The 70,971-nt window shown below is 51.8% G+C and overlaps 1 long non-coding RNA gene across 1 annotated transcript; it reads right to left on the bottom strand.

Moving 5' to 3' along the window:
- Positions 1–24,487: 24,487 nt before the first annotated feature.
- Positions 24,488–40,898, bottom strand: LOC128854268 (uncharacterized). The gene is made up of 3 exons (XR_008453264.1): positions 40,760–40,898; positions 25,173–25,284; positions 24,488–24,622 (listed from the first exon to the last, which is right to left on the bottom strand). It is a non-coding gene; the product is annotated as an uncharacterized LOC128854268 (long non-coding RNA).
- Between the last annotated feature and the right edge of the window lie 30,073 nt (positions 40,899–70,971).

Below are 70,971 nucleotides of genomic sequence, written 5' to 3'. Positions count from 1 at the left end.
CCGTGCTGTCTCCATGCCCTAACACACTTCATGTGCAAGCCGTTGATGTGTGATCTCAGGCATGCGTTGTTTACCATGTTTATCCCACTGGGCTTGGAAGCATCTGTATCCCTCCCTGCATATGCACTTCTCTCACGTAAATGCACATGTGTGGTCACAGCCTGCCCTGTGCAGTTCCACCACCCCACTCACATGCTCTGCAGCAAACACCACCTCACCTCTGCAAGGTCATCCTGCTCGTGTTGTAGTCCATGGGCTCAATTTCTCTTATTTCATTCTGCCGTGATTCCTTCCTGAGAGTATTTGGCACACTGCTTCACACTGAGAACTATGCCATGGAACTGGGGCTCCAGATTCAACATTTCTTAGAAGGAGTTTGTCGCAATCTGAGCAAGTGCCATAAGGACCCATGAGGACACCTGGCCTTGGTATCATCTCAAGAGTAAAGAATCATAGAATAGAATCATAGAATCTCCAGGTTGGAAAGGACCCACTGGATCATCGAGTCCAACCATTCCTAACACTCCCTTAAACCATGTCCCTAAGCACTTCATCCACCCGTCCCTTAAACACCTCCAGGGAAGGTAACTCGACCACCTCCCTGGGCAGCTGTTCCAGTGCCTGACCACTCTTTCCATGAAGAATTTTTTTCTGATATCCAACCTGAACCTCCCCTGGCGGAGCTTCAGGCCATTCCCCCTTGTCCTGTCCCCTGTCCCTTGGGAGAAGAGCCCAGCTCCCTCCTCTCCACAACCTCCTTTCAGGTAGTTGTAGAGAGTAATAAGGTCTCCCCTCAGCCTCCTCTTCTCCAGGCTAAACACCCCCAGCTCTCTCAGCCGCTCCTCGTCAGACGTTCTCCAGCCCCTCACCAGCTTCGTTGCTCTTCTCTGGACACACTCCAGAGCCTCAACATCCTTCTTGTGGTGAGGGGCCCAGAACTGAATACAGTACTCAAGGTGCGATCTCACCAGTGCCGAGTACAGAGGGAGAATCACCTCCCTGGACCTGCTGGCCACACCGTTTCTGATCCAAGCCAAGATGCCATTGGCCTTCTTGGCCACCTGGGCACACTGCTGGCTCATGTTCAGTCGCTGTCAACCATTACCCCCAGGTCCTTCTCCTCCGTGCAGCTCTCCAGCCACTCTTCCCCCAGTCTGCACAGGGTTGTTGTGCCCCAAGTGCAGGACCCGGCATTTGGCCTTGTTAAACCTCATGCCAGATGAAGACTTCAGTGGAAATGGCTGAGCTCCTCTAGCTGCTTTTTCTGACAAATATTCTAGCACTGCTGCTGTATGAGGCACCTTTTAGTACCCCTGGGGTAATCAGGAGCAGATGGTATCCCTGTGGCCCGGTAGGCTTGGGCACCTCTGGGAAACCTTTGGATCTCTTGATAGACTTGCCAGCTCCAGTGCCTTGCTGTGACTGCTGAGGTCCCAACAAACAGGGAGGTGAGGATGGATCTATTTAGTGGCCCATGGGCACCATTCGTTGACTGTCATCCAGTGCCACTTCATCCTGCCAGGAAGATGTGAAGACCTAGGAGAGTCCTGAGCACAGTCCCTCTTAGGAAAAGAATCAAAGTAGAAAATAGTAAACAAAAGGATTTTGTTAAAACACCAAATCACAGGAATGTGAGAAGTGTACCCTGAATGGGCAGGGAGGAAAAAGCCCTCCAGAAATCAGTTGAGATGATGTGCCTGGTAGCTCAGAATAGACCCGTGCAAGATCTCGCCGCTATGCCTGGAGATGCTGTGAAGCATTGCTGCAGATTGTCAGGACCCTCCTAAAAATGATGAAGTCCTGCACCAACCAGAAGTTTGTTCAACATCTGTGGAAAAGCAGCTGTTGAAAGAGCAGGGAAGAGCTGTGAAAGTAACAGAAAAGAGCTTGTCATAAATCTTTTCTAAAGACAAATGGTCCGCCTGCGTGTTGATGAGGGAGGGAGGGAGGGATGGCAAAGCCACAGACAGAGCATGTACGTAGACTCATAGGATGTCCTGAGTCGGAAGGGACCCACAAGGATCACTGAGTCTGACTCCTGTCCCCACACAGGACACCCCAACATTCACATCATGGGGCTGAGGGCCTTGGCCAAATGCTTCTGGAATATTGTCAGGCTGTGACTGCTTCCCTGGGAGCTGATTTGGTGCTCCACTACCCTCTGGGGGAAGAACCTTCTCCTAATGTTCAACCTAACCCTCTCCTGGCACATCTTCCTGCCATTCCCTCATGTCCTGTCACTGGGGAAACACCTCATGCATCTTTGGGAAAGCACCAGGTGTAGGTGGGTGAGGAGCTCTGGGTGAGGATCTCCAGGTGAGTTCAGGAGCTCTGCAGGTCTAAGCAGAGAACTGGAGGGGTTCTGGCTGCTGCTCTGGGTTCCTCTGCCAGTGTGAGAACCATGGGTGGGACTACTACCTCCAAGAAGGAGACCACTGAACAGCAGCATGGCCCCTTTTGTAGCAAGGGCTGTTTAAGAAGCTATGTCTCTGAAATTCATGTCACATCTCCAAGGGGAAGAGATGGGATGATTGCTTAATCCTTTGGGGAAAAAAAAAAACCTCTAAAAACTTAGGGGTAGAATACGACCATGCAGCATGAAATTGGAGCTCAGCAAAATCTGACTAGAAACGGAGAAGAGATGTTATCACTGGGGGGGATTAACCACGGCAACAATCCACCATGAGATTCAGTTTGAGGACTCTCCAGCATGGGGGAAACTGGGCTGCTCCTCACTTTAACCCCATCCTGAGTCCAGCCTGGCGTCTTTTGTACAAGAAATTCTCTGAGTGTCAGTGTCTCAGTGACAAGAATATTTCTCTGCTTTGAGGCAGTCCCACTTCACTTTGTTGCTATATCCTCACATCCCTTTTGGGGTTGCCTTGCTTACCTCCTCCCTGAGGTGTGAGGATGGACAGCAGAGGCATTTACTGATCTCTCCTCACCCAAGTTAAGCTCACAGTGATGGACGGCTTTCCTTTACCTCCTTCCCAATTGGTTGCTCCACTCTTCCACCTTGTAGCAACCCCAGCAGAGGAAGAGGCAGTGTGAGGCTGATGCTTAGTAAAGGGCATCAGTAAATCCTCTACTGCTGTTCTCAACACGGACACGTGCGAAGAGATATCCATTCCTCACCGAGAGGAAGTCAACCTCCAGCGTGTGGTCGTCAGTTCTTGGGTTGGGGCAGAGCAGAGTGCAGCAGAGGAAGGTGTTACAGAGTCAAGAAGCTCCGTGGACCAGCGGAATTGTCAGAGGGCCAACGCAATTCTGAGTTTCATCTTCACTTAAATCTCTCAGAAACCATAGCTCCATGTCCTCCTCGGGCTGCCTTGCCACCTCCCCATCCTCCGTGACAGTCAGAATTGATATCTCAGTTCCCGTTTATCTCCCTGATATTCAGAGGGACACACATCGAGTCCTTCAGAAGAAGGATTCACTGACTCTGGAGCTGGAGTTAGGCAGGAGATTCATCTGCAGAGAGGACTCCTGGATGCTATCGCGGGCTCAGAAAAGCTGAGAAGCAGATGACTGTAGGAACAGCTTAGAGATATATTTCTTCATATGCTGAAGACAACATGCTCTGCACCCAGACTGTGGTGGGGGAGACGTGAGGACACGTATCTCTTTGTCTGCAGGCACTTGTCTGGATGTAGGCACCTTCTGGATTGCCTCCAGTACCTACTGGTCCTAGGAAAGTCCTAGCAGAGTGGGGGAGTCTGAAGGCAACACGAGAGGCTGTTAAGCTCCAGATGAGCTTTGTGGAGAATCAGGTGCCCTGTGGGTATTTTGAACTGTACTTCAGAGATACCAGGAGGTGACAAGGGAGGTAACTTCAGAGGATGAGGGGGAATGGTTTTAAACTGAAAGTGGGGAGATTGAGGTGAGATCTTAGGAAGAAATATTTTTCTGTGAGGGTGGGGAGGCCCTGGCCCAGGTTGCCCAGAGCAGTGGTGGCTTCTCCATCCCTAGAGGTGTTCAAGGCGAGGTTGGATGTGGCTTTGAAAAACCTAATCCAGTGGGAGGTGTTCCTGCCTATGGCAGGTGGTTGGAACTGGATGGGCTTTAAGGTCCCTTCCAACCATGACCATGAACCATGGCCCTTGTGCTACTAACATATAAAATAACTAAAAATGCCTCCAGAATCCTCCTCTAGCACTTCCACACGAGCTGGAAAATCTTCGTTGGGCATAGAGTGAGGGTTGACTGGAGGTGATGGTCACAGTGCAGGATGGAGAGAGTCAAAACTGCATCCTAAGGAGAACAAATGTGCATTGTGGGTCCTATACAATGAGCTCAAGATTGCTGAGAAGTCATAGGATGAAAGGAAATGGCCTCAGGTTGTGCCAGTGGAGCTTTAGATTCTGTATTAGGAGAAATTTCTTCACTGGCAGAGTCGTGAAGCCTTGGCAGAGGTTGCCCAGGGAAAACATGGAGTCTCCATCCCTGGAGGGGTTCAAAACACACGTGGCCGTGGCACTTGGGGACATAGTTGGAGGCATGGTGGGGTTGGGCTGATAGTTGGACTGGATGAACTAAGAGGTCTTTTCCAACCTTAATTATTCTGTGATTCTATGAGAAGCTGCTGCATAGGAGACACCACCAACTTCCTAAAGGAGAAAGTGTCCATCTGTGTCCATCCCGCCTCACTCCTGCCCCAAGAAAGCTTTCTTTTAGAGCTTTTTTGCCTCCAGGAAATACGAGGGTTTTTTTTCTCTGGTTGCCAGTGGGAAACTGCAGGATAAGGTGGAAAGTTTGGTTTGGTTTCAAACTCAGCTTCCCCCTCTTTCATCTCAGTTTGTCACTGAGGGCAATGAGATTACTCACATCCTTGAGATTTTCTTCTCTACCTTTTCTGCATTTTATTGCCCCTTCATTTCCACCAGCTGCAGGAATGTTATTGAGTAGGACAAGGAACATTAAAACCATGGCACCTTCTCACCTGATGACTTCGCCAGTCCTGCTGGAAGTTTGAGACATTTTAAATGGAAAAGACCCAAGAAAGAAGGAAGGAGGACCAAAACCAGTAATGTATCAGAAATATACTTTTTAGAGACCAGAATTTACATTTTCATTCATTTTCACAGAATCATAGAACCGCTAAAGTTGGAAAAGACCCCTAAGATCATCAAGTCCAACCATTTTGAAGGAAAATATCTTTTCTGATTTGCTTCACATCAAGATCTACCTCCCCACAGGGAATATTTCCAAATAGAAATGATCTCACTTCAATATTTTGGCAGGAATTTCTTGTGTGTTTTTTTTCTCCTTGGAACTGTGCTATGCTGGGCTGCAAAAGATGACGTTGTAGTGAGCTGTGTGGGTGCTGAAAGGGCTGAAACTTCTGCTGTGGAGCTGCAAAACTCGCTTGTATGTCAAACCAGCAGAGGTTCTGCAAGGCCAGGGTTAGGCACAAGTCGGGAGCAGCTGGGCTGCCTGGTGCAAAACCTCACAAGGAGGTTGGTGGGGTTGCATTTTAGAACACGACCCATTTCCGAGAGTGAGCCTAGGAGTGATGGCTTGTGGAAAATGAGTACCCGTCCCGTCCCCCCGCTCCGACCCAGCGGAGAGCAAAACAGCTGCAGTTTTCCTAGGAATTTTCATGGGTACTTAGTGGCGAAGGGCTGCAAGAAAGGGTTAAAGTGTTTTCGGTTATGCAGTGCACAACAAACAAAGGGGATGTGGTAATCCCTCCTACCACAGAGTGAAAAGTTCACTCGATATGCTACTTTACACTGATTCTCACAGACTCTGGGATTAAACCGGACACACTCTGACGTCCAGGTTTTCTAGCAAAGGGCTCCAGCCCAGCCTGCCGCATTCACTTCATATTTGGGAGCATATTCTCTGAAAATCCTGCTGACAGATGAAGAGCAGGAAGACAGCCAGTTTCCCATGGAACAATAGCTCCATGCAAACTGCATCTCGCAGAGCCCAACCTGGCCTTGCTGGGGTGGCTGCTGAGGATGTTGGCTGGAGCAGCATCTCTGGGGCCCAGCCAAGCCCCAGGTGCCGTCAGACAGGATTGTCCTTCTGGTGCATGGCACAGGGTCTTGCTTTTCCATCCTGGCTCCTTGGCAGGCTTTGGGGCTGAGCTTTGTGCGGTGTTAATGATTAAAGTGCCAGGGATCTACTGATTTGGGGGGCAGAGGGTAGAATAATAGAATCACAGAAGAAGTCGGAGGGGACCTCAAAGCCCATTCACTGCCACACCTCTGCCATGGACAGGGACACCTCCCACTGGATCAGATTGGTCAAAGCCCCATCCAGCTTGGCCTTGAACACCTCCAGTGATGGAAGAGCCAAGGCTTCTTTAAGCAGCCTTGGCCAGGGCCTCTCCTCCCTCACAGGAAAACATTTCTCCCTAAAATCTCATCTCAATCTCCCTTCTTTCAGCTCAAAACTGTTCCCCTCATCCCATCCCTGCCCTCCCTGACCAAGAGTCACTCCCCAGGTTTCCTGCAGCCCCTTTCAGCACTGGAAGCTGCTCTAAGGTCTCCCCACAGCCTTCTCTTCTCCAGACTGAACAACACCAACTCTCTCGGCCGGTCCTTGAACAAGAGATGCTTCAGCCCTCGGATCATCTCCGTGGCCTCCTCTGGACTCCCTCCAACAGCTCCATGTCCTTCCTGTGCTGAGGACTCCAGAACTCGATGCAGGGCTCCAGGTGGGGTCTCACCAGAGCGGAGCAGAGGGGCAGAATCCCCTCCCTCCCTGCTGGTCCCACTGCTTTGGATGCAGCCCAGGACACTGTTGGTTTCTGGGCTGTGAGTGCACGTTGCCAACTCATGTTGACTTTCACATCCTCCAGCACCCCAAGTCCTTCCCCTCAGGGTGGCTCCCAATCCATTTTTTGCTCAGTCTCTGATTTTGCTTGGGATTGCCCCAACGCAGGTGTAGGACCTTGCACTTGGCCTTGTTGAACTCCATGAAGTTCTCAAAACCCCACCTCTCCAGCTTGTCCACGTCCCTCTGGATGGATGTGAGAGCTCAGTGCTCTAGTGAGTGAAGACGCCTTATTTAATGTTTGGGCTCAGATGCTGACTGAGCTGCTCTTCTTGGATGCCCCTGGCATCACCTATTTCCATGCTACTCTGTCTTAAAGGATCTTGCAGAATGACCTCATGTACAGGAATAATAAGCTGAGTTCTCCAAGCTGCATCTCCACCAATGCTACCAGGTGCACAACGGTTCAAAGGCCAGTTCTGTGTAAGCACATTTAGGACATTTGTTTTTATGTTTTTATGGGATGTTTGAGCTCTTTGGCAAAAAAATAAGATAGTCTGGCCACTGGGGAGCACAGACTGCCTTCGGCCACGGGAGGATGAACACCTTCAGGTGTTTTGTGTTTGCACTCTTCAGCTGGACAGTAGGATCTGTGCAGCTTTCCCTTTGCTGGGAGATGTTGCAGTGGCCTTTTTGAATTCACTGCTTCTCTTCCTCCAAGTGCTTTTTCTTTGTTTTTGAGAGGAAATCCTGAAAATTTCCTCTGAAAGCAGGTGTTTTAATGAGAAGAATGTATTCGGGTGAAAAACTGGCTGTCCCTTAAAAGCGTCTCTTCTGGATGATTTCTGACCAGTTTTTCTACAAATGTTATTTAAGGAACAAGGGGCGAAGCATCTGCCTTGTCCGTTCTTCAGCTCTTTCCCTGCGAAGGAGCACCAGCTCCTCTGTCAGATCCTGATACTGTGGGTGTGAGAGCAGGAAAGAATCTGTGCTGGTACCCATGCCAGGGTGATGCCATGCAAGGACCCTTTCTGCTCATTCACACAATCTGTGGAGCTTTCCCACGTGGCTGTTCCCAGCTGCTTCCTGGAGCAAATAGTTTGGATTTGAAAACAAGAACAAAAAGAAAGGTCTCATGGAGACCGTTCCCCAAAGCCTGCGCTTGTACGGTGGATGTGACCAGCACCAGTGGCAGGCTCTGCTCTGGCCTCAAAGGATGGTGTGGTCACGCACACAGCCAGAGCAGCCACACTTTTAAAATAAAGTAAAATCAAAGGCTACCTTTCCCCTTCCTATCTGTCCAGAAGGATTTCTCTCCAGCATCTCTTGGACTGAGATGAAGTCATGTTCCGATGCAAATCACAGCAGTGGTCACAATGTTATCCAATGCTCTTTGACATTATTCTCTGGTGTGTCATGGGGAAAAGCATGTCTTGTTTTGACCCTACTCAGTGCTACAACTGCTCTGAATGGAGCTCTCTTTCCTACAAACTGTTCTTCTCTGCTCTCCTCCTAAACCACTGAAGCCTGCAGGGGCCGGGGATGACTCTTGGGGACAGCCAGGACAGCAGTTTCTCAACCAGGAAAGGATCTTGCTTGGCACATACCCACATGCTGTAGGGAGGTAAAACCCAGCTGGGTGGGACTGTATGGGGAGAAGCCCTCATCACGCAAACAATCACGGAGATAGGATGTCCTGGGCTATGCACGTTGTAGCCTCTGTGATCTGCTGCTGTAGCCTGTACCTCCTGTCCCCATCACACCATGGCTTGGGTGATGCTGAAGCCCAGCCTGTCCTAAAGGGCAGGGCCTTAATCCTACAGAGCCCAGGGGAAGCCAGGCTTGGGACTGATCCTGCTCCATTCTCTGTGCCCCCAACTCATGCTGGTGGCAAGCTGAGCCCAGGGGGTGAAGGCTTTCAGACCTTATCTCATAGCAAATGTGACAGGCACAGCCATGAGTGGGTTGCTCCCAGGACTGATGGAGCTGGGGCAGCATGGAGTGGCTGGGGATTTTGGGCAGCCAGGGCTTCCCAGCTGCCTTCCTGCTGGCTGAGGAGAAGGTGTTTGCTAACCTCTAGCTGCCCATCTTTTCCAGGCCAAGCTGTCTCTAGTTATGGTGTTACTGGAGCAGTGAATTGAAAGATGCAGTCTACCCCTGCCCCTTCCTCCTCCTCTCCTGCTGCCTGTCTTTCCTTCATGCTCTCCATCGCTTGTCTCTTCTGAGGATGGCCCACCATGGTCTGCCCTCTCTTATCAAAGCTCGTTCCTCACCCTCACGGTCTCTCCCCTTTCCCTGCACCTACCATTATCACAGGAATGTGACGTGGGAAGAAATGGGGAACCAGGCTGAACTGGTGGGGAAGAAATTTCTATCCCTTTGGGAGCTGCAGGGGAACATCTGCCTTCCAGTGAAAAGGAGGATTTGGAAGGAAGTAGAATCAAAAAGGTCAGAAAAGACCTCTAAGCTCACCCAGTCCAACCCCACCATACCGCAAGTGCCACAGCCACATGTTTTTTGAACCCCATCAGGGATGGAGAGCCCTGGGCAGCCTCTGCCAGGGCTTCACCACTCTGTCAGTAAAGAAATTGTTTCTAATATCCATTGGCCACTAAAGCAGGTTCCTCCCAGCCGAAAACCCTCTAGGAAGGGTGACACTCCAGCCTAACCATGGCCTACGGAGACCTCGTTTGCTGAGCCATTCCCACAGGTGCAACCCCTTGTCGGCCAGGGTACGTGCGGGCACACACACAGGCACTGTGAGAGCCGGCTGGGGATTCTGAGCCCTTTCGTCATCCTCCCAGTGGCTCTGGACCAACCAGGGTTCCAGAGAGCGCCCTTCAGTGTTGGGAGAGGCAGCTGCACCCGGGTGTTGGGGAACCAGGCGGGAGAGGAGAAGAGGAGCTGTGTGGCTCACAGCTGGGGAAGGCGGCTTTAGGTTTTGGCTCGACCTCAACAGCAGCTCTGCTGGCAACGTCAGTCTGGGAGATGCACTGTGCCTCCGTCCTCCAGCCAGATCCTGCTCTAAGCCCCCCGCGCAGCCACTTGTGCTACTGTGTGCTGACAATCCCACACCAAGCGGCCGCAGCGCTGGGTTGATGCCACACACGCAGATGGGTCCTGGCCACACATTTCCCCATCTCTGCAAGCGGAATGGGAGCTTGAGCGTGGCTGAGCTCTGTAAACCCTCACCTGAAGGGTTTGGGTTGCTTTTGTGGGGATGTGCGTGGTAGGGAGCCAGCTGGGGTGAGGGGCGTGTGCCTACCCTGCCTGGCACCTGGACAGGGCAGCAGGGTGGGAACAGCGCACGGGCAGATAGGTTTCTACTATGTCACCTATTCCATCACTGGGAAACATTGAGAAGATGCAGGTGGAAGAAAGGGAACGGACCCTGTGAGGAGGCACAGTCCATCCCTGGCTTGTTCCCAGATCCTGGGTGGCACAGCCATGGTCCCACCATCCCCATGGCTGAGTGGCCTTGCAATGCTCCGACGGTGCTGCCGAGCGAGCGCCGTGGGGATGTGGGAACAGCTGCTGGACAATGCCGTGCAGCTGTGTGCTTTCACGCTGGGTAATGCACCAGAACCACACTGCAGAGGGCTGCTGGCCTGCCTGTTCCTATGGAAACTCCTTTCAAAGGAAAGAGGCAGACAGACAAACACCCACCCAGTGGTGCTGGGTGCTGGTGAGCCCACGTGGGAGCCAGCGTTGGGAGGCTCTTGAAACTCTGGTGCTGGCTGTGATCCCGGTGTGGAGCTGTGTGGAGCATGGTCGGCTAAGGGGGGGTGATTCATGGAACAGGTAATCTTGAGTGCTATCATGAAGCACACGCAAGAGAACCGGGTGATCAGGCCCAGTCAACATGGGTTTACAAAAGGCAGATCTTGCCAAACTAACCTGATCACCTTCTATGACAAAATCACTCAACTACTGGATGGGGGAAAGGCTGTGGATGTAGTCTTCTTGGACTTCAGTAAAGCCCTTGACACAGTTTCTCACAGCATTCTGCTGCAGAAACTGTCAGCCTCTGGCCTGGACAGGCGCACACTCTCCTGGGTTGAAAACTGGTTGGATGGCCGGGCCCAGAGAGTGGTGGTCAATGGAGTTAACTCCAGCTGGAGGCCAGTCACAAGTGGAGTTCCTCAGGGCTCAGTACTGGGTCCAGCTCTGTTCAATGTCTTTATCAATGACCTGGATGAAGGCATTGAGTGCACCCTCAGCAAGTTTGCAGATGACACTAAGCTGGGAGGAAGTGTCGACCTGCTGGAGGGTAGGGAGGCTCTGCAAAGGGATCTGAACAGGCCGGACTGCTGGGCCGAGACCAATGGGATGAGGTTTAACAAGACCAAATGCCGGGTCCTGCACTTGGGGCACAACAACCCTATGCAGCGCTACAGACTGGGGGAAGAATGGCTGGAGAGCTGCACGGAAGAGAAGGACCTGGGGGTGCTGGTTGACAGCCGACTGAACATGAGCCAGCAGTGTGCCCAGGTGGCCAAGAAGGCCAATGGCATCTTGGCTTGTATCAGAAATGGGGTCACCAGCAGGTCCAGGGAGGTTATTCTCCCTCTGTACTCGGCACTGGTGAGACCGCACCTCGAATACTGTGTTCAGTTCTGGGCCCCTCACCACAAGAAGGATGTTGAGGCTCTGGAGCGTGTCCAGAGAAGAGCAACGAAGCTGGTGAGGGGGCTGGAAAACAAGTCTTATGAGGAGCGGCTGAGAGAGCTGGGGTTGTTTAGCCTGGAGAAGAGGAGGCTGAGGGGAGACCTTATTACTCTCTACAACTACCTGAAAGGAGGTTGTGGAGAGGAGGGAGCTGGCCTCTTCTCCCAAGTGACAGGGGACAGGACTAGAGGGAATGGCCTGAAGCTCCGTCAGGGGAGGTTCAGGTTGGATATCAGAAAAAAATTCTTCACAGTAAGAGTCATTGGGTACTGGAACAGGCTGCCCAGGGAGGTGGTCGAGTCGCCTTCCCTGGAGGTGTTTAAGGAACAGGTGGATGAAGTACTTAGGGACATGGTTTAGGGAGTGTTAGGAACGGTTGGACTCGATGATCCAATGGGTCCTTTCCAACCTTGTGATTCTGTGATTCTGTGATTCTGTGATTCTGTGATTCTGTGATTCCTACGGTGCCTTAGCCCCTGGAAGGAATCTTGCTCAACCCCGAAACCTGGGGCAGCAGTGCAGTCAGTTATATAGGGCAAGGAGCTATTGAAGGAGAGGGGCGGTTCACAGCCCTGACACAGGTTTGGAGACTGGAGCTCTGTGGCAGTGGGTGGGAGGATGTCTGCCCAGCTGTGGCTCTGCAGGCAGCCACGGGAGAACAGAGGCACAAGGAGAGATCATAGAATCATAGAATCACCAGGTTGGAAGGGACCCATTGGGTCATTGAGTCCAACCATTCCCAACACTCTCTAAACCATGTCCCTAAGCACCTTGTCCACCCGTCCCTTAAACACCTCCAGGGAAGGTGACTCAACCCCCTCCCTGGGCAGCTGTTCCAGTGCCTGATGACCCTTTCTGTGAAAAATTTTCTTCTGATATCCAGCCTGACCCTCCCCTGGTGGAGCTTCAGGCCATTCCCTCTTGTCCTGTCCTCAGTCACTTGGGAGAAGAGCCCAGCTCCCTCCTCTCCACAACCTCCTTTCAGGTAGTTGTAGAGAGTAATAAGGTCTCCCCTCAGCCTCCTCTTCTCCATGCTAAACACCCCCAGCTCTCTCAGCCGCTCCTCGTCAGACGTTCTCCAGCCCCTCACCAGCTTCATTGCTCTTTTCTGGACACTCCCCAGAGCCTCAACATCCTTCTCGTGGTGAGGGGCCCAGAACTGAATACAGTACTCAAGGTATGGTCTCAGCAGTGTTGAGCACAGGGGGAGAATCACCTCCCTGGACCTGCTGGTCACACCGTTTCTGATCCAAGCCAAGATGCCGTTGGCTTTCTTGGCCACCTGGGCACACTGCTGGCTCATGTTCAGTCGCTGTCAACCATCACCCCCAGGTCCTTCTCCTCCGTGCAGCTCTCCAGCCACTCTTCCCCCAGTCTGTAGCACTGCATAGGGTTGTTGTGCCCCAAGTGCAGGACCCGGCATTTGGCCTTGTTGAACCTCATTGGTCTCAGCCCAGTGGTCCAGACTGTTCAGATCCCTTTGCAGAGCATCCCACCCTCCAGCAGATCCACACTTCCACCCAGCTTAGTGTCATCTGCAAACTTGCTGAGGGTGCACTCAATGCCTTCATCCAGGTCATTGATAAAGACATTGAACAGGGCTGGACCCAGTATTGAGATATGGCAAAGGGGAAGGTTTGGAATCATGGAATCACAGAATGACCTCTGTTAGAAGGGACACACAAGGACCACCGAGTCCAACTCCTATCCCTGCATAGGACAGCCCCAGAATGTGCCCCTTTTCCTAACATTTGTCACTTTCCATCCCTGTTGCTGAAAGGGTGCTCCGTGCATGAGAGGCTGGGGTGGTTACCCACCATGCTGTGGGTAGAGCTGTGCTGGGGGAGTGCAATTGTGCTGCAGAGGCTTCATCCTGCATCTGCAGTCCAGGAAAGAAGAGCCCCACAAAGAGCCACGGTGGGGTTTGCAGCCAGCTGGGATGGATGCAGGAGGGACCAGATGGGATGTGCGTGGGGAAGCAAGGAACTCTGCTTGTCCTTACTTTCTGTGGGGTGCAGGGACCAGACCAAGGGAAGCCTCTGCAATTTCTGTAGCAGGATAGTGGTTCAGTGTGGCAGTCATAGGCCTGAGAGGAGATCCTTGGAGCATAGGAGGCAGATGTGATCCCAGAGAAGAGCTGTTCTGCTGCCCCGGACATTGCAGAGGTTTAATGAAGTCCATGCCCTGTTGCAATGCAAATGTCTCCTGGCCCAAGCAGCAGCTACAGGATCCTAAGGGCATGGTGTGGAGGACAGGGGTGCTGAGACCTCTCCTCCCCTCTCCTTCCCTCTCCCTTCTCCTGTCCTCCCTTCCCTTCCTCTCCCTTTCCCTCCTGTAAACCAGCCCACAATAGTGACTTCGTCATCTGAACGCATTGGTGCAGGCCCTGCCAGGGGCCAACAGGGCTTTTTTCCTGCTGGCTCCCAGCTCCTCCGAGCCTCCTCCGGCTCCCCCTGACCTCGCAGGTGTCTGAGGGAAGTGGGAGTGCAGAAAGCAAAGATCTCAGGTCTGCAGAATAAGGAGAGAAAAGCAGTGGTCGGACAGTGGGCGACAGGCTGGCACACGCTCTCCAGTCAAACCATGCTCTTCCTAGCCCTGTCCTCCCAAACAGGATGAGCTCCGACATGGGACAAGTGGCAGCTGCCAATGCAGTGCATCATGATAGCTCAAAGCACAGCCCCAGGGCCAGCTTGAGCCAGGAGAACAACACCGGGGGTGATGCCACCCCCAGAAGGAGCATGGCAGGCACAGTGGAATGGGGGCAGGAGTGAGGGTGAGCCCTGGCAGGAAACATTGCTTGGAGCCTCCTGAAATAAATAGCTCACTCGTGTCAGCAGCACCTTCTGTCCTTTGCTTGCAGAGAGTAGACAGCTCCTCTGCAAGCCAGACTGGGGCAAAGCTGACAGCACCAGCTTTGACAACCCCAGGGCGTCCTCCCAGCTCAGACCGTGTGTCTTGGCTTTCCAGGGTGAGGGCACATGTACTAAAAATACCTGATTCCCCCAGTATGAGAGCGGCACTCTGAGCAGCAGTGCCTTGGGTTGGCCAGCAGCTGCTGGAAGCGGAGAGCCTCCTCCTCCCACCCCACCCGAGGGACAGGGCAGTGCCATGGGGACACTGAGATCTTTCAGAGCAGGACTTTGCTGGCCCAAGTGAGGACTGCAGCTGTGTGGGATGGGTGGTAAAGCTGATGTGGTTTACTGGAAAGGGAGTGTGGAGGCACCTGCTTGGGCTGAAACTAAACACAAGTGATGTCAGGCAATGAGTTAATACCATCTTGCCTGGGCTGCCAAACAGCTTCAGATGGGCCTCTGCTATCACCTTATCAACCCATTTATCTGGACAAGGGGGACTGGAAGTGATGTGAGTAAAGCCATCTCCTGGTCATATTTAATCAGGTTTCTGGGTTGGTTGGACCTCTGGCTGTTTCTGAAGGGTGCTGGTCTGTAAGTGTCCATCATTAGGATGTGAACTCTATGCTCACCAGGTAGGTATTGCTTTCCTGTTTCATCACAGCCCAAGTCTGGAACGAGTCCCTTACCTGCGTACAGAAGGTAGTGAGCAAGTCCTTACAGGCTGCCCAGGGAGGTGGTCGAGTCGCCTTCCCTGGAGGTGTTTAAGGAACGGGTGGATGAAGTGCTTAGGGACATGGTTTAGGGAGTGTTAGGAATGGTTGGACTTGATGATCCAATGGGTCCTTTCCAACCTGGTGATTCTGTGATTCTGTGATTCTGTGAATATTCAAAATGAGTTTTTGCAAGCAGGGAGATCAGATGCTTCCCAGAATATTGATACCTGCTGAACTCTGAACTGACGTTAACTTTTAAGAAGACTTCAGCATCTTGAAGCTGTCTGAGTTTCTGCCTTGGAATAACACTCATTTCATTCCTGGTGAGCTCTGAAACATCTGGGCAGACAAACACGCCCGCAGGCGACGTTACTGCATGATCATACACATGCCCAAGTTAGAGAGCTCCCTGATGGACTCAGCAAATCATTTGGGGACTGTGCTGTTCTGTCATCTCTTGGAAGCCTTGCAGAAGTGCTGCCGAGGTTATACATGTGTGCTGCAAAGGTCATGATGCTGTGACTTTGTGCCAAGGTTATTTGAGATACCTCAAGTCAACTGCGCAAACTTGGGCGGAGCTCACCTACAATCTCACCCATTTCATTGTGAGTTTAGATTTCTTTCACCTCTGAAACAGCCTGGTTGCCACAGAGACCAGTAGCAGTCATTTTTGATTATAGAACCATGAATCGAGGAATGGTTTGGGTTGGAAGGGACCTCAAAGCCCACCCAAATCCACCCCTCTGCCACGGGCAGGGACATCTCCCACTGGCTCAGGTCGCTTAGTGCCCCACCCAGTCTGGCCTTGAACACCTCCATGGATGGGGCAACCATGACTCCTCGGGGCAACCTGGGCCAGTGCCTCACCAACTATCAGCCTCACCTTGATGCCTGGGAACGTGATGGATCAGCTAATCCTGGGAACAGTTGCCAAGCATGTGATGGTCAAGAGAATCACCAGGAGTAGTTGTCATGGTTTCATCAAGAAGAAGTCAAGTTGACTAACTTAATAAAGTTCTATGATGAAAAGTCTGGCCTGATATCTAAGGGGACATCAGTGGGCATTGTCTACCTGGGCTCCAGTGAAGTGTTTGATTCTGTCTCCCATAGCGTCCTCATAAACCGTGGTGATGCATGGGCTGGATGAGCAGACAGTGAGGTGTCTTGAAAATTGGCTGAATGGCCAGGCTCATGGGTGAAGATCAGTGGAATGAAGTCTAGTTGGAGGCCAGTAAGCGGTGATGTACCCCAGGGGCTGATGTATTTGATTAAACCTTGATGCATGTCTGATCTCCCAGAAAGACTTTTGTATCCATCTCCTAGGGAGCAGTTGCTAAAAGCTGAAATCTTGTGGGGAAAGCTTTGAGAAGAAGTTTGATCATCCAAACTGGGTGGATTTTCGTAGGACAGCTTGGTGACCCCAGACCTTCACCATAGACTTCTGTCAGTCAGTGGTAAGGAATATATCCCTCTTCAGTGATCTGGCTCATCCCAGGACAGATAAAAGAGGTGACCACTGTGTAAGGGAGCTGAGGGACATACTTAGGTATGGGCTTTTAACTTTTGGACCTATAGGGCTGGGGCAGATGGAAATAGTGAATTTACAGGCAAATACTCATCATTTCCAAGCATGTGATAAATCCGTTCAATGCACAGCTACGAGTAGCTGAAGCTTGCCAGCTGCTTCTGCCCAAGTTATCCATAGAATCGTAGAATAGTTTGGGTTGCAAGGGACCTTAAAGCCCATCCAGTTCCCCTGCCACGTGCAGGAACACCTCCCATTAGATCAGGTTGCTCAGTGCCCCATCCAACCTGGCCTTGAGCACCTCACTAATTGCTATTAGTCAGACTACTGACTGAGTTCACTTGGTCTGTAGCTTAGGGTAGATGGTGGGTGTGTGGAGCAGAGAATCCCCTGTAGAGTGCAGGAAAGAGTTAATTCTAGCTCTTTTGCATTGCATATCACTTGCTAATTTTCAGCTGCCTGCTAAGACTTGATTTTAAGCTGCTCTTCCAGTGTGGGTATCATCTTCTGACAAGCTGAGAAGATGCAGGCAAGCGTAAACAAGGCTGTCCAAGGGGAAGTGGGAAGTGGAGAAACACAGAATATTGTCTACAAACACAGCACAGAGAAATTGAGGACATCCTTCAGGAAAGCAGCCAGGAGCGCGCTGGATATGAAGGGTCTGCCCTGGTTGACCCATCCAACCTGTATGAAGAATCAGTCAGAAAGGCGTCCAGGACTTCAGACTCCACAGGAGCACTGGCCTCTTACGGTAGGCTCAGCTAGGCTACGGACCTTGCTTGTTGCTGTCCTCTGTAGCATCGAGCACCTTCTAAGGGTCATCACACTCCCTGTCTCATCAGTGGGATGCTTTCCTCCAGGTTGTGGTAAGCCCTGATCCAGCTTTTCACAGATGAGTGTCCAGGAAGCCAGGGCTTGGCAATGCAGTGAAAACTCTTTCCCGATGGTGTTTCCCCTGTTTTTCTAGCTCACCAGGGCACACACATAGAGAAAGGACCTACCAAATTGTGGGAGAAGGCCAGGCAGCCTGGCTCATCCCCATGGGGTCCACCATGGACTGGTGACTGGTGGGCACCTGCTGCCTCCTGGCCATTCAGTGCTTGCAGACAATGTCCATCTCCTCAAGCAGAACCCCTGGATCCTCCTCTCACAGGCTCTGTTTTCAACTTAGCTCCACTCTAACCTGATATCAGAGCAAGGTGTGGGTCAATGTATTTTTTTCCACTTCATCAGGGTCCAAATTGAAGCCACTCCAGGACTGCACCTTCTTGTGCTTCCTTCGGTGGCATGCTGAAGGTAACCAGAACATGATGCTGTTGCTCCTGCCCCAGTGAGCACCCTGCACTGGGGTGGGGAGCAGGACCTGGAGAAGACACGTGGGTCTCAAGGGGATGGAGAGACCTCCTCTAGGGTCTTGTGTTGTGGCACCATCAGGGCTGCCCCACGGTCCTGGCCCATTCCTAACAGGAATGTCTCCCCTCAGGACCTCCCATCCCAAAGAAAAGAGGCAGCAAGGGAGGGAGTGGGAAAGGAGAGAGCGGGACTGGAGAAGAGCCCTGAGAGGGGGGTTGGGCAGGTTTTGGGAAGCACTGCATTTGCACAATTCACATGGCCTGAAAGGAGCAGTGAAAGAAGGGGGCAGGGATGGGCAGCAGCTGCCAGTGGAGTGAATGTCCCTGCTCCCTTTCCCTTAGTCTGCCTTTGTCACCTGCCCACAATTGGCCACAATTTATTGCCCCGGGAGCCTGCAATAAGTCACTCAGCCGCCTCAGACTGCCCAGTCCCTCCATTTCCAGAAAACAAGGCTACTCTTTCCCATGGGTAGGCAATAAGGCGACCACTTAGCTTTTGTGTGAGCTCAGGGGGAAGGAGGAGGCTCTTTCCTCACCACCCCAGGCTCTCAGGCCAGGCAAGCCCAGTGGTCCTCACTGGGCAGCAAGCCCTAGTTGAGACCGAGGTCTCTGCATGGGCGAGAAGCAGGTACTTTGGGTATGGTTCATGGTACCCTGCAGGAGAAGGTCCAACCATGCTTCATGCCAAGCAATGTGCAAAGCTCCCTGTGTGCCTCTCTCCACCGGTTTATTCAGTCTGTCTCATGCTTTTGGGCTCAAAGCTGTGGACAAGGGTCTTAGACAAGCATCCCTCTTCCTCTCATACAGAAAGACGTCATCTGGCTGAGCTGTAGCCAAAGACCCATCTGAGGACTGAGGCTCTATGAGGCTTCTGATGCAGAGTGATGTGTGATGAGATGCTGTCAAATTTCAGCCTTGTGTGCAATTGAGCCTCAGTTTCCATATTTTCTGGATGTTCTCTGCCATAGAAAAGCAACAAGAGAGCACAAAGACTGATGAGCCGGTGCCTGGCAGAACCCGTTTAGGACCACAATTTGCACTGGCAAAGGCTGTCCTAGAATAGGTGTCGCAGTCTCAGCAGGTCTCCATGAACTGGGCTTTTCACATACCTTGATCCGTGCAGCTTGGTTGCAGCCCACATCTTGCACTGTATATTCCCCTGGGACACCTCATCCAAGCAGGGCTTGTGGTCCCCTAGATGACAGAGGTAGGATGGTTTGCTCAGGCAGTGGAGACCATGCAGGGGGAGGGTTAGACCTGCTGTCCAGTTGCCCTCCACCCACACTTACACAGTGCTGCAGAGGAAGAGAATGGTAGGACCTTACACCCTGCACAGTTGCTGGGCTCCTGTCTCTGCCTGTTGCTGCTTGGATGGGGGGTGGTGGCTGTCCAGTCTACTCCAGATGCTCTGGGACTTGTAATGTACTCTGTCAGGTTCTGAGGGGGCCAAGCTGTGAGAAACCCTGTCTGCCTGCTTCTCCTATCTCCACACCGAAACGCTGTGCATGGGAATGTTTCTTACTGGGCCCTGAAGGGCCTGAATGGGGTTTTGCTCTGAGCACAGTGAGTTTGACTGTCCAGGCTCCCTTGGTAAGAACTGTCTCATCCTGGCAACAAAAGGTATGGGACGAGAACCAGGTCTCTGTGCACCTTCACATCACCAGATCTGGCATTCCATGACTCTGTCTAGCACCCAAGGAGGTGATGGGCACATCCAAGAGCACATAGGATGATGCCTGGTTCAGCTCAAGGCATGGGTAAGCAGAGCTCCCCAAAACTTTCTCTGTCACAACTCTAACCCAACCCTTCTTCTCAGCAGAGCCTGCTTCTCCGCTACCACTAAATTGCCTCTTGCCTGCAGGAAGGAGAAGTCTCAAATTGTCTCTGTTATCACCACAAACACCATGGCAGCAGGGAAGGATGGGTGGTAGCCCTGACAACGCAAGTAAGCAACTTGTGCTGCGTGATGGGACCAGCAGCCAACTCATCCCACCAGGTAGACCCCGGGGCTATGACTCACAAGGGTGTCACAGCCAGAACAGTCCAAGCTGGTGCGTGGGAAGTGCCCATGGTGCTTAGCAAAGCCTTGCTGATTGACAGGATGAGTGCTCTTCTGCTGATAATATTTATGGCTGTCTCCAGGGAACGTGTCCAAAGCTCTGGTTTTGCTGGCTTGTTATTTCCCTGCCTCTTTCCAGCGGTCACGTTGCAGACACAGACTGTGGTTAGTATCCTGACCAAGGACTTGGAGCTCCTCCTTTCTCCATGAACTGGTCACGAGGTGGGTGCCCTTCAGTTTTCATGAAGATGTGTGTGCCCCATCCCAACCGCCTGATTGTGGCTGTGGTTGTTTCTGGTGGCCATCAACCACTACGGTGACACTTATTTCATCCTATGAAGCAGTGCGCTGAACGGGAAACTGAGAAGACCTCAAGGTGCTCCCTTGAGCCACTGATGCCTCTGTAAAAGCAAGGTGCTGTAGTGGTCAGAGAGGACACCTGGAGCAAGGTGTGAGCACCAGTCTAACAAGGCTGTTAGTGTCCCATTCATGATGATACCAAGCTGAGTGATGTAGCTGCCACACCGGAAGGATGGGATGTCATCCAGGGGGACCTGGACAAGCTGGAGAAGTGGGGCTGTGCAGACATCATGAGATTCAACAAGGCCAAGTGTAAGGTCCTGCACCTGGGTTGGGGCAATCTGTGGTTTCAATATGGGGTGGTGGATGATGCGATTGAGAGCAGCCCTGTGGAGATGGGGTGGTGATTGATGAGAAACTCGACATGAGCCGGCAATGTGCGCTCACAGCCCAGAAGGCCAACCGTGTCCTGGGCTACATCCAAAGCAGCGTGGCTAGCAGGGCGAGGGAAGTGATTCTGCCCCTCTGTTCCTCTCTTGTGAGACTTCATCTGGACTATTGTGTCCAGTTCTGGAATCCTCAACATAAGAAGGATATGGAGCTGTTGGAATGGGTCCAGAGGAGGCCAGAAAAATGATCAGAGGGCTGGAACACCTCCCGTACTCGTTGGGGTTGTTCAGCCTGAAGCAGAGAAGGCTCCAAGGAGACCCTATAGAAACCTTCCGGTACCTGAAGGGGGCCTACAAGAAAGCTGGGGAGGGCCTAGACATAAGGAGGAACTTCTTCACTTTGAGAGTGGTGAGGCTTTGGAACAGGTTGCCAACGGGAAGTTGTGGATGCCCTATCGCTGTAGGTGTTTAAGGCCAGGTTGGATGGGCCTTGGGCAGTCTGATCCAGTGGGAGGTGTCCCTGCCCGTGGAAGGGGGGTTGGAACTGGATGATCTTTAAGGTTCCTTCCAACCCAAACTATTCTATGATTCTATGATTCTCTGATGACCAAGCTTTGCTTCCTTGATGTGGGCATGAACTTCTGCCGATGGCACATGGCTCCTGGAGCACCCTAAGTGTGTAGGGATACGGCTGCTCTCCACTGCACTTGTTCAGGCAGGTCATCTGTATCTCCTGCCCTCCCCTAGCTCCTTAGAACCTGTACCACCTCTTCTCCCATTCCAGGGCCCCTCCTGTTCTCACATCCAACCTGGTCTTTGAGCGCCTGTGGCCCAGGGGAGTTGCAGTCTGGAGCTAAGTGAGATGGAGCAAGGCAAGAGGGGTGACTCATCACTGACAGGTCCCAGCCCTTGTCCTGGCCGTGTCCTAGTTCAGGGAGCTCTTCCTTCTGTGTTGGAGCCATTTTTTTTTCCCAGTGAATCCATGGACAGCTGGGCTGCCCCTCCTGGGGTTTGGTGGCAGCAGTTGGAGGCCGCTTTCCCTCACCCCGCAGAAGGTAGTGGTTAGTGCAGCCCGTGCTGGGAAGTACAAGGTGGTTTTTCAACACCTGCCTCTGACAGGTGGCACAGAGGAGAGCAGCCGTCATATTGTTCTCAAAGTCATTCAATCTGAAGAGCCTGGGCAGAGACAAAGCCTGCCAGACCCACTACACAATGCCTCTGGGTCTCTGCTTACCAGCACTGCATGCCTTGAAATGATCCCAGCTCTCTGCCCAGGACTGGCAGGACCAGAATGGGGTGAGATGCACTGGCCAGGGTGTGAGACCATGCAAGCATCCTTGGTTCCCTATCCTTCCCCCAAATAACCCACCTACATCAGTGCAAAGTAACTCCCTCCATCCCATTCTGCTGGGTGGATGCACATCCTTGCTGGTGCTTGGTCCTCAGTAAGGCTTCAGGACACAGATGGATGGATGCACATTCTTGCTGGTGCTTGGTCCTGGACAAAGCATCCTGGACCCAACTGGCTGGATGCACGTTCTTGCTGGTGCTTGGTCCTGGGCAAGGCACTCAGGACCCAACTGGCTAGAAGCACATCTTTGCTGGTGCTTAGTCCTGAGCAAGGCACCCAGGAGCTATCTGGCTGGATATGCATCCCTGGTAGTAGTTGGTCCTGGGCAGGGCATCCAGAACCCCAGATCCCCATCAGGCAGGCTGAGACAGCGTGTGCAGCCAATTAGGTTTGCCCATCACCGTGGACACTGATGTTTGATTTATTGTCTATTCAGGAGGAGCCCTTAGACTTCCCTTTGGAGCTGGAGACAGATCTGAGCAGCTGTGTTTGGCATGGCAGGGTCTAGAGGTTAGAGCCAGAGACGAGACGGCAGGGTTCCTGGACTCATTACTGTAACGAAGCTCGGGGAATTGGTTGTTGGTTATGAAGCTTTCCATTTAAGGAGGCCAGCCTAGATGATGGTCCCTTCTGGCCTTAAAATATATGAAGCTACAAATAACTCAGCCAATAATTAGAAATTTGAGTCTCATTCCTGTGACTATTACAGGCTTGTTGGACTGGAAGCTACAAAGGCTGCACCAAGCTTTCCTCATGTTTAAAGCGAAGTCATTTCCTGGTAGTGGGTCCCCTGTGCAAACCCCAAGACTGATGTCATCGGTGTGGATATGGGAGCACGTGCAGGTAAGTAACATCACCGTGAACTTATATCACATCCCACATCATCTGGATAATAAAGATAATAAGTTTAAAGAAAAAGGGCAAAGAGCAGATATTGCACATTCGTGTTTCCTCAGTAGTTTGGACTGATTTGGGTGCCCCTATCTCAACGCTGGAAAGCATGGGCAGAACCTCCAAAAAAGCAGAAGTGATGTTTGGTAAGAATACTTGGAGGAGGAAATTCTACATCATCCCAAAGCAATGTTCCCTCTCTTCACCTGCTTGTCAGGACACCTCTCTAGAGGAGCGTAGTGTACTCATCATGCCATAGAGTCACAGAATCACAAAATGATTTGGGTTGTGAGGGACCCCAAAGCCCATCTACTGCCATGGGCAGAGACACCTCCCACTGGCTCAGGCTGCCCAAGGCCCCATCTAACCTGGCCTTGAACACCTCCAGGGATGGGGCATCCACAACTTCCCTTTGACAACTTGTTGCAGTGCCTCCCCACTCTCATGGTGAAGAAATTCCTTCTTATGTCTAAATAATAGCCTAAATCTGCCCCTCTCCAGTTTATACCCGTTGCCCCTAGTCCTGTCACTACAAGCCTTTGTAAACAGTCCATCCCCTGATGGGAGTCAAGTCTACGTGCAGAATAACGTTGTGTTAAGACCATGGGCAGGCCTTGACACTGGGTGCACGTGGGGACTGGGATGAGGAAAGCATGAGGAAGACAGGGGTCTCCTGTTTGGAGGACATCTGAGCCTCAATTGAGCTGTGAGGAGAGTTTTGATAACAAATTTTGAGAATCTATCTCCAAATAACCCCCACAAAAGGAACCCCCCTTTTCCTGGTTCTTCATACAGCCTCACTCTGTGGTCTGCATCTTCTTCCTTTTTCTCTTCTCCTTCCACACATGGTTCACTGTTCTTTCCCAAGTTCATCTGGACCAAAGGTAGCCTTGGGGGCCCGGTTCATGCCATGCAGGATAGGGGTACCCATTTATGTCACTTTCTGCCAAGTTGTGCCATGGGAGGCTCAGACACTAAGGCTGGCACCATCCCGGCTTGGTTTCACACAAGACATTTCAGACTTTCCTCTTTGTTTTTTTTTGAACCTCAATTCTTGCTCTTATCCCCATATCTTCTTTCCCTCTCTGACTGGAGCAATGGTCCCAGAGCTGCCATGAAGATGCTCCATCCCCAGTGCTACAATCCAACCCTGCCACTGCCTCCTCTCCCTTCCAGAGCGCACCTGGAGGATGGAGGCATCCTCAGAGAGTCAGGATATAAACCCATCCTCAGCAGAGCTTGGCTGACCATAACCAATATCTTTTAAAACACCAGGAATGGTTGCACTGAACCAGGAGCCTGAGCTCCTCTGCTCTTCCACTCCTTGCTGCACACATACATAGCCTCCAAACACTCATGGGAAAGCCTTGGGACCAGGATAAAGAGTCCCAGGCAGAGAAAAAAGCACAAAGCAAGGGAGGAAAAGGGGGTGGCTGTGTTACCTAGGGGATTTGCTCTGCAACAAACAAAAAGGTGTGACGAAACACCGTGTTGCACATAAGCAAACAGCAGCCAGAGGTATTTTCTTGAGCAGGACCTGAATGCTGAGGCTGAGAGCTGAACAGCTAAGCATTGCACAAGTGAAGGGTTGGAGTTGAGCCCGTTCTTGTTTTCCTAGATAAATGCCATTTTTCAAATGTTTTATCCTTTGTGTTGTTTAATCTCTGCCGTACACCATACAAGACACATCATGAATTAGAGCTCCAGCATATGCCTCAGCTTGGGGAGTTTCCTTTTCTTGAATAAAACATTGCTTCCCCTTTTGCAGTTTGGGCACGCACATCTCTCTCTTCGATCTAGAAAGCAAGGGTAAAACCAGAGATCACAGCAGCCATCGAGAATCTTTCATTCATATCTAAAAGGACCTGAAAACCCCCTTCCCATTCATGTCAAGCAATCTTCCTGAGAAATCCTTGCTGCATTGTTTTTTGCTGACATCTGTACTGCCCCAGGTATGATTAATTCTTCTGCTCACAATAAAATGCTTCTCCTTTGCCTCTGGAGCAGCCTGCAATTTCACAATGAGTTGGTAAAACACAACATGCATTCACTTCTAGCAGCAAAGTGAACTTGGGTGGCTTTGCTCCTGACAGCATAAGGGAGATTTGCCCTCAAGGGGAAACTGCTTGGCACTCGCAGCTTTCTGACGAAGGATGTTCCTGACAGAGTTCAGAGGTGTTGGGGAAAGTGGGTTAGGTTTCTCAAAGGGCTGCTTGTTCTTGGGAGGCTCTTCCCGGGGTCCGTGAGGCTCAAGGTGGGCTCAGAAGGAGGGTGAGTTTGGGAAATCACCGTGGGCTGATCCCAGCTTGGCCCCCGGCACCCCCCGCCTGCCGTTTCGGAGCATACCTCTCATTCCTCCTCCTCAATTACTGCAGCTGATCCCTTTCCCTGCCAGAGCCCCAAGGACACAAACTGACACCCACTGCTCAGGCTTGGGCTCCTCCGGATCCTCAGGGCCCTGTGGGAGAAAAGGGACCTCCACCAGTGCTCCAATCCATGGCATGGGCTGCCTCGCAGCTCCTTACCATGACCTTAGGGTCCCCGGGGTTCCTCCAAAGTAGATGCTTCTGCAAGAGGACAGAGGGTGTTGGGGGAGCTTGGGGATGCTGGATTATGCAGGAAACTCGCTGGCACATGCAAAAATCCTAGAATGCTTCAGGTCGGAAGACGTTTTAGCAGGTCATCCAGTCCAACCCCTCTGCAGAAGCAGGGACATCTTTAACCAGATCAGGGTGCTCAAAGCCCCATTCAACCTGGCCTTGAGTGTTTCCAGGGATGGGGCAGCCACGACTTCTCTGGGCAACCTGGACCAGGGCCTCCCCACCCTTACTGTAAACAATTTCTTCTTAAGATACAGTCTAAATCTGCCCTCCCTTAGTTTAAAACCATTACTCCTTGTCCGGTCAAAACAGGCCTTGCTAAAAAATCTGTCCTCATCTTTCCTGGAGCCACTTTCAGTAAGCAAAGGTGCTTTGAGGTCTCTTCAGAGCCTTCTCTTCCCCAGACTGAACGACCCCAACTCTCAGCCTGTCCTCATACAGGAGGTGCTCCAGCCCTCAGATCATCTCTGTGGCCTCCTCTGGACTCACTCCAACAGATCCATATCCTTCCTGTGCTGAGGATTCCAGGACTGGATGCAGAGCTCCAGATGTGGCATCACCACAACAGAGCAGAGGGGCAGAATCTCCTCCCTGGCCCTGCTGGTGCTACTGCTTTGGATGCAGCTCAGGATATTTTTGGCTTCCTGGGCTGTGACTATGCATTGTTGCCTGATGCTGAGCTTTTCACTCACCACCACCCCAAGTCCTTCTCCTCAGGGCTGTGCTTAATTGTGTCGTCCTCCAGCCTGTGTTGAAACTGAGGATTGCCCGGACCCAGCTGCAAGACCTTGCATTTGGCCTTGTTAGAACCTCATGAGGTTGATGTGGACCCAATTCTCCAGCCTCTCTGAGTCTCTCTGAATTAACCAACTGCAGTGGGGAGAAAAGCTGTCTCTGAAGCTGGGACAGGCTGGGCTGGGACTGGGGGTCCTGGGGAGTCTCTTTTAACTCTCTTTGCCCAGAAGAGGTTTGTGGTGCTTGTGCTGTGGTGCTCAGTGCCTTGCAGCTGGAAAGCCCCCTCAGTCCTCACTTGCACGTGAAAATAAAAATGCTTGTTTGTGGGGGGCTGGCAAATATAACCCCATTACCTCTGGGAACGCTCGAGGCATGTCCATGGGGTGGTCCGTATGTGGGGGAAATTAATCAGGGTTAATGCTGGAAGGTTGTAGCTCGGGGCTGTGGCTGGGCGGGTGCGTGCGAGCTGGCTGATAATTTATGGCTTTTGTGAACTGTGGAGAGCAGGGCACGATTACAGAGCGAGCGTGTGAAGGCAGTGGAAAGCTGCGAGAGCTGGCTGACCGGCGCTGGGTGTAAAGCTCCCCTTATGGAGCCCAGCGCTCTCGTTAAAACTTTAGGGCTTGACTTCTCGTCGGCCGCTGCAGCCGAGTGTGCAGCCTGCTCACAGGAGAGCTGTGGAGGAACGGCTCAGCAGCTACATCCCATCACAGAGCACCTGGGATGGTGCCAGCCCTGGTGTCTGAGCCTCTCCTGGCACAACTTGGCAGAGGGTGACATAAAGGGGTATGTGCATCCTGCAAGGCTACTGAACCAGGACCCCAATGCTGACTGTGGTCCAGATGAATGTGGGAAATGGACAGTGAACCCATAGGATGCCTGAAATGATTGTGTAAGGTGACACAAGTTGCTTCAGCAAGGACCTTCTGAGTCCTGTGTGCTTGCAACCGAGCATTTTGCCAGCGAGCAGGTCGCTCAGGAAGATGATGCAGCAGGATGCAGGTGGTCAGAGTCACAGCTAGTAGATACTGGTTGTTAACACATCCCTGCCAATCCTGTGCTCAGGAAGATGCTGGGAAGGGCATGTCTGAGCACTGGGAATCACTGAGCACAAAGAAACAGGGCTTTATTATAGTGCAGCTTCTCCAAATCAGGCATCTTCTGCAGATGGGAAGATGTCGAAGCTTTAGTAGGGCTACTTGATGAGAAAGGTGCCCAGTGCTCAGGGACAAAGCACTGAAGATGCTGCACACGTACTTCAAATCCAGTGTGAATGTAACGGATGATGAGCTAAGGCATGCAAACCTCCTCCAGAGACCTCAGCCCCCCCAATCACACAGGCCATAGTCCCAGGCCTGTGGCAAAGCCACCCTTCAGGCATGCGCAGCATCTTTTTCAGTGGTGGTAGAAGCTCTCTCTGAGGTGAGTTTCCCTCTGTACCATTGTGAATCATAGAGTCATGGAATGGTTAGGGTTCAAAGGGACCTCAAAGACCATCCACTTCCAACAACCCTGCCGTGGCAGGGATACCTTCCATGTATCCCTGGGGGCTCAAAGCCCCATCCAACCTGGCCTGAAACACCTCCAGGGACAGGACAGCCACCACTGCTTTGGGCAACCCGGGCCAAGGCCTCCCCACCCTCACATTTCTCCCTAAGATCTCATCTCAATCTTCCCTTTTTCAGCTGTAAACCATTCCCCCTCATTGTATCCCTGCAATCCCTGATCAAGAGCCCCTCCCCAGCTTTCCTGAACCCCCCTTCAGTACTGGAAGCTGCTCTAAGGTCTTCCTGGAGCCTTCTCTTCTCCAGGATGAACAATCCCAACTCTTTCAGCCTGTCCTTGTACGGGAGGTGCTCCAGCCCTCAGGTCATCTCCATGACCTCCTCTGGACTTGCTCCAACAGCTCCATGTCTTTCCCATGCTGAGGATTCCAGAATGGGACACAGGGCTCCAGGTGGGGTCTCAGCTGAACTGCTTTCGTGATCAGTCAAGCCCATGGTGGTTTGTGGCTGCCCTCAAGGTTCTGTGCCTTTATCATGTATTTCCTGGCCACGTTTGCCTGTTCAGCACCTGCTCTCCAATGAATGTTTTCCCCCTCTACATAATGCATGTAAATTCATATTTTAGGAGTGAGGAACAGACTGGTAACACAGCTGAGTACTGGTAGGATGGCATGGACCCAGTGATGTGGAGGAAGGAACCTAGGATGCGGAAGGAGCTGTAATGTGGCAAAGTGAAGAGAGAGAATAGATCTGATCTGGCAGTAGGATAAAAGACACCGGCGTGGGCATGGATGCAGATGGAAAACTCACAGCTGCAGATGGAAAACTCACAGTCCCCCACCCTGAAAATCACCAGGAGGGACCAGCCTGGTGGCTTCTGGGTACCACATTGCCTGGGCAAGACTGGAAGGGAAGGACCAAGGGAGAGCCCAGCCTGTAGAACTGGGTGAAGGGGAAGCTAGAGACAACCTGTGAAGGGAACAAAACAGCCTTGGCTGCCATCCAGCCAGATGGTCTGAGTGCTGCTGTTGTGCTCCACTCTCTTTTTCTGTTTCCCCCCTACACGTGTTGTTTGCATTCACATTTCAGTCCTTGTTTAGACTGGGAGGCTGGTTGATGACAAGGGAAGTAAAATACTGACCCTGTTGAGCGTCGGGGAGGAAATCTAAGGTCCTGGTAAGGAACCGGACTTTTCCAGACTGCTTTATCTGAGGCTTCTGAGAACCACAGTGGCCTAATTAATATTGTGACTAAAGGGTGCCTTGAAGGGCAGATTCTCCCTCATCACGGAGCTGGGAAGACACAACGTGCAGCACCCCCTTATTCCTCCTTAAGTCCTTGAGTCATCTTGGCTCATCCTGGTAGCCCCATTTCCATCTTCCCAACGTTCTTCCAGGGGAAAAACTGAGCAAAGCATTCTGTTCATGAAATGCAAATTCCTGCCACCCCTTTTCCCGTTATCAGAAAGAAGGAGGGGGGAGGCAAGAGCCTACAGCACAAATCCCTTGCTAGCCCCGTACCTGGTCAATTTTAAATTAAATGCTGCTAAATTATCTTCTGCATCAGCAACGTGGTGGCAGAGGCTGGTGCCTGGAGCAGCAGAGTGGAGCTGCTTTCCTTTTTAGAAGGAAAAGCCTTCTAAACCTGTCCAGTCCAACTGTCAGCCCAACCCCACCGTGGCTGCCAAACCATGTCCCCAGGTGCCATGGTCACACATGTTTTGAAGCACTCCAGGGATGGAGATTCCACCACTGCCCTGGGCAGCCTCTGCCAGGGCTTCACCACTCTGTCAGCAAAGGACATTTTCATAATATCCAATCTAAACCTCCCCTGGCATAGCTTGAGGCCATTTCCTCCCATCCCATCACTTGTCACTTGGGAGAAGAGCCCAGCACACACCTTACTACAACCTCCTTTCCAGGAGCTGCAGAGAGTGATGAGGTCTCCTCTCAGCCTCTTCTTCTCCAGCTAAACTGCCCCAGGGCCCTCAGCTGCTTCTCGTAGCATCTGAGATGCTGCTTGCTCTGCTGATGCACCCCAGCTTTGCAGACCCATTGGAAAAGGCTGGAAAATGAGTTGCACCGGTACCTCAAAGGCAGAGGCAGATGGGTGGCTGGGGTCTCACTTCTTGCCCTTGTCCCTGGGGAGGAGGGGGATCTCTGCCACCCTGGGCAGCTCCAGCGTGATGTCCACCCTGTCTAAGTGAGCCCAGTGTCACCTTGGGCATCAAGCCCACCATCCAGCTGACAGCTTTGTCCTCCCTGTGCCCATCTCTGCAGCTGCCCCGGGGCAGCTGCTTCCTCCTGGTGCTATTTGTGGTGTTACCGTGGGAGGCTCAGCGGATTCCCTGGGGCTGTGGCTCTCCAGGAAGCCAGATACCAACTTCTCTCCCCTTCCCAGACCCTCCCAGAGCCAGAGCCTTGCCTCAGCATCTGTTTATAACTCCTGGGGCTGGCCAGGCTGTTTGGTTTGGGATAAAGCTGAGTCTGGCAGGGCTCCTCCCTGCCACCGCAGTGGCACGCGCCTGCCTTATCTCCTGTGACAGACCCTTCCCAAGAGCCCTGGGAGCTGGGCTGCCCTCACTGGCCCCAGAAGGCGTATGCCCAGAGATGGGTGTGGGAGGAAGACGGCAACACAAACTGGTTTTAATCAGGATGTGCCAAGGAGCTGGGCGGGATGGGTTGTGGTGGCAGGTGATGGTGCTCAAAGTAGGGAGATAGCCCGGGGCAGGATGGGCCGTGGGAACACGTGTGGGGAAAGCTGGGGAGGAGAGCAGATGCTGGGCTTTCTGGGCACAGTGGCCACAGGGAACTCTGATTTTCAATTCCCAAGCAGAACAAAGTTCCTCTGCAAACCTCTGAGTTTTGGGAGAGGCACCAAGGCTGCACCCGAGCACTCTAAGATGTCCTTGGAGGCTTCCAAACATTTTGATAGTGACTGGCTAAGCAAGGCGCTGGCCTGGCCCCTCACTGGCATGAGGACCTTGTGCTGGGATGCTGGGAGGATACGCATATGGGGATATGGGGTGCTCTGCGCCTTCCCTTTTTCTGCCCCACGGAGAGCATGAAAGGCTTCTTCCCTGCGTGAAAGCAGCGACATCAGGAGTGTCCCTCCACCACAACAGCCCAGGAACTCTCAGGGTGTGTTTAGCCTGGAGAAGAGGAGGCTGAGGGGAGACCTTATTGCTCTCTACAACTACCTGAAAGGAGGTTGTGGAGAGGAGGGAGCTGGCCTCTTCTCCCAGGTGACAGGGGACAGGACAAGGGGGAATGGCCTGAAGCTCCACCAGGGGAGGTTCAGGTTGGATATCAGAAAAAAATTCTTCACGGAAGGAGTCATCGGGCACTGGAACAGCTGCCCAGGGAGGTGGTCGAGTCGCCTTCCCTGGAGGTGTTCAAGGAACGGGTGGATGAAGTGCTGAGGGACATGGTTTAAGGGAGTGTTAGGAATGGTTGGACTCGATGATCCAATGGGTCCTTTCCAACCTGGAGATTCTGTGATTCTGTGATTCAGGAAAAGCTGAGGTCCAGAGGACCAACAAGGACATGAGGGGTTTGAACTTCATGCCCAACCCCTGTTCCGCACAGTTGCCCAGCAGCGCCCTTTGCACGAGACTGGAGCTCGTCTCCTTCCCCAATAAAGCATCTGTTCTTTGTTGTGGAGGTGAGACAGGACAAGGGACAAATTGAGGAGAGCTTGTGGGCACAGCATTGCCCACTGCTATCACTGACACAAATACTGTCCTCTGCTCCCCAAACGTGACCATAGCAAGAGAGTGGTGGCCTTACTGCCTGCACAGAGGATGCTATCAAATCTGTGGAGCCCTGTGGAAGATGCTGTCAAAGCTGTGTTCCCATGAGCTGGTGGCTCCAGACAACCTCTTCCACCCTCTGTACACTGGGTCTCCTCAGACCTGCAGCACAGGGTGCAGTCCCTGAGCATCCTCCCTCAGGCCACGAGCTCTGCAATTCCCACTTTTCCCAGGCTGGCAAAGGGCAGTGGCTGCCTCCTGCCATGCTATCAGCACAGGGTGATAAAGGCAGCTTCCTGTCGCTGGAGGCACTTGCTTTCATCTCTCACATGAGTTTATGGACAATATTAGCTTGAAAGAGCTTTTAACCCTTGACTTTCTGCTGCAGTGCTTTGGTCCACATCTGGGCCAAAGGCACCAGCCCAGTACCTGTGTGATATTGATGGCTTATGCGGAAAGCAGCGCCCGAGGTCAGCCTGGATCTCCTGGAGGAGGGCGAGAATCAACCAGCGTTCACTTGCAGGCAAGTCACAAAACCTGCCAACACCTTCGCTGACTCATTAAAGGTGAAAAGTTTTTAAGGAGAGGGTTTGGTTTTCTGTGTTTCTGATGGTAAGCAGGCAGAGAGCCAAAGGAGACGTGCCTGAACCCTTCCAGCCGCCCACCTTGCTGAGGGCTGCTTGCCAGGACCTCTGCCTGGCTCCATCATGGGGAACTCAGAGACTTGTGAGTCCAAATCTTGACGAATCCAATACTGGCATGTCCTGGTGCCCTGGGGAGGGGGTCAGCTGCCTAAGCACAGCTCTCCCCCGTCTCTCACAGCTGCTGGCAGGCCGTTGCGATGGCTCCCATGGAGTCGAAGGTTAAGTGCTCCAAGCCCCATCCAACCTGGTCTTTAACATCTCCAGCGATGGAAGAGCTGTGGTTTCTCTAAGCAGACCCGGCCAGGGCCTCCCCACCCTCACGGGAAAATATTTCTCCCCAAGATCTCATTTCAATCTCCCCTCTTGCAGCTGAAAACTGTACCCCTCATGCTCTCCCTGCACTCCCTGATCCAGAGCCCCTCTCCAGCATTCCTGGAGCCCCTTTCAGCACTGGAAGCTGCTCTAAGGTCTCCCTGAAGCCTTCTCTTCTCCAGGCTGAACAACCCCAAATGTCTCAGCTTGTCACTGTCTTACTTGATGTGCAAGAGTCTGTTGTCCCACAACCCCACCCCAGATTACACCCTGGTGGAGTCCACTTCAGGTTGCAAGCACTCTAGGTAAGCACTGTTCCTTGGATAATGTTTCTTTACAAACCTCTGAGACTTCTTGCACATAGAGCACAGGGCTGAGCCCTCTGCGAGCTCTGGAGATGAGTCACTGGGCTCGTTTTGCAAACCCAGGATCTGAATTTGCCAAGACACGCAGAGGCTGGGGGCTCTGCTCATTGGATACTGAGGTTCCTGCAAGACTTGGCTGAAGACATCCTTTTGGGAGCAACTAGGACATGTTTGTCTTTCAAAATCTGTCACCATCTGCAAATATACTGTTCCCTCCAGCCGAGTTGCTTAGACCTCTCGTGCAATTTTTTCACTGTGCTTGTAGACACCATGTTTGAGGGCAAACCTTTTCAGTCCGTGCACGTGAGAGACTGATGACCTGTCCCCTCTCACTGCACAGCGGGAGAGAGCAGTTGGGCTGTAAATAAATCCCAATGCAAACTCCGGCAAGGGATGCTTGGACAGCCAAGATTTGGAGAGAAGACTGAGGCAGGGAAGGTGAAGGGCAGGTTTGCTGGGACCAGTCTCTGTGGCTCCAAAAACCTTGGGCTGAATTTTATTGGTGCAAGATCGGAGCTTGTTATGGAACAGGTCATACCGACAGGGGACTGGAAAAAACATGATGACTGGGAAACCAGGAAGGAAGGAAAGAAGCAAAAAGCCATAGAGCAAATCCCCGTTCCATTTCCACACAACAGTGTTTTTAAATCAGCCAGTCTCTTGAGGGCCTGTGCAGAAGAAGCACCACTGCTGTAGAGACCCTCTCCAGCTGTTTGGTGTCCACAGTCCACTGCCTCTATCCATAGTCATCTGCCCAAATTTTGATCTGTCCCGTGGAGGTGTTCGTATTCATACAGCTCCTTGTGCAACAAAGTGTTGGTCTGGATGGCTTCCAGACGAAGCCATCCTTTACGTGTCCAAAACCAGTCCTGCTGCTGAATAAACTCCACCACAATCCCAGAGGAAGGTTGCTGCTGACCTGCAAGTGAAGGCCATGATACCATGGTCTGTGTTGATGGCTAAGCATGAAGCTGTCTGGTTGTGCCAAGCTGGAGTAAAAAGGTCACAGCAGAAAGTGACATGAGCCAACAGGAGCCACCAAAGTGTGCTCACAGCTCCAAAACCAGTGTCCTGGGCTGCATCCAAAGCAGTCGGACCAGCAGGGAGGGAGGGGATTCTGCCCCTCTGCTCCACTCTGGTGAGACCTCACCTGGAGTCCTGTGTCCAGTTCTGGAGTCCTCAGAACAGGAAGGACATGAAGCTGTTGGAGTGAGTCCAGAGGAGACCACGGAGATGATCTGAGGGCTGGAGCACCTCCTATACGAGGACAGGCTGAGAGAGTTGGGGTTGTCCAGCCTGGAGAAGAGAAGGGTCCAGGGAGATCTTAGATGAGCCTTCCGGTACTACAGGTCCCTTCCAACTGAAATCATTCTATGATTCTATAAAAGACTGCAGCCAGACAGGCACATGGAGGTGTCTGGCATAGGAGCTGACATGATGTTGGGAGAGGCCTGAATGGGGCACCTGGTATTTCTGAAGGATAACTCCTTCTTTCTTCTGCCAAGCCTCTCCCAAATCACAGATTAGTGGGAGACTGGTAGGAAAAGTCCAGTTTGGTCTGAGTGAGAAACTCAAGTTCAGGACTTTGAGTGGCATGGGCAGAAAAAGTTGAGATGCAAAAAATTCCTGATCCTCCAACGACACTGCTCAGGTGTGAATGAAGCTGCACATGGCTGAAAAAGGGATGACATTTACATGCCGTGACGACCTACACCAAAATCCAGGATCTCTGCTGGCAGCACCAGCATCAGCCCACCATCTCCAAACAGCCTAAGTGGTGGGAAAATGGATCAGGGCCTCAGACATATGGTAAGGTCTCCAGTTGTGTCAAGCAGGTCATGACAAGCAGGATGGGAGCAAGACCCTGTAGGGCCAGCAAGCAGGTGAACCATCTTTGGAGGAGGCAAAAGAGGCTAACACCTCACGAAGGGTGTCTGAGTTCATATGGGAGACCTGGGAAGAAGATGGGACTGCAAAATTGCAGGAAGGCTCTAAGGAGCTCAGGGCAACCTGTTGGTGTAGAGAAGAAGAGAGAAACTCCCACATCATCATGAGTAAATGAAGCCATGTCCTGAGACATCTGCTGCTCTGGCCAGAAGACAGGAGGGATTGAAGGTGAAAACCCAGATGTGAAGGTGAATGGCTCCATCCTGAGACTCTCAGCTGAATGCAGGTACCAGGTTCACCGAGCATGGGTGCTGGGACGTTGTACTGTGGTGATACCAAGCAGCTGCTTCTGGCCAACTTGTTGAGGCACCTTCAACATCTGGCCACGAACTGGTTAATGGTGGGCTGTCCTGTGCAGTAGTTCTGCTGGAGCAGGGTGTGGGAAGCACCTCAGGAGGACTGTGAAGTGCTCAAGAGGGTTTTTTTTGCAGAGCTCACATATGAAAGGTCAGTGCTCCATTTTGGGCCTTGACCAAGAGGTTCAGATGACACTCAGATGCTCTTTCTACTGTGTCTCTGCTCTGACACGAATCAAGTGGTAAAAGGTGAAAGAGAGTTTGGAGAAAAAAAACCTTGATGGGACTCCAGGAGTGTTCTTTCAACAGCTCCAGAAAGCACGAGGCCAGCAGTACTTTGCAGAGATGTGACCATATGCTGACCAAACCTCTCCTATCAAGTCAGGCCTTCTCCAGGTCTTCCAACTCCAGCATAAAGTATTTTTAGGACCAAAATTGGATGAGGTAAAGCAAGAAAATGCAGAACATTAACTTTAAGAAAGATAAGAACCAATAAAAAAGGTCTGTAAATGTGGCTCTCCTTGATCTCGCTGTCCTTCCTTTAGTACTCGGTGACTTTGAGGCAATCCCTCTCTGTGTCCCTAAGAAGCCTTGCTCTGTTTCCACCTCTGAGGTCAGCCTGTCAGTCTGTTCCTTGCTTTTCTCAGCATAGTTAGTTACAGCCTTTGCCAGCCACAGTCTCCTTCCCTGAAGATAGGGAGATATTAGGGTCCCAATCAGTCTCATTCCCCTAAACTCGGTGTCCCATGTCCTCCCATGGGGGGACCAATCTCTCCTCCTATAGAGGGGCTTGTTCGTTCTTGTCTTTCTGTTTTTTGAGGAACATGAGGGTAAAGAAGTACAACAGATCACTTCCATCACAGATGGACACCTACAAGTAAGCTCCATGTGCTCTGGAGATGATGGAGACTGGGACTGGAGAAGGGAACCTTCACACCCATTGCCTTTGGGATGGGCACAGTGATCCAAAGAGATCTAAGATGCCACCACAAGCTGGAGTGAGTGTCACAAGCTGGAGCTATCACTCCCAGAGGACCTAGCAGACTGAGAGGAGGTGGACTTCTCTTGAGTATGGAAAGGCATCTCCTGACTGGTGATAGGCAGCTTGAAGATACCTCAGAGCTGGTACAGGAGCCTTAAAGGAACAGGAAGGTTCCACTAGCAGCCAACTTCACCCCAGTGTCTCTGTGAGCTTGTAGGGGTGCTGGAGGGCAACGGAGGGGAGCTCTGCCCATGAACTGACATCCCTGGCATGAGGCACAGTACGAGCACGAGTACCCCTAGCATGGAGTGCATCATCCAGGAGGTCTGGCTGGAGAAGGTGGCCTGAATCTCTATGTCTCTCTTTCTTGCCTTTCTGCATCCCCAGCCTCCAGCATTTGTGCAGCAGGGCAGTAGTTCAAACACAACCATTTCTATCTTCCCCAAGTTTTTGCAGCCCGTTCCGCACCTTCCACTGGTCCTGCCCCAGGTGTTCTTTCCTCAACTGTCATCACACTCCTCACCGCCAAGCTGATGGGGATCTGGACACCGAGCCCTGCTAGGGCCTTTCTGACCTTCGTACTTCATAAACATCTCAGAGTCATAGAATCACGGGATGGTTTGTGTTGGAAGGGACCTCAAAGCCCGTTCACTTCCACCCCCTGCCATGGGCAGGGACACCTCCTACTGGATCAGGGTGCTCAGAGCCCCATCCAACCTGGCCTTGAACACCTCCAGGGATGGGGCAGCCACTACTGCTCTGGGCAGCCTGGGCCAGGGCCTCCTCACCCTCACAGGAAAATATTTCTCCCTAAGTTCTCTTCTCAATCTCCTCTCTTACAGATGTAAAGTGTTCCCCTCATCCTATCCATATACTCCCTGATCAAGAACCCCTCTGCAGCTTTCCTGGAGGCCCTTTCAGGACTGGAAGCTGCTTTAAGTTCTCCCCGCAGCCTTCTCTTCTCCAGGCTGAACAACCCCAACACTCTCAGCTTGTCCTCATATCGAGCCCTCGGATCATCTCCAGCCCCTCCCCAGCTTTCCTGTAGTCATTCTGCCTCTGCCCAACACGCGCACAGCATTGCCTTATTTCGAAGCCGTGGTGGGAGCCCTGCTGCATGGGCAGGAGTCCTGCTCCTCACCAGCAGGCACAGACCACCGCTGCTCTTGTTTTTTCTAGGGAGATGGGGGGGGGCTGCTTTTTCTAATTTTCAGTATTTATTTTGAAACCATTCACGGCTCTTCCCATGTTTAAAACATTCGTAGTCCTGCAGTTAAAATACCTGCAGGGACTCTCAGGAGCTGCCAGCGCGGTGCAGAGGAGACTCAGGCTCACGAGCCTTTAACTCAGTATGGAACTGTTTGTCCTTTCGAGCTCAGCGCTGGAATGCTTCAAGGTGTTTAGGCAAGGCCAAGGCCAGGGCATGGGAACGCAGGTCTTTACCAGGCTTTGCCCGTAATTGTCTCCGTGCTTGCACTCCCCTGTCTCCCGCAAAGCAGGGAGGAGGGAGCTGTGCAGATGGCCAAGGAGAAAGGTGAAGGGGAGGAACTGAGTTCCAGCCCTGGGAAAAGCGGGACACAGGGGAGAGGGCTTTTGCAAACACTTGGACTGTGATAAGATGTGGCACTGGTGCACGAAAGCGGTCCCTGGTTATCCTCACAAGCAAAACCCAGCAAAGAAGAGCTGAGAGAGGGACTGGGAGGACCAAGCACTGCTCAGCTGAGATGTTGAGGGCCAGCCGGTGGCGTTCTAATCTCCGGAGCTGCTGCCTCCCCAAGCTGAGGTCATTAAAGATGTCAAAGAGCTGTTTTTAACAGGAGGGGGTGTTTGGCTTAACTCCTGGCTCTGCTCCAAAGGGAATAAAATCACAAGCTCCCTGTCTGCGCTGCATGCAGCTGCAGTGCCCAGCGCCAGGGCTGAGGGTCCAACATCGCTGGTGGAGGTGTTTCAGAGGCTCAGGGCATCCTCTGAATTTCAGCAGCTACCCAGGATCCCCATGGACCCGGTGTGATGCTGCGAGGTGGAAGGCGGCCGGAAGGTGGCTAGGTTTGGAGATGCTTTGGCTGTACCTCAGAAGGTGTGGGACACAGAAGGGGTGCTCCAGGCAGCACCTAAGGGCAGTGCAGGGACCCTGGGAGGCTGGGAGAGATGGAGTGGGTGCCGGGTGGCTGCTGGAGAAGGCAGAGTCACAGAGCCTGGGGAGATGGTGCGAAGCAGAGGGGAGGGCAGGTGGGAGCAGACAGCATGGGAAAGGGAAGGGTAATTCCCTCCCTATGGATCACCGTGGGAAGGCATAAGGTGCTGGCAGTGATCCCTGGTGACCAAAACCACCAAAGATTTTGCTGGTGGCCCTTTGTGGTGGGGACCTGCCCACACTGGTGGCTTCGCATGGAGGACTTGGACTGGTGGGCACAAGCCCTTGATGAGGAGATGGGAACAGCCTTGGATGGGGAGAGGGCTTGCAGAGGGCAGGACCCAGGGACCCAGCAGAATGGGATGAAGGCACTTCTGAGGAACCCTAGCCTGCTTCTTGCAGGAGTGGCTGGCGTAGGGCGAGGAGAGGGCACACTGGAGGGGACAGGGACACGCCGGCGGTGGGGGGGGCCACGCTGCACCTGCAATAACAACCTCCGGGCGCAAGGCCTGACAGCAGGACGGGGCTGAGCTGGAGTTACAGCCCCCGGGGGAGAGCCTGGTGGCTTGGTGCCCGGGAAACACCTCCGAGCCAGCCCCCCCTGCACCAAGGAGCCGGGCAGGCGAGGGCTCCACCAGCCCCACACATGTCCAACTGGGAGCATCACCCTCCTGCTCCATCTGCCCCCAAACACCCACAGCCCCAGGACTCCCCCTCCTGCCCTCCCTGTGGGAGACACCTTTTCCCCATCCCCTTTGCTCCTCTCTGCTCTTGAGGTACCCCACAGCTGTCCCTTGCCCGGGAAACCCTTGTGCCCCATGTATTCCCTCACCAATCGCTCTACCACATCATGTCCTCTGCCCACACTTTTTCCATGCCTACCCCAAACCTTGCCCCGTAGCCTTCCCCAGTGTGAGTTTCCCCCCTTCAGCCTCCAAGGAGGGCTTAAGCCCCACTGCTGCTCTCCCCACCCCAAATCCTAACGCTCCTTGCTCCTACACCAGCCCAGCAAACCATGGCTCCCACTGTGGCCCTTTAAAACCACCTCATCTCCTGCCTTTCTCCCAACACCTCCCTCTCCTCCATGTGCCCTGGTTGATCTGCTCCCGGAGCCGGCACTGCCAGAGTGGCCGGGGAAGAGTCGCAGCCATAGCCTTTGCCCCTTTCCCATTCTCATGCTCGCACCATGGAGGATGTTGACAAAATCCCACCGCATGCACTTGTTCTTCTTGCCTTGGGCCTGTTCCCAGCAGGATGCAGAGTCCTCACTATGGGAGTACAGCAGTCACCCCCATCCTGCAGTCAAGGGCTCCCTCTCCTGCATTTGTCTCCTACTGCTGGGCCTTCCCCAAAGATTGGAGAGGATGCACACCATCCCAAAGCTTCCCAACACCAGGGGAAGTCCCTGGACTCTCTCAAGCAAAGGGGATCATGCAGACCCTTTGGTGGTGTCTTTAGCCTCGAGCTGGCTCTCCTCCAAATCCCTCTAAGCCCATCTTGGGAGTAACCTACTTTATTAGTGCAGACCCCAGCACCAGAAGAAGAACGTCCAAACACACCATGTGGTCTGCTGGGAGGGTGCAGGTTCTTAGGATCTTGAGAGTGTGCTCCAGGAAAGCTCCAGGGACTGTTAGGTACCATCTGCAGCTTTCCCTTAACAAGGTTTCCACTTGGATACCTCAACCGTCTGTCTACTGCTTCTCCTGCAATGAACTGCAGGTGATGAAAGAAGCAGGGAGTTAGTGGGACTTAGGAGATAGATCTCCCTGGTAGGACCTGGCAGCCTGGTCCAGCCTAGTTAGGTAAGTATGGTCACAAAGTCCAGATCCTACCCAAGCAGGTGACATGAGCCTCTCTGAGTCAGAAAGCCAAGAGGCTGTAAGTCAAGAGCCGCCTGTACTGCCTGGAAGTGGTGAGATGGAGCATGGCAAACCTTCTGCTTTCCTGCAGATGAAGACAAAGAAGGAGAAAAGGCTGGCAGGTGTGTGAGCTGATGCAAATGCCAAAAATGAGATGTGTCCGTTCCTCATGGTAGCTTGTCTTTGCTGGATAGATGATGAAGGTGGGGAGGGTCAGCCTGCACGGGTCAGCAGTGTCTCGGATGGGGTACTAACAGAGGGCACCACTTAGTGTTCCCCCAGGTATCGTAGAATCATAGAATTGTTAAGGTTAGAAAAGCCCTCTATGCTCATCCAGTCCAACCATTAACCCAATCCCACTGTGCCTGCCAAACCACATCCTAAAGTGTCATGGCCACACACTTTTTGAACCCCTCCAGGCATGGAGACTCCACCACTGCCCTGGTCAACCTCTGCCAAGGTTTTACCACTCTGTCAGTAAAGACATTTTTCCCAATATCCAATCTAAACCTCCCCTGGTGCAACTTGAGGTCATTTCCTCTTGTCCCATCGCTTGTTAGTTGGGAGGAGAGCCCAGGACCCACCTCACTACAACCTCCTTTACAGGAGCTGCAGAGAACCATGAGGTCTCCCCTCAGCCTCTTCTTCTCCAGGCTAAACAGCTCCAGGGCCCTCAGCCACTCCTCATAAGACTTGTTCTCCAGACACTTCATAAGCCTTTTCCCCCTCCTCCAGATGCACCCAATGTCTTTCTTGCAGTGAGGAGCCCAAAACTGAACACAGGATTCAAGATGTGGACTCACCAGCACCAAATACAGGGGCACAATCCCTTCCCTGCTCCTGCTGGTCATGCCATAGGTGATACAAGCCGGGATGCTCTGTGAATCCCTCCTTTCCTTTCTCTTTTTGCCTTTGGGTTCCTGCTCCTGTCTCAAGGCCATGCTAAACCCCTTCGAATGTTGACGCACAGACTGGAGCTACGGGCACCTCCCCTCCTGACCCACAGCCCCATGGGCATGAGATCTTGCTCAGAAAGGCTGAACAGAGTTTGTCTGCCCAGTAACCTGGCAACTGCACTAATGCATGCAAGCTCATAAACCATCCCCCTGAACTGGAGCCAGCACCCACCGAGGACCATATCCCCTTACACCGGAGACACGCGGTGCTCCGTGCCTCGCTGCTTCACCGTGGGTGCCTCTGAAGGGCAAATCCTGCCCCACGCTTCTGTCTTATTCCTGACATGTCTTCTATTCCCTCATCTCTAAAATACACTCCCAGTTGCAGAGGGATGCTTGGAGGTGGAGGAAGCCCTGGGTATGGAGGGGAAAGAGCTCAGCTTGATATAGAAACCACTGAGAGGTACATCCACCAGCAGGAATGCCTACTCCAAACCCACCCACCTGAGAAAAGCAGCTCAGCGTTAAAATCCAGGGCTGGCTCCCCCCTGCCTGCTTGGCCATCAGGAGGAGAGGTGGCTGCCCCACACCAGAGAGCAGTTCCTGATGTACCGCGGGGTAAATGCCCTGGCAAGACACGTGCCAGATCTGACTCCCACTCAGTAGGTGTGCAGGGCTGAGATTCACCAAGATCGAAGCCTCCCAGCCCTGTGTTCAACCTCTCGGATTTATAGGAAAATGTTGTTCCAGTGGTAGACAATGAGTCTGAGGATTTTAAGGTTGATTTGACTTTTCCGGAAGAGACTAAATTAGGCACATCAGATAAAATCTCGGCCCTGGAGAGAACAGCTCATGCTCCCCACCCAGCACCTCCACTCGGAGGAAGGCTTGGGGGCTGCACTGGCCCTCAAGGAGGATACGGGAGGAGTCACCTGACTGCATTTGTGTCTTGCGGATCCAGGGGTTTCCTGAGCCTGGAGGGCAGAGGGAGGGAGGTGAAAAGAGAGAGGTGGCTGATTTATGGCTTACCATCTTCTCTGATCTTGATCGCCCTTTGTCTTGGGAGTCTCTCTTATCCAGACATGGAGATGGGAGGAGGGGATCTGTTTCAGAGATTGCTGAACTCTGGGTGTTTGCTGTTTCCTGGAGATCTTTTGATGTTCCCTTTGCTTTAAAACATTTTCAGTGTTAAGTTTCTCAGTCTCCTGTTGCACCTCGACTCTCGACATTGGAGCACGATCCATCACAACTTACACAAACAATCTCCAGCAAGGTGAGACCTCCCCATCTCAGGGGCTGGTGAGTCAACTTCTCCCTGCAGGACCTGGCAGCAAGGCTTCTGGGACACCTCATCCCAAGACCACATCCTGCTATGGGTTATGCATTGCTCTTTCCCTTTCAGTCTGGTGGGGAATGATGGGTGCCAGCACAGTGCTTAGAGGTGTTAGGAAGGCTGGACTGTAGACAAGCAGTGTGGACTGGGGTCTGCCTCTTGCTTTTCTCCAAAGCAGCCCAACACAATGACTTTTAATAGGTTGAAATGGTTGGAGTCGGTGGTCTCAAAGGTCTTTTCCAACCAAACAACTCTATTAGTCTATGAAACCCACCTCTCTGGGTGAGATATCACTAGGGTTGTTCTCTTGAGTCCTACAGATACTGCTAAAAGCTTAGTTTAGGACTCCCTAGAGGAAGAAGTGCAGAAAAACCCCTTCCTGACCTGAATGTCTACAAGATTGGGAAAGACCTCCAACTCAGAGACATTCTCTCTTGTCCAGCATGTGCAATTTGTCAGCTGCAGTAACGGACATCAGGTCCATAATTAAAAGATCATCAAACAGTCCTTTTCCATAAATCACCGCACTCCCAGTTAATAAAATTGATTTCATTTAACTGGTGCCATTTTCCAGAAGAGACAGCCCAAAGAACAACATTGCCTGTAAAACAATCCTCTTAGTTCCCTGAAAGTAATTAGTTTTGCTTGGACTTACGGTGCTCAGGGGTTAATTATCCTAAAACTGCCCATGAACTCCCATGATGTGGGGATATTTAGGCTGGGCTGCTGGGGGTGCCATTACTTGCAGCAAGGCTCTATATGAATCTTGATCACAGAATCACAGAATCACAAGGTTGGAAAGGACCCATTGGATCATCGAGTCCAACCGCTCCCAACACTCCCTAAACCATGTCCCTAAGTACTTCATCCACCCGTTCCTTAAACACCTCTAGGGAAGGCGACTCGACCACCTCCCTGGGCAGCCTGTTCCAGTACCCAATGACTCTTACTGTGAAGAATTTTTTTCTGATATCCAACCTGAACCTCCCCTGACGGAGCTTCAGGCCATTCCCTCTTGTCCTGTCCCCTGTCACTTGGGAGAAGAGGCCAGCTCCCTCCTCTCCACAACCTCCTTTCAGGTAGTTGTAGAGAGTAATAAGGTCTCCCCTCAGCCTCCTCTTCTCAAGGCTAAACAACCCCAGCTCTCTCAGCCGCTCCTCATAAGACTTGTTCTCCAGCCCCTCACCAGCTTTGTTGCTCTTCTCTGGACACGCTCCAGAGCCTCAACATCCTTCTTGTGGTGAGGGGCCCAGAACTGAACACAGTATTCGAGGTGCGGTCTCACCAGTGCCGAGTACAGAGGGAGAATAACCTCCCTGGACCTGCTGGTGACCCCATTTCTGATACAAGCCAAGATGCCATTGGCCTTCTTGGCCACCTGGGCACACTGCTGGCTCATGTTCAGTCGGCTGTCAACCAGCACCCCCAGGTCCTTCTCTTCTGTGCAGCTCTCCAGCCATTCTTCCCCCAGTCTGTAGCGCTGCATAGGGTTGTTGTGCCCCAAGTGCAGGACCCTGCATTTGGTCTTGTTAAACCTCATCCCATTGGTCTCGGCCCAGCAGTCCAGCCTGTTCAGATCCCTTTGCAGAGCCTCCCTACCCTCCAGCAGGTCGACACTTCCTCCCAGCTTAGTGTCATCTGCAAACTTGCTGAGGGTGCACTCAATGCCTTCATCCAGGTCATTGATAAAGATATTGAACAGAGCTGGACCCAGTACTGAGCCCTGAGGAACTCCACTTGTGACTGGCCTCCAGCTGGAGTTAACTCCATTGACCACCACTCTCTGGGCCCGGCCATCCAACCAGTTTTCAACCCAGGAGAGTGTGCGCCTGTCCAGGCCAGAGGCTGACAGTTTCTGCAGCAGAATGCTGTGAGAAACTGTGTCAAAGGCTTTACTGAAGTCCAAGAAGACTACATCCACAGCCTTTCCCCCATCCAGTAGTTGAGTGATTTTGTCATAGAAGGTGATCAGGTTAGTTTGGCAAGATCTGCCTTTTGTAAACCCATGTTGACTGGGCCTGATCACCCGGTTCTCTTGCGTGTGCTTCATGATAGCACTCAAGATTACCTGTTCCATGACTTTCCCTGGCACTGAGGTGAGACTGACAGGCCTGTAGTTCCCCGGATCCTCTCTGCAACCCTTCTTGTATATGGGCACTACATCAGCCAGCCTCCAGTCTAGTGGAACTTCCCCAGTCAGCCAGGACCTCTGGAAGATGATGGATAGGGGTTTGGAAAGGACATCCGCCAGTTCCTTCAATACTCTTGGGTGGATCCCATCCGGCCCCATAGACTTGTGGACGTCTAGCTGGGCAAGCAAGTCTCTAACCGCCTCCTCTTGGATCACGGGAGCCTCAATCTGCCCCTCTAACTCTTGGATTTGTAAACAGAAGGAACAACTTTCTTTGCTATTAAAGACTGAGGCGAAGAAGGCATTAAGTACCTCAGCCTTGTCCTTATCCCCTGTCACTGTTATTCCTTCTGCATTCACTAGAGACTGGATATTCTCCCTCGTCCTCCTTTTCCTGTTAATGTACTTGTAGAAAGACTTTTTGTTGTCTTTTACAGACTTAGCGAGTTTTAATTCTAGTTGGGCCTTGGCCCTCCTGATTTCTTCCCTGCACGATCTCACTTCGTCCCTGTAGTCCACCCAAGATGCCTGTCCTTTCCTCCAGAGCACATAGAGCTTCTTTTTCTTATTGACGCATCTTGAGATCACCCTGCTCCACCAAGCTGGCTTTCCCCCCCGCCGGCTCCTTTTCCGGAACACAGGGATGGCCTGCTCTTGAGCTGATAGGATTTCATTTTTCAAGAGCGCCCAACCCTCGTGGGCTCCCTTGCCCTGAAGGACTGTTTCCCACGGGACTGCTCTTTGTTTGATGATGCTCTTTGTTCTCTTACAATTCTCAGCTTTGTGGCATTGTCAGCTTGCATGAAAATTTGTTTCCACAGCCTCTGGCCCAAGAAGTTTCCAGCCTTCATGGTCAAAACCCACAATGTCACCACCTGGGAGCAAAAAGCAAATATGATTTAGAATCTTAGAACAGTTTGGATTGCAAGAGACATTAAAACCCATCCAATGCCACTCCCTGCCATGGGCAGAGACATCTCTCAATAGATCAGGGGCTCCAAGCCCCATCCAACCTGGCCTTGAACCCCTCCAGGGATGGGGCAGCCACCACTGCTCTGGGCAACCTGGGCCAGGGCCTCCCCACCTGAACAGCAAAACATTTTTAACTAAGATCTCATCTCCCCTCTTTCAGCTGAAAACCATTCCCCCTCATCCTCTCCCTGTACTCCCTGATCAAGACCCCCCTCTCCAGCTTTCCTGCAGCACCTTTCTGTACTGGAAGCTGCTCTAAAGTCTCCCCACGGCCTTCTCTTCTCCAGGCTGAGCAACCCCAACTCTCTCAGCCTGTTCTCATACAGGAGGTCCTCCAGCCCTCGCATCAACTCCGTGGCCTCCTCTGGACTCACACTAACAGAGCCATGTCCTTCCTGTTCTGAGGACTCCAGAACTGGACACAGGGCTCCAGGTGGGGTCTCACCAGACTTGAGCAGAGGGACAGAATCCCCTCCCTGGCCCTGCTGGTCCCACTGCTTTGGATGCAGTCCTGGACACTGTTGGTTTCTGGACCATAAGCACATATTGGTGGCTCACATTGAGTTTTTCATCCTCCAGTACCTCAAGTCATTCTCCTCAGGGCTGCTCCCAATACTTTCTCCACCCAGCCTGGGTTTGTGCTTGGGATTGCCCCAACCCAGGTGCAGGACCTTGCCCTTAACCTTGTTGAACTCCTTGATTTACTTCTTTATTACTTGTTCAATCTTGATTTTTATGCCAAAGTAATAATTTTCCAGAACTTGGAGTTCTGATTTTTCATGGCTGGGAATGTCGATGCCATTCTGACCTTACAATAACCCAAGTCACCTTTTTGGGGAGGTGAAAGAAGAACCACAGAACACGATGGACCCAGGTTTGTTTGTAGCAACGTGCTCTCCAAGTGCATGGTCTGTAAAGGTGAGATCATGTCCAAGCTGCTGGAGGTTGAGCTTCAGCTCAGGAGGGGCTTTAGGGTGGAAAAAGGTGCGAACTCCTGAACTTTCACCGCATGTTAGGGTCGAAAAAAACCATGCAGGCAAAATAGCTCATAAACTGTTTTTCTTTCTATTCTTTTTTTTATTTTTTTTTATTTTTTTTAGTGAAGAAATGGCCATGCATGGCTGTGCTACCTGTAACCCAGCCAAGAATAATTCGTGGCAGGAAAGTTTGAGCATTTGTAAAAATAAAATAAAAATTAAAAGAAAAAAAAAATGGAAAGCAAGTTGAAGTGTGTCAGCGCGAACCCAAACAGAGAGACGGGTGCTCAGAGGGCAGAGCAGCCTCGATAGCGTGGCACTCGGCAGTTCAGGCCATGTGTTGAAACTGAGGGATTTTTTTCACGTGTTTGTTTTATTAATCACACTATAGAGCTCAGTGCAGCACTTGCTGAGTTTTGTCTTGTTAACATTTTTCTGTTCCATTGCCATTTGGTCTCTGTTTGAGCTCTACACCTGCTTCCCACGTGAGAAATTGGAGCCTCATGCAGTATAGGAACAGAAAGGCACTTTTCCTATCCCGGTAGATTCTGGTAACTGCTTTGCTTTTGCCATCCTGTTCCATGGGTGCTTTTGACCCCAGGGCACCACTAGCAGCAAGGGGCTCGGTGCGCACTCCTGGTTCACATGGGACAAGTCTTCTTGGACCTGGGGGTGCTGGTTGACAGGGGCTGAACGTGAGCCAGCAGTGGCCCAGGTAGCCAAGAAGACCAACAGCATCCTAGCTTGGATCAGCCAGCAGGAGCAGGGAAGGGATTGTTCCTCTCCACTTGACGCTGGTGAGGCCACACCTCGAATCCTGGCTTCAGTTTTGGGCCCCTCACTACAAGAAAGACACTGAGGGGCTGGAGCACATCTGGAGAAGGGAATGGAGCTGGGGAAGGGTCTGGAGCCCTGAGGTTCTGGGAGCAGCTGAGGGTCCTGGCACTGTTTAGCCTACAGAAGAAGAGGCTGAGGGGAGACCTCATTGTCCTGCAGCTCCTGGAAAGCAGGCTGTGGTGAGGTGGGTGCTGGTCTCTTCTCCCAAGGAACAAGTGATGGGAAGAGAGGAAATGACCTCAAGTTGTACCAGGGGAGGTTTAGATTGGATACTGGGAAAAATGTCTTTACTGGCAGAGTGGTGAAGCCCTGGCAGAGACTGCTCAGGGCAGTGGTGGAGTCTCCATGCCTGGAGGGGTTCAAAAAGTGTGTGGCCATGACACTTTAGTATGAGGTTTAGTCAGCACAGTGGGATTGGGCTGGTGATTGGACTGCATGAGTTTAAAGCCCTTTTCCAACTTCAGTGATTCTGTGATTCTATGAATAAAGGGCCACGGCCAAAATTTTGCAGTGTTGAATCTGGAGCAGGGCAAGGGAGGGCAGTGGAGAGGGTTTGCTGTGTCTGCGGGACAACGCAGGAACGCAGGGAGATGAACAGGTGGTGCCTGGATCTGATAAACAGGAGCGGCTCTGCACAGAGAGATTTGCCACAGGATGTTACTGAAGCTGAAAAGTGCAGTGAGATTCCAGCCTGGGCTGGATATTTGCATGGCTAACAAGAATATTCAGAATTATAATAGTTAATACCAACATCAAGCTTGGAAGAGATATCAGATCCGTGGCCCTGGGGCAAACGCCGACTGTAACAGATTAGGAAGAGGCCTCCAGTGGGGGGATGGATTTGTGGGGGGATGTATTAGACACCTGCCTGCCTTGGAGACTCGCACCTTTGCTGAGGGCTGGCCATTAACCCCTCCAGCGGGCAGCCCGTCTCCCACCAGACTGCTGATTCATCAGGATGGAAATATCCCCTTGAGACCTGTCGCTGCGGATGAAATCCTGATGGAAAACCGCCCGGTTTCCTGCCAGCATAGCCTTGGCAGCCCGCCTGACCAGCTGGGAGCAAGAGGAGAACATGGGAGCCCAGCTCCCGAGATGTTCAATTTTCCTGACTCCCGTGCAGCCCGCTGGGTGAGGCATGGCGGGTTCCCAGCTGGTGGACCATGGTGTGGCTGTGTCTTCCAGCCTCCCAGCTTGAGCCCACCAGATGGGGAAAAGGGGAGTGAGGGGCCAGGCTGCCTGGCAAAAGCTGGGTTTTCATCTCAGTCTGGCCTCAAATAAATCCTCAAATGCAGTGGCAGGGCTTCACAGTCCTCCTGTCTGCTGCCTGAGCCTCCTCATCCTCTCCTCCATTCATATCTAATGCCCTTTCCCTCTTTTTTCCTGATCTCTGCCCATTGCTTGGGTGACCAAGTGTCTCCCAGGACCACAGAAGATCCCGGTGGGTTCCTGGCAGGCTCTCTACCAGGCAGAGCTGGTATTTGTCCAGGTTTGCTACTGACAGAAGAAGCTGAGATGGGTCTTTCAGGGTCTGGCAATCCCAGATCCAAGTCTCCGACTCCCACCTTGGTACTGACACAACAGCACAGGGTCACCGTGTCTCAGTCCTCTGTTGTGTCAGGACTTCAGAGGTCCCTCCCAGGTTGGGGGCACAGGTGAACAGGTCACACACATGCGGCTCTCCAGAGATGCAATGGTGTGAGCCCATTCTTAGCCTGACCCCTCAATCTCTGCTGTTTGGGGGTGATGGAAAATGACATTTTTTTCTTGCTTCAGATGCACGCTCACCTTTGCTGAGACAATCCCAAACCAGAGAATTCTGCCAGAGTTTTCCTCCCCAAGAAGGTCATCTGTGTCTTGGTCATGACAAAACTTCCACCAGCCCACGCCGTCGCTCAGATAAGCCGCCTCTCAGAGGAGAGGTTCAACAGTGACTGAAAACACTCGGGATATGAAATTCTTGGAGGTGAAAGCTGTGCTTGGCCATGCCACTCCTGGAAGAGTACACAGTGCCATCTAGCCGTGCTGGGTCGAAGTACAGAGCTCTCTGCAGGCACCTCCTAACCCTAAATCCCAGCCCTCGGCACCCTCGGTCAAGAAGCCTTGCCACCCCTTTTCCATCCCTGACCCAACTTCAGACCAGGCTCCTGGGAGATGAACAATGCCATTGCATTGGGTGGGGGATGTTCTTGTTTCAGATACGTGCATTTGGGTTTATCTTATGGTGAGGTTTGTACTACAGCAACCTGGCTGTCAGGGTGACGTTTTTGGTCAAAGCTGGGGCTTGGACTGACTGGCCCCATTGATGTCCTCCAGCGTGGTGGCTTTTTGCTAGTGTCTCCCTTCTGTTTGGTGCTAGTGTGCTGGGAGATCTATTCTCCTCTCCTTCACCGTTGCTGTTCCCTTTTCTGCACACAATGGGTGAGAGAAGCACAGGCAGGTCCTTGTTGTAGCTTTCTCCAAGTCATTTCTTCTAGTCCTGGCTTCTTCTCTACCTGGCAGATCTCAGCGTCAGCCTTGGCATCCAAATCTGGAGATAGATGAGAGATGCGAGGACAGAGTGCTCAGGGTAGGTTTAGACTCCATCTAGCAATCTGTTGAGCGCCTCTGGTCCAGCACAGCTGTGCTCACAGGCACCTCCCTCAGGTGCCAGAGGCCGTGTTCTCCAGTTGACTTCGGTCTGGGGTTTCCTTTGATGTTGTGGCATTTCACCTGCAAGGAAACTGTGGCCCTTACTGGTGCCGGGTGTTGGCTCTCGGAGCCCATGGAGGGTAAGTCCTGCCTCTTGGAAATTTCAATTCTTTAACTGTGCTGTTCACTTTCTTCCCTTTCTTCCCTTCTATCATTTGTTCTTCCCTCAACAGGGGATGGGAGGGAGAGAGAAATGTGCCACCCTCTCATCTGGCATGGAGGGAGGTTTCAGATCCAGTCTGTCTGGACTAGGATTTCACTAGAACCTCAGTCCTCTGTCAGGCCACGGTGCAGCTATGGGATGCCTGACAACCACCTTAAGCTGAGCCTCATTTCAACCGCCTTCATCAGCCAAGCAACACCTGCAGGTCTTTCTGCTGGACATCTCACTTATTTTGTAGTCTTCTCTGCCTCTGATTCTTTCCTAATTAACTTTTTTTCCTGGCCCTTCCCAAACCCTGGTGCTTAGACCATGGGCATTTATCACCATGCTGTGTCAATTTGAATCTCACTTCACATTCCCAATTTATTCTGATCTATGTCTATCAGTTTCTTCTCCCACCAACTGCTCCTTTGCTGGACTATGTGAAGCAAGTGGAGCAACTTGCATAAATCTGGGCAGAGTTCTCCTGGAGTATTCTGTCTACTACCCTTGGGTGTGTAGTGCCTGTGGTCGAAAATGTTCTAGAGAGGCCCTTCAGCAGCTAAGATCCCTTCACGATCAACTGTAGAAGAAGAATGTGCAGCATCTTCGGAAAGATCAGGGTTCCTTGTGTTTTCTTTAGTTACGTGTGAATTGGAATATTTATATCGCTCACAACTTGGAAAAAACTCATGACAACATTGAGATAGAGGCAGTCACATACACAGAGACAGATTCTTAAGCAAAGACCAAACACTACTCCTTCTGGCCCAACCCTTCTAGCTTAGGTTCCCCTGCAGATGGCACAGCTCAAGAAGGTACCTTAGGGTGGGATTACATTGAATCATGTGAAGGACATGGAGCAAGTCCAGAGTTGATCCGAGGACTGGATATGAGAACAGGCTGAAAGAGTTGGTGTTGTTCAGCCTGGTGAAGAGAAGGCTGTGGGGAGGCCTTAGACCACCTTTCAGTACTGAAAGGGGCTCCAGGAAAGCTGAGGAGGTGCTCTGGATCAGAGGGTGCAGGGAGAGGAAGAGGGGAACAGTTTTGAGCTGCAAGAGGGGAGATTGAGATGAGATCTTGGGGGGAAACGTTTTGTTCTTCAGGTGGGGAGGCCCTGGCCCAGGTTACCCATAGAACTGGTGGCTGCCCCATCCCTGGAGGTGTTTAAGGCTTTGAGTACCCTGATCCAGTGGGAAGTGTCCCTGCCCAGGGCAGGGGATGGAACTGGATGGGCTTTGAGGTCCCTTCTGACCCAAACCATTCCACGATTCTATGATGATTCTATCATATCTATGGGAGAAGCAGTTGCATAGGCAACCTTCTACAGTTAATGTCAGGAAACCTTGTCCTGCTTGCAGTGCTTGCCGCAGGATGATGTGTTTTTTTCCCCCCAGAAGCCCTGATTTCTCTCCAGTGACTATAAAGGCAGGCAGCTCTGGAGCTGGCTGAGGCAGAAAATAGCCTTGCAGTTAAATTCTGGTGAAATGTAACTGAAAACAGTGTTTTATAATAGGAAACACTGCCTTAACACCAGCCCTTTCTGTGAGACCCACCTGTGACAGTGAGGGAGGGGAAGCGGCCAAGGCAGGTCTCAGTTACATCCTGACTCCTGGGTGTTTTCATGCAGGGCTGGGTGTTCAGCTGTAGTTTTGCTTTTATTCCCCACATGCTCTGGTCGTACTGGTGTGATTTCAGAGAAGAGAGAAGCAGGACAGGTCCCACCTTTGCTGAGCATCACTTCGGCCACGTTGCGATATCCTTCAGGCGAGGGCTGCTGTCTACCACAGGTGGCTGGATGGGAGTGAAACTGGGTTGGACAAGATGCTTAGGGGGAGAAAATGTGAGATGATGACTTTTGTCCACAGCTATTTTTCATTACATTATGTTGTTTTTCTCACCCACTGTGAGGATGGGGAGGCCCTGGCCCAGGTTGCCCAGGGAAGTGGTGGCTGCCCCATCCCTGGAAGTGTTCAAGGCCAGGTTGGATGGGGGCATTGAGCAACCATATCCACTGGGAGGTGTCTCTGCCCATGGCAACCTTTGGTTTGTTGGTTGCCTTCCAACCCAAACTACTCTCTGATTCTAGGATTTGTTAACATTAGGGAACAACATCAATGACATCAGATGGAAACATGACAAAACAAAAGTTTTCATCCCAAAAGTTAATTTTTCTGGAACCTCTGAAAAGCGTTAAAACCAAAAATGAAATTGTGGCTGCACTTCTAGCTCTATCAGGTGTGACCTTGCCAGCCTGGGTGATAGTATTGCAAAGCCTCTCTAAAATTAGCATTTCCTTTCAAGCTCTGCTTGCTGGAGACAAATAAAAAGCATCTATTAAGGAATCATGACTTTTAAGCCAGTCTCATGTTTTTTGGAGCCTGACATTTTAAAGATGGTTGAATTGTTTCACATCTTTGACTGGCAAGGCTGTAGGTGCTGGAATACAGCCGGGAGCTCCCACAAACCTGTGAGCCTGTAGGGGTGTTGGTGCGTGCTGAGGGACTGCCAATGCATGTGGTTTCAGCCTGTAGTTGGTTCCCTCATAACCTGAGATGCTGGAGCCTCGTGAATACCTGTGTCTCTCGGCTTCCATTTCAAATAAAAATCCTTTTCTAATCCTCTCAGTTGCAGGGGCAAAAAAGAAAAAAATGTTGAGAGGCTGCTCTGAAAGCAGCTTAAGCACCTTGAAAGCTGAAGGCCTATAAACCAAATTAACAAATGTGATACTGAAACGAGATTGCAGGGGGGTTAAGCCAACTCCACTCTATTTTTGACTTTGATTGTGCTCTGTGCCTGGCTTGGCTACAGCTGGGGTGGGAGGTGGTGTGGGTGAGGGAGAAGCTCTCATCTGCTCTGTAGCTTAACTCTTTTTCTGGGTCTCGTTCCTTAAAAAGCCACCACTGAGGCACATTTCTGCAGGGCTCTTGCTGGAGCTACAGCCAAGTGTATCCTCAGGGAGCGCAGGGAAATTTGAATATAGGTCAGCTGTGAAATGCACAGGGAGAAGGGCTGGATGGAGAGCTTCCCTGGTGCTCTGCTGGAGAACAAGCCTTAAGGGCTGGAGCACAAGTCTTATGAGGCTGAGGGACCCAGAAGTGTTTAGCCTGGAGAAGAGTAGGCTGAGGGAAGACCTTATCACTGTCTACAACTCCCTGAAAAGAGGTTGTACAGAGATGGGTGTTGGTTTCTTCTCCCAAGGAACAAGTGTTGGGAGAAGAGAAAATACCCTCAGGTTGTGCCACTAGAGGTTTATCATAGAATCATAGAATCGCCAGGTTGGAAAGGACCCACTGGATCTTCAAGTCCAACCATTCCTAACACTCCCTAAACCATGTCCCCAAGCACTTCATCCACCCGTTCCTTAAACACCTCCAGGGAAGGCGACTCGACCCCCTCCCTGGGCAGCTGTTCCAGTGCCCGATGACTCTTTCTGTGAACAATTTTTTTTCTGATATCCAGCCTGAACCTCCCCTGGTGGAGCTTCATCTTGGATAGCAGGAGAAAGGCACTCAGGCACTGGCAGAGGCTGCCCAGGGCAGTAGTTGAGTCACCATCCCTGGAGATGTTTGAAAGATGGGTAGATGAGGTGCTCAGGGATGGTTTAGCAGTGGACAAGTACAGTTGGACTTGATGACCTCAAAGGCCTTTTCCAACCAAAAGATTCTATGATTCTATGCAAACCCTAAAAGAATCACATGGGACCAAGCAGCTCCTCTGGCTTCTCTGAGGTTCTGCATTCGTGGTTTGCACCTCATGCTCTGCATCTTGGCCTGAGAGTAGGGCAGGGATGCTTGCTGGCTCGGAACTGACAGCACACGTTACAATAGCTGTTTGGAAACAATTAGGAGTGCCTTACTGGAACCACACCACTGCTTCTGGGAGGCTTTTGGCTCCAAGGCTCCAGTTGTAGCTGCAGACATCAAGGTCAAAAGGAGGTCAGGTTAAAAATACTGGATACAAGTGCACAGCCCAGACAAGCTCCATCTGATGTTCCTGGACACTTGGCTGCGTGGCTGCACACAGACCCTTGACCTTGCACAAACACACAGTGATCACACACTGAGTGCCATCACTGCTGGTGCTGACATACTCTAAGGGTAAAAGCAAAGCAAAGTTTGAAGAAAGAAACCATCTTGTTTGTTAGGCTGATTGCTATATGCAATTCTGTATGCTGTTTCCAACTCTTGCATGCACAGGATCATAGGATAGTTGAGGTTGGAAAGGACCCCAAGAGGTTTTTGGTTCAACATCTTGCTCAAAGCAGTATCACCTATGAGAATACGTCAGCTTCATCAGGGCTTCTGGTCTTGAAACCCTTCAAGAATGGAGATTGCACACGTAGATTGAGGCATGATCTTAGGGAAAAATGTTTTCCTTGTTCAGGTGGGGAGGGCCTGGCCCAGATTTCCCAGAGAAGTCAAGGCTGCCCAATCCCTGGAGGTGATCAAGGCCAGGTTGGGTGGCATTTTGAGCAACCTGATCCAGTGGGAGGTGTCCCTGCCCAAAGTAGGGGGTTGGAACTGTGTGGGCTTTAAGGTGCCTTCCAACCCAAAACATTCCATGATTCTGTGAAATCTCAACCTTCCTGAACCAACCAATGCCGCATCCAGTCCTGCAGGGTACAGAGGAAAGGGTTACCATCTGGATGGGCTTTGAGGTCCCTTTCAACCCAAACCATTCCATAATTCTATGAATACATTACACAGATGTACATGTAGACATACACAGAAACACACACACAGGCAAGGAGATGCTCATGTTCTCTGTGCTCATCTTCTGAGACAAACCCTTGAATTGCTTTTGCAAAACCAGAGCACCAAACCCCCAAACTCAGACAGTTTGGCCTCAAGGAGACCTCTTAGCACCCCTGGACCAGATATTTTCATTCATCGTGCCAGCACAACCACAGACACATTTGCGTGAAGCCTGGGTGGAAACTCAACGAGGAAGAAAAGGAAGTAAAGGGCTTAGCAAGGAGAACAGTGGTCCTGGGAGATGTTGTGTCCACAGCACAAGAAGATCTTCTATGTTGAGGTGATGTGGAGCTGAGGTAGGACACCTAGGACAACCAGACCTTGGGGAGAAGTTGGTGTAACCTCTTCTGAGTGGTTAATTGGAAGCTGAGTGCAAAGAGGAGGAGGACTGAGTCCAGTGTCCTCATCCTATTCCTCTCTGCCCCTTTAAATCCAAGTCTGGATGATGTTCCTTCACACTTGGTAATTACTCAGAACTCAAACTCTGGAGCAGAGCTTCAAGCATTGACAGCCAATCCCACCAGCAAGTTACGAGCTTTGACAAGAGGCATCCTCAGAGAAGATGGAATTCCATGTGTGACTGTCTGCCTGCCTTTATCTCATTTTGGAGAGGTTTGGAAAGGGAGCTATAAAATGCATTTGAAAGTGCACATTCCAGGTACTTTTGAGGACAAATGAACAGTTTAAGGACTCAGAAAAGGAAGAAGAGAAATAAAAAACTTGGAAGTTCAGCCACGCCTCCCTGGCAGTGTCTCTGGCTGTTGCATCATTTGCAGTGCTCTCGGATTGTTTTCAAAGCCAGATTTTCATTCCTGGACTGACAGCAGTGCTGATTTAACTGAAATGCTCTTGAGTTACTCAGTGTAAACAGGCATCTAGCCTGGGAAACAGCAGCCAGGACAGTGAGAGTCTGTCAGAGGCCATAGCAGATTTAACCATAGGCTTCCCTAATTCTGCTGCCTCTTATAAGCCCATCCATCTCTTGTCCAACCCAGCATTGGGGCTGGTCAGCGTGGAGAAGAGAAGGGTCCACAGATACCTTAGGGCAGCTTCCAGTACTGTAAAGGGTTCCAGGAAAGCTGGGGAGGGGCTCTTGATCAGGGAGTGCAGCGACAGAACAAGGGGAAGGGGTTTGAGATGAAACAGGGCAAATTGAGATGAGATCCTGGGGAGAAATGTTTTCACATTCAGGTGGGAAGGCCCTGGCCCAGGTTCCCCAGAGCAGCAGTGGTGGCTGCTCCACCCCTGGAGGTGTTCAAGGCCAGGTTGGATGGGGCTTTGAGCCCCTGATCCAGTGGGAGGTGTCCCTGGCCATGGCAGGGACTTGGAAGTGGATGGGCTTTGAGGTCCCTTCCAACCCAAACCGTCCCACAATTCTATGAAATCTCAACCTTCCTGAACCCAACAATGCCATGTCCAGTCCTGCAGGGTACAGAGGAAAGGGTTAACACCTCCTGAAACCCTCTTGTGCTGGGAAGGAAAAAGAAAGTCTGAAAGCAGGTCAGTACCTCAGCTGCTTCTGAATTCTCATTAATTTGCGTTCCCTTTTCATTTATTAATGGGCTGACTCACACTGTATTTGCTTTCCCTTTGCTGCAATTTGCAAAATTCCTTCTTATTCCCAGTAGCCCCCTTGGCAGGGTTATTTTTCTCTGTTTTTCCCTGGTCTTTATAATTTCCTTGCAGGTCTTAGCTGAGTTTGCATATTCTTGCTCAGTTCCCCTGGCTATTTCTTTTCAGTCTGGTTCTTTTCATCTTCAGGTCTCCCTTGGGGCTACTGCAGTGTCTCTAGGAGCAGCTGGGAATACCCTGCCCCTCATCGTGAACAAGAAGCGCTCCCTTGGCCCTCCATTCCTTTTTTACATTCATTCCCATTTGGGACCCCAGATGTCTTCCCTAAAGCTTGGAAGATCCCAGGGCTTGAAGCACCCTGGTTTTGTAGAAGGGGAACCAGAGGTCCCAGTAGCCAGCAGGTCCTGTGGAGATGCTGCTCTGCTCTTCACGGCTGCCTGATCCCAAATGCTCTGTGGGCTGGTTGTTGCAGTGGACAGATGCGTTTCTTCTGCTGTGCTCCCACCAACACTGAGCATCTTGTGCTGCCTGTGGTGGAGCTTGATCTTCTCCAACTCAAGGGCTAGGAATTCCACTGAAGATGGTGCAAGACTGTGGTCCCTGCACCATTGCGCTCTCCTCATTTGGCTGAGTCCAGGATCTACATCCACAGAGAACAAGATCCGACTCTGCGAGCTCATCAAGGGGGCACCATTCGGCTCTATGAGGCAACCATGAGAGTCTGTGTGGCTGTATGAATCTTCGGAGGCTCTACACGTTTTTTTTTTTTTTTCCCCAGATGATGGAGAGAGCAACATAGAATCATAGAATGGTTTGGGTTGGAAGGGACCTTAAAGATCATCCAGTTCCAACCCCCTGCCATGGGTAGGAACATGTCCCACTGGATCAGGCTGCCCAAGGCCCATCCAACCTGGCCTTGAACACCTCCAAGGTTGGTGCATCTGCAACTTCCCTGGGCAACCTGTTTCAATGCCTCACCATTGTAATTGTGAAGAAATTCTTTCGTATACCTAGTCTAGATCTGCCCCTCTCCAGCTTATACCCGTTGCCTCTTGTCCTATCACTACAAGACTTTGTAAAAAATCCCTCCCCAGCTTTCTTGTAGGCCCGCTTCAGATACTGGAAGGTCGCTATAAGGTCTCCTTGGAGCCTTCTCTTCTCCAGGCTGAACAACCCCAACTGTCTCAGCCTGTCCTCGTATGGGAGGTGCTCCAACCCTCTGATCATCTTTGTGTTCCAACAGCTTCACATCCTTCTTATGTTGAGGATTCCAGAACTGGACACAATACTCCAGATGAGGTCTCGCAAGAGATGAACAGAGGGGCAGAACCCCCTCCCTTGCCCTGCTGGCCACGGTTCTTTTGATGCAGCTCAGGACATGGTTGGCCTTCTGGGCTGTGAGTGCACATTGCCGGCTCATGTTGAGCTTCTCATCCCCAGCATCCCCAAGTCCTTCTCTGCAGGGTTGCTACCAATCACATCATCCCCCATCCTGTAGTGAAATTGGGGATTGCCCCAACCCAGGTGCAGGACCTTGCACTTGGTCTTGTTGAACCTCATGAGATTCTCACAGCCCCACTTCTCCAGCCTGTCCAGGTCCCTCTGAATGACATCCTGTCCTTCTGGTGTGGCAACTGCACCACTCAGCTTGGTGTCATCTGCAAACTTGCTGAGGGTGCACTCAATCTCACTGTCAATATCATTGATGAAGATATTAAACAGCACCGGTCCCAGTACGGAACCCTGAGGGACACCACTGGTCATGGATCTCCACCTGGACTTCGAGCAGTTGACCACTACTCTCTGAATACAACCACCTAACCAATTACTTAATCACCAAACAGTCCACCCATCAAATCCATATCTCTCCAATTTAGAGAAAAGGATGTTGCCGGGGACCGTGACAAAGGCTTTACAGAAGTCCAGATAGATCACATCTGCTTGTTGTCCCATGATCATTCCCCACATACTGGTGGACCTTCACTGTTTGGTGCAGCAGACAGGGCAAGAGGGGGTGGTTTTGTGGGTGCCAGCCCTGCTGAGGCTCCCCAGGTTTTCCCCTTGTCTGTCCCCAGATTTGCCCACAAGAGGGAGGCAGTGACTTGCCGTGTCCACTCCCACGCTGCCCTGGGTGTACAGGGTCCAACCTCCATGCCCGGGCTTTGTGGGGGCCCATGGATTGGGGGGGGGGTCCTTTGGGATGCATAGGGGCTGTACCCACCCTGCACCACACACAGGCACTGCCACAGCCCAGGCGTCCAGATGCAATGGCCAACGGTGGTGGATGGGGCTTGTCCACCACACATGTCATCTTGTGTGGGAAGAGAGGAAGGAGACCTTTGCTCACTGTTTGGGGTTTTTTTTGTGTGTGTGTCGAGAAGTGGAAAGACGTAGGAGTTAATTTTTTAGACCTGAGCAAGAATTGTCTCCTCTGCCAGGGCTGCGTGAGACCTGTGATGGTACCGTCTTCATTAGCAGAAGAATGCTCCTTTGCTCCGGATACAGGTATTCCTGTTGCCAGCAGAAGACAGGAGCTGGAGGGTATTGTCCTTGACAACCATTTTCTGTTCTGTATCTTCCCAAACCATCAGCCTCTGCCTATTGTGAAGCAAAGAAGCCCAAAGAGAAAGGCTGAAGAACACCCTGGTGTATTTACCAAGTGATCCTTGGGAACTGATGGCTTTTCATGGATCTAGGGGAGGCAGAGAAGTCCTGTAGAAGCCAGGACTCCACTCAGCTGTTCTGGATCCAAGGCCCTATTTCAAAATGCTCCTGAGACCAGGCTCCAAGCGGCCAGACTCGAGTGACAGCTTTGTCTCTATGAAGCTTGCCAAGACCTTTCCCATGCTGGAGGCATCTTGTGTGGTTAGCTCTGGTCAATCCAGGTGGATGGAATCTCACTCTTTGTTCTAATATCAAAAGAAGAGTTTTATCACACATCATTTACATCACACATAGTTTACTCAAATGCTGTCTGGGTGGCTAAAAAGTAAGTGTGTCCCTTATGAAAGTTGATAAGATCTGGGTACTTCTGTCAGGCCCTGCATCTTTTCATTGTCCAAAAGCCCCCCTGGTCTTTGGGCTGGTCTGATGTGGTTGTGAGGGGGAGAGTTGAGGCTTGAAGCTCCTGGAAGATGGACCATCCTAGATCAAGCAGCAGGCTCTGGGGTCACCTTATCTCGTATGAAGAGTTCACTCTTCCATGCAAAGTGGCCTCCCTCCAGCAAGGGCACAGAGATCACTTGCCATGGAGAGCTGCAACTTCAACAAAGGCTTCCTTTCTCTGCACCGCGACACGATTGTTGGAGTTAAATAAATCTGTCACGCACAAAGCAAACTGTGTTCAACAGCGTCCTTCCCACTCCAGCTGGATAAAAGCTGGGCACTTTGGGAAGTGTTTAAAAAACATTTTTCATTCCCTTGTTATCCCTCTTCCCTCCTGTCGCATCCTTATTGCACTCCCTCATTCAGGACCCGGCATAAGGACCTGAATTCCTAATAGGAACAAAAGGAGAAGGAGAGGAATTAACCCAGTGTTAAAACCCATTCAGAGCTTCTATTATTTGGGACCAAAAGGGGAAGGTCCCTTGCAGGTCACTTTTAAATGTGTCTGTCTAGAGGCAAAGAGATTCAAAGTGCATTTATTACTCTTCTCATTCATCCTATATGTCGTCCACAGCAACCCAGGGATTTTTGTCCTTCTCCGGGATGCGGTGATTGCTATGAACCCCTCTGGGCTCTGACACTGTGTGAGGAAGGAGAGCTCTCTTCTGCCTCGCACACCATCAACACAGCTGTGGGGTGCACACTGCTTTCAGAGTGATAGTGGTGACACACAGGGTGGAAGGAGCCTGGGACAACTTGGCCCAAAATAAGTGGATGAGAAGCTCCGCATGAGCTGGAAATGTGAGCTCGCAGCCCAGGAAGCCAAACAGACCCAGGGCTGCATCCAGAGCAGCGGGAACAGCAGGACCAGGGAGGGGATTCTGCCCCTCTGCTCTGCTCTGGTGAGACCCCACCTGGAGCCCTGTGTCCAACTCTGGAGTCCTCATCACAGGAAGGACATGGATCTGTTGGAGCGAGTCCAGAGAAGGCCACGGAGATGATCCAAGGGCTGGAGTACCTCCTTACGAGGACAGGCTGAGAGAGTTGGTGTTGTTCAACCTGGAGAAGAGAAGGCTGTGGGGAGAGATTAGAGCAGCTTCCAGTACTGGAAGGGTCCCCAGGAAAGCTGGGGAGGGGCTCTTGATCAGAGACTGCAGGGATACAATGAGGGAGGAGGGTTTTGAGCTGAAAGAGGGGAGATTGAGATGAGATCTCAGGGAGAAATGTTTTGCTGTTCAGGTGGGGAGGCCCTGGCCCAGGTTGCCCAGAGCAGTGGTGGCTGCCCCATCCCTGGAGGGGTTCCAGGCCAGCTTGGATGGGGCTTGGAGCCCCTGATCCAGTGGGAGGTGTCCCTGCCCATGGCAGGGAGTGGGACTCGATGGACTTTAAGGTCCCTTTTGATCCAAACCATTCCATGATTCTATGAAAACTCAGCTGGGCTGAAGGGCAGTGAAACTCCGGGCTGTGGTGGGAGCAGCCAGCTGGAATCTTTTACATGCAATAATTCACCAAAAATGGGGTTTCAGCAGGACCGAAAGGAGCTGTAAGTTCATGTTTCAGTTGTTTGAATGCGTGTGAAAGTGTCAGCGTAGTCCTGCTAGATGTTTCCAAGGTAAAAATGTCTCATTTCAGAAGTGCCAGAGTATTTCATTAGACAGCCTTGAAACAAAACTCTTTCCCTATTTTCACAGGACATTTTTATTTAAGGTCTGACCCAAAGCAGGAGAATATGAGGTGAAGCAAAACCTCTGGGTATCCCAAAGGAAAGGGTTCCTTTGGGGTCGAGGGAACAAACGACTGCAGAGAAACCTCTTGTGATGATTCTGATCTCTGGGCTTGGTCCCCAGCCCCAGGATCCCTGACACAGGCTGAACATAGGGAAAAACCACTGGTGTGGCTGATCAAGAGTCCCTGTAAGCTTCAGGACTGGAGGAACAGCGAGGAACAGGCAAAGAGGAAGCCGTGGGAAACAGCATCAATGGTGGGAGGAAAGGTTAACGGCAACATGGGGTGGTGGCAAAGGAGAAGAACAAGGAGAGACAGATCTTTTGCTTAGCTTTCGTCGGTGCCAAGCTGGACATGGTGGGAGAGGAAGAGGCAAAGCACAAAGAAAGGCAAACTGAAATATGAGTTGGAAGAAGAAAGAGTGGAAGGTTTGGGGTTTCCTCCCTCTTACCCTGTGGGGTTTTTCTTGGAAAAGGACACTTTGGCCAATCCAGAGGTGAGGACTATGCGGCTGGTTGAGCTTCACTGAGGTTCAGGAGAGAAGATCGGTGTTGGGCAGCCTGTGGAGTCAGCAGGGCAGCCAGGCTGTATGGCCCAGAGCCTGGGCAGTGCAGTGGCCGTGTCTTTGGTGGACTTTGAGACAGGTGGGACCCCCACGTGCCAGTGGGACACAGGAGTCATGTGGTGGTGTCTTCCTATGGCTCAATATCTCCAAATCCTTGTAGCCTCCAGGGTCCTGATGTGGGAGTGGGTTTTCTCTCTTCTGACACATCTGCCCAGTGGTTGCTTGGCCAACTTTCCTTTTGCTCTATCAGGAACAGTCTGGCTTCATGTCTTACACCCATGACATCCCTTGCAGCCTCATGTCCCTTCATGTTCTGTGTGGGTCTGTTCTGCACACTGAGGCAAACACTGTCCTCTGTCAGTCAACATGATGGTACCCTCACTTCAGGTCCAGCCTGGGGCCTTTTAGGTCCCCTCCTCTCTCTCCAAACAGGTGGCTGTGAACCAATGGGACCTAAGGACAGTTAGAGAGTTATAAATATCTTCTGAGATGATGAATTTTAATCAGGAGCCTCTAACAAGCACAAGATGAAATCAGGAATGAGAGTGATGGTCCCTCAATGGATCTTCATTAACAATTTAAATGGCTGAGGTCTTAATTAAAGGGCTCAGGACTTAGCTTAGGGATTGCAGATTGCCCAGGGGGAGCAATCAAAGACTTCAAACCACTTTTTTACACAAGGTAAGGAGCTTTTAAATTAGATTTTAAAAAAGAAATGAGCAAGGCCTTGCTCTTTTATCTGGATTCTTCACTCATTTAAATGATGCTCAGATCTTGGAATGCACAACCTTGGCCTGACAGCCCCCTATAACGTGCGAGTCCATACACTGCTCATCACCTCACTTCCATACCCGACTAAACACTGGGCATGGACAGCACTGGGGCATCCATATAGCTTTAGGGAATAGCCCAGGGGTTCCCAATCACAGGGAAGGTGACATTGACATTGGCAGGGAGACATTGACATGGGCTCAATCTCCTATTACCTTTGTGGTTCCCCTCCATTATTTAGATGCTCTGAAATGAACCGGCAATGAGCACTTGCAGGTCAGAAAGCCAACCACATCCTGGGCTACATCCAGAGCAGTGGGACCAGCAGGGCCAGGGAGGGGATTCTGCCCCTCTGCTCTGCTCTGCTGAGACCCCACCTGGAGCCCTGTGTCCAGCTCTGGTGTCCTCAGCACAGAAAGGACATGGAGCTGTTGGAGCAAGTCCAGAGAAGGCCATGGAGATGATCCAAGGGCTGGAGCACCTCTCATACTATGACAGGTTGAGAGAGTTGGGGTTTTTCAGACTGAGGAAGACAAGGCTCCACAGAGACGTTATAGGTACAGGAAGGGGCAGCAAGAAAGCTGGGGAGGGGCTCTTGATCAGGGAGTGCAGGGATAGGATGGGGGAAGATTTTTCATCTGATGGAGAAGAGATTTTAGGGAGAAATGTTTTGCTGTGAGGGTGGGGAGGCCCTGGCCCAGGCTGCCCAGAGCAGTGGTGGTTGTCCCATCCCTGGAGGTGTTCAAGGCCAGGTTGGATGGGGGTTTGAGCCCCTGATCCAGTGGGAGGTGTCCCTGCCCATGGCAGGGAGTGGAACTGGAAGGGCTTCGAGGTCCCTTTTGACCCAAGCCATTCCATGATTCTACGATTCTATGAAATATTTTTCCTACAGAGCAATACTACGCATGTTCATCCTGCATTTGTAAAGAGTTTCAGGATGTACAAACCAAAACTGTTTTGACAGTTATAGTATTTGTTCATGCTTCACCCCAGGGCCATTCCCTATGGCACAAGTACCTCCAAACAGCAGTCTTTCCTTCTAGGTAAGCACTGATCTTCACCCAGCCCAGAAATTGTCCTCCTTCCTGGGATGGAGTGACCCTCTTGTCTCTGTTCCTATGTCATCAACACAACTCTACCTCATCCAGGCAGCCCACTGGACAGGTGCCTCTCCTGAGGCTGAATGACTTGGGTGATAGGATGATGTCTGAAATCTGGTGATGGTAATCCACCATGGTGACATCTCTTAATGGCAGAAGTGACAGGGAACGAAACAAGGGGCAATGGCCTCAAGCTCTGCCATGAGAGGTTCAACCTGGACATCAGGAAAAAATTTTTCATGGAAAGGGTCACTGGGCACTGGTACAGCTGCCCAGGGAGGGGGTTAAGTCACCTTCCTTGGAGGTGTTTAAGGGATCAGTGGATGAGGTGCTGAGGGGTATGGTTTAGGGAGTGTTAGGAATGGTTGGACTCGATGATCCAGTGGGTCCCATCCAACCTGGTGATTCTATGATTCTATGATCTGCCTGTGTCCCTAGTGGACACAAGAAAGGAGGGCATGCTTGGAGGCGGTTACATGAGAGAACTCCGGAGCAGAGGAGATTCAGATGCTGAGGCAAAGGCAGGTGCTCAGACCTCCTGATCCAGAGCTTCCTTCCAAGAAGCAGAGGGATCGATAGTGGTGGAGCTGGACAGGGCAATGCAACAGAGATGGATGGAAAGAGACATCCAGGGTGAACAGTCAAGGTGGAAGTGTCTCCAAACCCTGTGGCTAGGGCTGATTGCTGGGTCTTATGAGGCTCGAGAGCAGATCTCACACAGAGAGAAGAACTCTTCTGTGCTGTGCTTCACAGAAGCTGTTCTTCAGAAGCATTTCCTTGTCTGGTGGCTCCCATATCTCTCCTGCTTCCATGGAAAGAAGCTCAAGGAGGGCTACCTGCAGGGGTGGTTTGAGTAACCTAAATGAAGAACAAGCACTTTGGGGAAAGCAAAATGCTGGAGTTGGATTTCTTGGCTATGTGTACCTGTAGGAATAACCTCTGTGGGTATCCTCTGCTTGTTAATAAGTTTGAACTACCCCACGCAGCCTAGAAGCATCTGTGATGTCTTAGGTTCACCACCATTCTCCCAGAAATCTTTCAGGAGAACTGAGAACTACACGGGATGTTTGGAGATGAGGCCGGGAAAGCTTTCAGAAAGCTGAGAGAAATACAGTGAGGCAGAGAGTACTGTCCCATGACCTCTGTTTTATTAGGAAACTTGGCTAAAATGGACGGATGTGCTTGGAAATCAAAGCAGGAGGCCTTTCCAAAGGGGCTGGCTTGGCTGAGCACAGTCTGCTTTGGAGTGGAGATAAAGGGCACTATAAAACCTGCAATAGTGCCTGAGCTGGCGTGGTGAGTCTCGCCCTGGGCTCCAGGTCAGAGAGCTGCCATGGCTCCGACATGGCAATGAAATTGTGCCTAGGATCTTTTTGTAAGGCTGCGGGATGGGCATCCTCACTTTGGAGCAAGCTGGGAGCTCGGCACGCCTCCATGGACACGGTGCCTCCAGGCACAGCCACCCCAGATGGTGCACACAGGACCCGGGGAGGACAACAGATGAACACTGGGTCCTGCACAGCTCCAGGTACGAGTGTGGAAGGGTGGGATGCAGCAGGACTGAGCGCTGGATCTGGCAGAGTCCTGCCAGGAGTGGGCCTGGGTACCAACCTGGGGTGTTGCACAGGGAATTTAGCCCTGAGAGGCAATGGAATGCAGAGAAACTGCCACGAAGTCCTCCCTCTTCTTCACACTTCAGCATGTGAGACACAGACCTAAAACCAATGCTTACTTGCTTATGCTCTCACATTCTGTCCCAAAGGTACCATGACCCCAGCGTCTCGGCTTGCTCAGCTTCAGGGATGCTGCAGGGAGGTGCTGGCTCATCTGAGGAGCTCAGGGACCACCAGTGACACCCAAATTTTGTCCTTTTGGAGGGAAAATCAGAAGAATAGGCAAAACCATGGTGCCCTGAGAAGAAGAGCAAGAGAAAACAAATCCTTCCAGGGCATGGCAACGCTGAGCAAAGGGGATGCTTCACCTTCTGTGCCTCCTCCCTCTTCTGCATCTTTGCCCTTACCCTTGGCGCCCAGGGTGCCAGGAAGTGGGGATGACTTCTCTCCATGGGGACCCCCTGAGCACAGCGACCTGTGCCTCAGCACCTCTCCCAGTGAGCCCCACTGCAACAGGCAACTGCCCCACGCTGCACAATCAACCCATAAATTGTCTCCATGCAAGGCGTGGGCACAGAGGTGACTGATTTATCCTCCAGGGCTCCTCTTCACCAAGCTGTGTCTCCTGACAGGCACTTGGATTTCTGTGGAGATGTGGGAGGCAGCTGGACCGTTTATCTATCCCAGACAGTTGAGGGTAGGCAGAAGGCTCCTTGCTCATCCTCTTATTGGAGGCTGATAAGGATTTGAGGGGTTTCAGGCACCTCACTTGCAGCACCGTGGGTGGGAACAGGCCAGTTTTGAGTCTACGCAAGGGTAGAGGCTTGTCTCACTTCCATTGCTTTCCAAGCAGATGCTGGGACAGTTATTATCCAGGCTGGTTTTGTTGTGCAAAAAGCTTGGAGGCGATAGCAGTGTGCTCAGGTGGCCAGAATACCAACAGCATTCTGGCTTGCACCAAAATGGTGTGGCCAGCAGGAGCAGGGCAGGGATCATCCCCCTGGACTCGGCACCGGTGAGGCTGCACCTGGAATGCTGAGTTCAGTTTTGGGTCCCTCACTTAAGGAAAGAAAGACAGTGAGGGGCTGGAGCGCATCTGAAGGAGGACAACAGAGACAGTGAAGGGTCTGGAGCCCAGGGGTTCTGGGAGCTGCTGAGGGCCCTGGAGCTGTTAAGCCTGGAGAAGAGGAGGCTGAGGGGAGATCTCATTGCTCTCTGCAGCTCCCTGAAAGGACCTTGTGGGGAGGTGAATGCTGGTCTCCTCTCCCATGTAACAGGCAATGGGATGAGAGGAAATGACCTTAAGTTGTGCCAGAAGAGGCTTAGATTGGAAATATTTCTTCACTGAAAGAGTGGAGAAAGGATGGATGGGAAGTGGTGGCACCTCATAGCCACAGAAAGCTGATGTTTCTAATGCCCTCAGCATGTCACGTGCTTTCCAAATTCAAGGACCCTGGCCTTGTCCCAAAGAGTCTGTTGACTGCAGATGGGTTGAGTCCTAGCAGTAGGCAACATTAATTGAGATGTCAACAACTTTGAAGGGCATCTCCCCTGCTTTTCAGCTCCTCTTACTTATCTGTCCAAGGTTTGGTGACTACACGCCCTTGTGAGCTCATTGGAAGGGGCAGCAATCTCCTGCCTGAAGGGACATGTTGTCTGTGCAATCTGTGGGTTCAGGGTAATGATCCTTGTGGGTATCCTTGATGGGCAGCGGGAGATGGCTGCAAACAAGGGTGTGACCTCTGGAAGACCCTAGCAGAGAGGGTAACCTAGCTGGCACCTGGAAGGAGACACTTGGGCTAACATGGACCCCATCTATACATTTCTGTGAGTGACCCCCATGCTCCTCATGGTGGAAGTCACACATTCCCTAAAAAATGCCCCATTCATTCATAGAATTGCATTGTGATCATAGAATCATAGAATAAAGGAATTGTTTGCGTTGGGAGGGACCTCAAAGCCCATTCAGTTTCACACCCCTGCCATGGGCAGGGACACCTCCCACTGGATCAGGGGCTCCAAGCCCCATCCAAGCTGGCCTGGAACCCCTCCAGGGATGGGGCAGCCACCACTGCTCTGGGCAACCTGGGCCAGGGCCTCCCCACCCTCACATCAAACCATTTCTCCCCAATATCTCATCTCAATCTCCTTTTTTTTTGTAGTGGAATACCCTTCCCTTCATCCTGTCCCTGCATTCCCTGATCCAGAGTATCTCCCCAGCTCTCTTGGAGCCCTTTTCAGTACTGGAAGCTGCTCTAAGGTCTCCTTGAAGCCTTCCCTTCTCTTCTCCAGGCTGAATGACCCCAACTCTCTCAGCCTGTCCTCATACAGAAGGTTCTGCAGTCCTTGGATCAGCTCTGTGGCCTCTGGATCTGCTCTAACAGATCCACGTCCTTTCACGGATGCTGGATCCAGCGCACCTCCAGGTGCCGGGGACACCTTGGACTGCCACCAGCTGCTGCCTGTGCTTGTCCTGTTGCAGAAGCACAGCCGGAGGGGTGCCCTTGGTGCTCCCACCACCGCCTGCACTGACCCAGCCACCATCCCCATGGCCCGAGGTGCGAGGGTGACTTCACCGGCTGCCCGGGTCTGGCCTGGGAGGGGCAGCAGCTGCGGGGCTGGCGGTGGTTACACCTATCACTCTGTAACTTCTGACAGAGGCTGGATTTGCTGAAATGTTCAGTGGATTTTTTCCAGCCTGCTGGGGCCCATAAATCTGGCTGTGCAGGGGCCGCTGCTGCTCCTTCCCCTCACTGAGCGCGGCTGGTATTTTTCTTGGAGGGCAAGAGTGGTTGAAACCCTCCTTCCAGCACCTGCCGCTCCACCTCAAGCTACATTCCTGTGCGGTGGCAGAGAACGGATCTGTCTCTGCCAACCAGAGATGCTGCAGCCTCCGAGCTGGCCCCATTCCCCCTGGTTCCTCTGTAGCAAAGGCAGCAAGGAGATGCTGGTCTTCTCCTTGCTCCCTTTTCTCCCACTGTCAGTCTGCCTCAGAGCCCAAGAGTCTGGCAGAGCGCATGTTAGGGGCAGGTTTCTGAAAGCCCGTCTCTGGTGGCTTCTTCTTTAACAGAGGGACCAGAAACACCCTGAAGATTCTGAGCATCCTGCTCAGCATCAATTCCGAGGCAGCTGCCTTGGCTCACCTGGAGGATTGCTCTGGAGCACGGTCCATGGTATCCCATGGGACTCTACTCCATCCTTTGACACAGGTCTTAGTGTGCATCTCATTTGGAGCTCAGGAGATCTGGCACAAGGAGCTCCCAGAACCAAGGAAACAATCTGGGATCTCCAGCATGGAGGATCTTTCCTCCCCTGTGCGGGTCAACTTGATCTCCAAATAGGTGCAGCACCAGCTGGAGCTGAGGGATCAGCAAAGCTGGCTGGAAGCCTCAGCAGGTGAGAAGGAGAAGGAAGAGGGAGGTGGATGGGCTGGGGAAGGTCTGTGGGCATGCCTGATGTTTGACATTTCGCTCACAGACCAGGACCTGCCACACCCTGGCTTTTCATCTTGATATCCTTCATCTGCTCCTCATGCCCAGAGCTCACCTTTGAGCAAAGAGCTCTGCTTTGGCCCCCGTTGTGATGCACCAGAGAGGACTGTGGTGGCACTGAGAGATGCTTCAATACTGAGCGAGTGTTGGAGCAGCCCCTTCTTGCTCACCTCCCACCACAGCTCTCTTGACCCATCACCTGGGCAGTTTTCCCTGTTTGTTGTCAGAGATCTCCAGATTCCCAGGATCTCACTGTCAAGTGTGTGCAAATCCTGAGGGATGTGGAATGCAGTAGGGCTGACTGAGGGACAGTGTGTGTGTGTGTGTGAGAGAGAGAATCATGGATCTTCTTGCTTAAAGCCACCTGGGCTCATAGTATCGCAGAATCATGGAATAGATTAGGTTGGAAGGAATCTCAAAGCCCATCCAGTTCCACCCCCATCCCATGGGCAGGGACACCTCCCACTGGATCAGGGGCTCCAAGCCCCATCCAACCTGGCCTGGAACACCTCCAGGGATGGGGCAGCCACCACTGCTCTGGGCAACCTGGGCCAGGGCCTCCTCACCCTCACAAGGTGGAAGGGTTTTGCACTGGCTGCAAATGTCTCCAGGTGTATTCTGCATGGGGATTAGATGTGTCTGCGGTGCTTTGCCCAGCTGAACACCGAACACTTTCCTGAAATCATTTCTGTTCTGTTTATTTACAGGGATATTTCATGGGAGGTGTTGAATTCGATGCCGAATTTAGCCTGAGAGATTTAGCCAAATTCCTGGTCCTTCTGGTGCACTGTGGAGACCTGATGAGACCTTCCAGCTCCTGCCACTTTCTGTGCTCCTCTTCACCCTGTATCTGATCCTAGCAATGCCAGCAGCTCTGGGCCACCTTTGCTGTGTGCCAGCTTGGATGCCTTGCAGATGAAAGCATCTAGTCTCATGGTAGATGACTCATTTGGGACCTGTCCCAAGTCCCACTCTGAGATTTCCGTTCCAGCCATGATACAAGATCCCAGCATTGATGGATGGGCTCATTAACCTTAGGTTACTAGCAGAGCATCTTCTGTAGCTGCTGATTAAAAACATCTTTCTGTTTCATCTTTATGGGAAGCACAGCACTTATTGCTGGGCTGCAGCTTTCTTTACCCTCTTTGACCTAAGTTGGACAAAAATAACTAAAGACAGCAGGTCTTCAGAAACGCAGCTACCTCCCAGCCATACCTTCTGGATGGGGAGTGATTAGACTCAAAACCCATCCAGTTCCCACTCCCCTGCCATGGGCATGGACACCTCCCACTGGATCAGGTTGCTCCAAGCCCCATCCAACCTGGCCTGGAACCCCTCCAGGGATGGAGCAGCCACCACTGCTCTGGGCAACCTGGGCCAGGGCCTCCCCACCCTCGTAAGGAAGAATTTCTTCCTAATTTCCAATCTAAATCTTCCCCCTTCTAAGTTAATGCCTTTCTCCCTCATCCCATCACTCTGGTCGCTTGTAAAAAGTCCCTCCCCAGCTTTCCTGGAGCCCCTTTCATTACTGGAAGCTGCTCTAAGGCCTCCCTGCAGCCCCCTCTTCTCCAGGATGAACAATCCCAACTCTCTCATTCTGTCGACATACAAGAGGTGCTCCATCCCTGTGGCTTCCTCTGGACTCGCTCCAGCAGCTCCATATCCTTCCTGTGCTGAGGACTCCAGAACTGGACACGGGACTCCAGGTGGGGTCTCACCAGAGTAGAGTAGAAGGTGAGAATCCTCTCCCTCAACCTGGTGGTCACACTTCTTGTAATGCAGCCCAGGATACATTTGGCTTCCTGGGCTGAGTGTGCACTTTGCCAGCTCAGGTGGAGCTTCTCATCCACCAGCATCCCAAGCCCTTTTCTTCCCGGTTATTCTCTACTGAATTGTTGATTCTCCACTCAAGTGTTGGTTACTTGCTTCCCAAGAGATCCTACTTGTCCGGACACTGCCAGCACACTGGGGTGCTCTTTGCCTCTGAGTAGCCTTTGTGGTTCAGTGGTCATCGAGCGTGGAGGAGGCTGATATGTGTTTAGGGGTGCCCTCGTCTACTCTGCTTGGGTATCCAGCACCTCAACATCTGCAATTTCTCTAAGACTGTGTCTCACCTGATGTCAGCTCAGCCAAAGGCCACAGAAATTTTCTTATCCTATTGCTGAGCAGTGGTGACACTGTTCATTTTGGAAATGGGACTCTGATTAGAGCAGTTGGCCTGTGACCAGAAGGCTGTTTTTCTAGGCTGCTGGCACCTGAGAAAACTCCTAGGAAGAGCCTCATGAACAGCTTACAGAACTCCCTGTTGGAGAGAAGCAAAAATGAGGTCATCAGACC

This window comes from Cuculus canorus, chromosome 21, assembly GCF_017976375.1.
Source record: "Cuculus canorus isolate bCucCan1 chromosome 21, bCucCan1.pri, whole genome shotgun sequence".
In the NCBI taxonomy this organism is placed as follows: Eukaryota; Metazoa; Chordata; class Aves; order Cuculiformes; family Cuculidae; genus Cuculus; species Cuculus canorus.
The sequence above is the reverse complement of the archived record's forward strand: the minus strand, read 5'-3'. Positions and strand labels throughout refer to the sequence as shown.